Source organism: Phocoena sinus, chromosome 3 (assembly GCF_008692025.1).
Source record: "Phocoena sinus isolate mPhoSin1 chromosome 3, mPhoSin1.pri, whole genome shotgun sequence".
Taxonomy (NCBI): Eukaryota; Metazoa; Chordata; class Mammalia; order Artiodactyla; family Phocoenidae; genus Phocoena; species Phocoena sinus.
The window spans coordinates 7050511-7109857 of NC_045765.1; the positions used below are offsets into that span (position 1 = coordinate 7050511).

Below are 59347 nucleotides of genomic sequence, written 5' to 3' on the forward strand. Positions count from 1 at the left end.
TCCACAAAAAATTAGAAATAGAATTACTGTAGAATAGAAATACGACCCAGCAATTCTACTGGGAATTGCAAGTGTGGTCTCAGGACTTCCCTGGCAGTCCAGTGGTTAAGACTTCACCTTCTAATGCAGGAGGTGTGGGTTCGTTCCCTGGTCAGGGAACTAAGATCCCACATGCCTTGTGGCCAAAAAAACAAAACATAAAACAAAAACAATATTGTAACAAATTCAGTAAAGACTTTAAAAATGGTCCACACATCAAAAAAATCTTTAAAAAAATTATATGATCTAGCAATCCTGGGCATATATCCAGACAAAACTCTAATTCAAAAAGATACATCCACCCCTATGTTCATTGCAGCACTATTCACAGTAGCCAAGACATGGAAACAACCTAAATGTCCATCCACAGATGAATGGATAAAGAAGATGTGGTACATATATACAATGGACTACTACTCAGCTATAAGTAAGAACAAAATAATGCCATTTGCAGCAACATGGATGCAACTAGAGATTATCATGCTAAGTGAAATAAATCAGAAAGAGAAAGACAAATATTATATGATATCACTTATATGTGGAATCTAAAATATGACACAAATGAACCTATCTACGAAACAGAAACAGACTCACAGACATGACATAGAGAACAGACTTGTGGTCTCCAAGAGGAGGGGGTTGGGGGAGGGATGGAGTGGGTAGCTGGGGTTAGCAGATGGAAGCTTTTATATATAGATTGGATGAACAACAAGGTCCTACTGTATAGCAGAGAGAACTATATTCAATATCCTTTGATAAGCCATAAGGGAAAAGAATATATATAAAAAAAGAACATATATAAATATATAACTGAGTCACTTTGCTGTACAGCAGTAATTAACACAACATTGTAAATCAGCTATACTTCAATTTACAAAAATAGAGTACATGTACGCCAATCTACTACAATCACTATTCTCCCCAGAGAAGGCTCAACTTCCACCCTGATGGAAGGAACAATTTCCCTGCCAGTCGGCCAGGGTGGCAGGAGCTACCTGCTGGCAGCAGTGTCCCCTCACTCTGGCCCGCCCAAGCACAGCAGCACCTGCTAGGTCCACAAGCCTGGCTCAGGCCAGCGAGCTCGGGGTGCATGGAGGTGGGTATACCTCACAGGCAGGTATACCCTGGGCCACCCCTGGAACTGTACCCCTGAGGGACAGCCCACCACCCAGCTGAGACCCAAGGGCTGAGCCACAGAACACTGTTTCCACTCTTTATGCTAACGTGCTCCTCAGATTTTTCCTGGTGGCATACTGAATACCTGAAACGATGACCTCAACTGGAAAAGTATCACAAAAATGATGGAATTCAGTAAATTGGCTAAGTTAAAATATATATATATAGGGCTCCCCTGGTGGTGCAGTGGTTGAGAGTCTGCCTGCCGATGCAGGGGATGCGGGTTCGTGCCCCGGTCTGGGAAGATCCCACATGCCGCGGAGTGGCTAGGCCCGTGAGCCATGGCCGCTGAGCCTGCGCGTCTGGAGCCTGTGCTCCGCAACGGGAGAGGCCGCAACAGTGAGATACCCGCGTACCACACACACACACACACACACAAAAAAAAAATATATATATATATATATAAAAATAGAAAATACAAAGTCAGTAATCTTTCTGTAGGCAAAGGACCACTGTTTGGAAAATAACATCCGCATACATTAGTAATAAAAGGATTAAATATCTAGGAATTGAGTTAAGAAACTTGTAATATCTATATGAAGACTTTAAAACACAGACTGATGAGGTTTAAAATAAGGGCATTCCTTCTGCATAGTGAGAAGGAGAGACCAACTACCGATGATACATTAGCAACATGGGTGAATCTCAAAACCATTAGGCTGAGTGAAAGCAGCCAGACAGAGAAGCCCACACTGCACCAACAGGTGAAAGTCATCCATGAAGATGGACGTGGATCAGAGGTTGCCTGGTGGTGGTGGCAAAGGGGGATACTGAACTGGGAAGGGACACAGGGGACTTCTGGGGTGATGGAAACATTCTATAGTCTGAGAAGGACGTCGGTCCTCAGACTGATTCATTTACCGGAATAAACTGCTGCACACCCAGGACTTGTGCATTTCATATTAGACCTCCGTTTACAATGGGAATCCAGTGAGACACTCCTAGGTAGAACAACCTTCAAAGTGCAAAGCGCTTATAATCGACGCCACCATTTATTTGTAGCAAAGATAGACACACACACCTGCACTCGGGCACAGAAGGACTTTGGAAAGACAAGGATTTGGTGTCTTGGTCAGGGGGCCTGGGAATGAAGACTTAGCATACTTTTCCCTGTACTCACGATATACTTTTTCAAGTGTTTTTAGCTTAAAAAAAAAAAAAACAGAACATATAGCTAAAAAATAAAATCTGACAGGGGAACTTTACCATGTCGAGCTGTTGTGTTTACCATGTGCGTTCGTTACCTGTTGAAAAAATAAGTTGAGATGTCAGTTTCCCGCCACATAAAAATGATTCATATGTTAAGATGTCATAGAAATAATGGAAGAAAACACTAGTTTGATTTAGGGGTAGGGAAGGCCTTTCTGGATAGGCTCTACAAAAATAGAAGAGCAGACAAATATAAATCTAATCCCTAAAAAATAAAGTCTCTTTATAGCAAAGATAGGATGACTCAAGATGAAAGTAACACAAGAAGGGGACAGCCCCTAGCAAGGACGAAGGTTACAGCATGTGTCACCACGGAGATAAGGAACAAATTCCAGTGGCCACCAGACACTTGGGAGTGTTGAATCACTCCTAAAAAAATGCTAACAAGGGAATTCCCTGGTGTTCCAGTGGTTAGGACCCCATGCGCTTTCACTGCCCGAGGGCCAGGGTTCAAGTGCTTTCACTGCCGAGGGCCAGGGTTCAAGTGCTTTCACTGCCGAGGGCCAGGGTTCAGTCCCTGATTGGGGAACTAATTCTGCAAGCCATGCACGTGGCCAAAAAAAAAAAAAAAATTGCTAACAAGACTCACTATTCCATTGACAAGGATCGAAGAGGCAAAAGTCAGGGTAGGGTAAAGTCCAGGTGGCACTGTTGGTGGGAGAAGCATTAAAATCTCTCCAGGGGGGTAGGTCAGCCACATGACCTGAAAGGGAAATATGAAAACATTTATACTCAGTGATCCAGGAAGCTCACTACGTATTTCCTTAAAGGATACAATGGAAGAGTCCATACAAGGATGTTCAGTGCAGTGTCGTTTACAAGAGAAGAGGGACCATCTTAATTACCATGAAGGAACTTAAATTTTACATTTGAATTATCTCTAGTCCCTTGGTCTTTTGTTTTTTAAGATTGATAGATTGATTGGTTTGGCTGCGTTGGGTCTTTGTTGCTGCACGTGGCTTTCTCTAGTTGCGGCGAGCACAGGCTTCTCATTGTGGTGGCTTCTCTTGTTGCGGAGCATAGGCTCTAGGTGCGCGGGCTTCAGTAGTTGTGGCACGAGGGCTCAGTAGTTGTGGCTTTCGGGCTCTAGAGCGCAGGCTCAGTAGTTGTGGCGCACGGGCTTAGTTGCTCTGCGTTATGTGGGATCTTCCCGGACCAGGGATCAAACCCGTGTCCCCTGCACTGGCAGATGGATTCTTAACCACTGCGCCACCAGGGAAGTCCTAGTCCCTTAGTCTTATGATTAAGGCACCCGTGACTTACATGGACAGTTACAGTTGAGGTGCCACCAAGTGCTTTCCTAAAAGCACACGTAGAGGTGGTGGGGCAGGTGTTACTAGACATCCTAACAGCGGCCCTTTGGGTTGTGTGTGCTGATGACTCACATGTCTTTGTCTGCTTCTGCTTTGTCGTCATTTTATAGCAGGTCTTTTCCCAAAGACAAATCAAAGAAAAGGGTCGTTCATCTCAGAATTCAGTAGGACTGAGTCAGGGTGAAAGTATGGAAAGCCCACATCCCAGATGCTTAAACAAATAAGGGCTCTGCCTGGGGGTGGCAGGCCAGGGCTACGAGTGACTCTTTTTGCTCCACCATCCATTGCATGGGGCTTCTGGCCTCACGGTCACAGGACAGTTGCTGCCTTGCCAGGCATCACAGCCCGGGGCTACAAGGCCACGGGGAGTCCAAGATTCTTCCTTTAAAGGGTGTTCTGGGAAACCGCACCAGCAAGTTCCACTTGCATCGTATTGGCCAGAACTGAGCCACCACCCCCACCCCAAACAGGCATGGGACGTCTAACTTCAGACGAGGCCTCTGCGGGGTCACCTGCGACACTGAGGAGACCACTCTCATCCAGCCTCAGCTGAGAGGCGGCCGGAAGTCCCTGGCAAATCAGGAGTCATCACCCAGGGTGATTTATAGGAGAGATTTATTTGAAGAAATATTACAACATATAAAAACTACATAAAGTCTTAATTTCCACTCATACAGTGGTAAATCTGATATAATGCATAATAAAAAACTTTTAAAATCCAGAACGGACAAAGTACTGCACAGTTTCATCACTAAGTCAAATTAGTCGATAAGCAAATCTCACAAAAGAGCTTCATGTCAGCCAAGGCCACAAACACCGTGTACAACACATCTGAACTGACAGATTGACATGTTAAAAATACAACAATATCAGTGCACGTTGGGGATCTCCGGTGCCAGAAACAAAGGCGATTGGAGGGCAGAACTAGTCCTTAGCAGTCTCCTCCTTGATTTTAACTGAAGAGATATAAAAGGGAGAGTCACTGCAGGGAACGTATGTAATGTTACACGAAGCAATAGGCAAGCACGTCAGGTACGTGGACCAGGAACTACGTTAATGCCCAGGCGTTGACACTGAAAGGACCACCTCGTAAGAACCTGCAGCAGCTCTGCACCAGCATTCAGAGACTGAACACTGCTCAGGTGCTCCCTAAAGGTTTCCAGACCACCTGGGTTATGGGCTAGTGTCTGAGGCGGGCGCAGCCGACCCAGACTCACTTAGCAGGACAGAGCCAAGCACCCCGAAATCTGACCACTCGTCCACTGCGTGCTGGGCCCCAGTGCTCCGTGCTTACCCACACGCTCACTCATCTCAGAGCAACCCTGAGGGACGCAAGGCCACCAGGGAGGGTGGGTGACTCGCCCCAGTCTCAGAGCCTAAAGCCAAACCCCTGCTGTCCCCACCGCTCCCTACCATACCTGAGGTGCTCTCTCGCGCTCTGACCATCATACAGCGCTTGATCTCCAAGCCGATGGCTTTGGCCAGTGGCGGTGGCACGGCGTTACCCACCTGCAGGAGGGAAGGAGGGCGACATGTGGTTCGGCATGGCTGGAGTCAGCGCTAGCCTCCACTCGGACACGGGCACTGGGCCCCCGGTCTCAGGCTCACACAGGCCTCCAAAGCCCTTCCCTCAGGATGGCACTCAGACCCTCCACCCAGCCCACCCTCCCGCCCCAAACACCAGCAGGTCAAGCACCACTCAGAGAAGGGGGCCTTTAAAGGGCTTTAGAAAATCTTAGAACCTGGATATGGAAGCTACTATGTTTCACTACTAGCTGAGAGCTCTGCTCCCAGAGCACAGGATGGCCGAGAGGGGTGAGAGGGGTGAAATGGGAGGGTCTCGCTGTAACCCCCAGGCACTGCTGGCCTTTTCAGCCACAGGCCTGCACTCCTTGGAAATACATTTCACTAACAGCCAAACGGAACACTCTGAGAAACAGGAGGAATTACTGGTTCGTTTCAACCCTTAGCAACAGTGAATTTTCACCACCGGGTATTTCATCTGCTCTCTGCAATGCGCTGGAACTTTCCTTTGGGCGAAATGTGCCTCAGCTGTCCACGGCACCTGACGCACTTGGCGACTCCGCCTGACCCGGGAGCGCCCTGGGCCCCGGGGACAGGGTCCCTCCTTCCTGACCACCCCCTCGTGGGAGTGCTGAGGCCAGTCAGCCCCCAGCTCTGGGGGCTCAGCGTCCCCTAGGAAGTGACTGCGAGTCAAGCTCCCCACCGACCCCCGACCCCCTGGTCTCCCTCCGGCCAGGGCCGCTTCGTGCGCGGTGCCGCTCGCCCCTCCTCAGCGGGGAGGAGACCCGGGCCGACTCCGCTCCACTGACCTGCCGGTGCTTGTCCAGGATGTTGCCGAACAGCCGGTAGGTGTCGGGGAAGCCCTGAGAGCGGGCGCACTCCCGCACACTCACGACGCGGTGCTGCTCTGGGTGGAGCACGCGGCCCTGGGGGCAAGAGGTGCGATGTGGGTGGGAAGGAGACGGGGCCACGGGAAGCCCACCCCGGGCCGGGGCGCAGAGGCAGGAGGCGGCGAGGAGGGCCGGCCCAGCCGCGAAGCCCGTGCCTCCGTCCCCGCCCAGGCCCAAGTGGCCCTCAGACCTACCTGCTTGCCCATGGGCTCGGGGTTGGTGACGGTCGTGCTGAAGAAGCCGTCCCACTCGAGCCGTCCGTAGAGGCCGGCCCAGTGGTTGTGCCTGTTCCCGGTGTGGGGCAGGCACCAGGGAATGAGAGTGTTGAACTGTCTGGCCGCAGGGTCACAGGCTTTGCCTGTTGGAAGAGAGGGCTGCGATGGGGCTGTGCTGACGGAACGCGATGATACAGCAGCCGACAGTCCCCGTTTGCCAGGCAGAGCTTCATCACGGACCCTGTCCTCAGCAGCCGTGCGCAGCAGGGACACCCAGGCTTGTCGAGTCTGCACCCCACCCAGGGCTGCTGGGTTCCTGCGCGGCAGCCCCGGCATCTCCTGCTGAGAAACCCTGAGCCCACCGCCCCGCTGCAGAGCCTAAGGGGGCTGGGGCTTCACACCAAACTTGAGGAAGCCACACCTGGAGGCCAGGGCACAAACCTTCCACGCAGGAGCAGACCCCGCGGAGAGCCCCGGCACTGCTGCAGCCATTCTTCTTGTCGTGGTAGTTGTACCGCAGCTTCCTGGCCAAGGTGCCATCAGAGAGCCGCACCTCGATGTTTGGCAGGTCACGCCAGTCTGAGCCCGGGGCTAGAGGGATGTGCCGCATGCGAGCAGCCACCAACGCGCTCATGTCCTGGAAGAGCACGGCAGGCCCAGCTGTCGCTGAGCTCAGGGAGCACCTGACCACATGCAGTGGGCTGGGCGCCATAGTACTGGGCACTGGGCAAACCACGGTGACCAGGACCCCAAGGGGCTTTTATCCCACTGTGGGAGACAAGCAGTGACCCCAATCGACAACCTGGGGGTTACACACGTGCCATGAAGACACCAGAGCAGGGACGTGAACGACGGGGGAACGGGTGAAGGGATGGCTTCGGGCAAGCGCGGGGCTACTGAGGAGGTGACTTCGGAGCTGAGCCCTGCAGGACAGGAGGGGCCGGCGGCGGGGAGAGCTGGGGTTTGGTGCGTTTGGGAGATACCCAGAGAACAGCGGTGCTGAGAGACAAGACCAGTCATAGGAGACGATGGCCAGACACACCATTCTAGCCCGATTCTAGGCAGAGTATAAGCTCTGATTGACACTTTCCAGGACCATGTACTGGGGCGGGGGTGGGGTGCAAGGAGAAGCAGGAGGCAGTGAGATGTGAGGCTGGGGGCCGGCTGAGGTAGCAGAGTTTGGGTTAGGGGCCAAGAGCAGAAGGAGCTGGAAGGGGGCCGAGACCAGACCCCGCTTCCCCCGCAAGCCCTGGCTGGGCTCCAACCACAGAGCTGTTCCTGGGAGGCCGCTGGGAGGAGGCCCCGCTTTATGGAGGTGACGTTACCTTACAGATGTGGTCCCTGAGGATGGGCTGGTACTGCGAGCCCCGGAGCTGCCTCTGGAACCAGGACTGAGGCTCCCCGTTGTACGAGATCTCCTGCGCTGAAGCTCCGTTCCGAATCTCAGGAAGGTCGGACATCGTGTCCCGCACGGTGATGGTTCGGAACGGACCCGAGCTCAACCTGCAACAGAGCACAGATTGTGGCACCTCTGGGGACACACACAGCTATCATGTGTGTGAGTCACAATTGCCATCCCCCGACTGCTGGCACCGTCTTCTCCAGAGAAGGCAACCCGGCTCGGGGTCAAAGGACGGCTCGGGGTCAGAGGGCCGCCCGAGGTCACAGGGGCAGCATTCTTCTCAGACCCCATCGGAAAAGGGGACAGGCTATAGTGTGGGCTCTGCCCGTGACTGCGGCCAGGCTTCTGGCCACTGCCCTGGACACAGGGCACTCGGGGTCAGAACGAGAGCAGAGGTGGCAGAGCGTTCGCAGGGCAGGCTGGACGCGGCGCTGTCTGCCCTCGCTAACACTGTCTCCTCGGCTCGGGCCTCTTCACAGAGGTCCACCCGCACCAGGCCTCGCCGGGGAAGGCTCACAAGCACCAGGACGGCGGGCTGGCCGGGGGTGCTCCTACCTGGTGATGTTGCTGACAAACTTCTTGTCGTCGACTACGACACTCAGCTGGCAGGCCCGGGGCGCGAACACGTGCAGCGGCTCCGGGAACAGAGGGAGCTGCTCTCCGGGGGCCGCGGCCAGGATGATGGCCCGCCTCCGCGTCTGGGCCACGCCGTACTGACCAGCCTGCGTGGGAGAGGGCCAGACACACACATGGTCAGTGGGCACCTCCGAGCAGCTGGGCGAAGGGCTGGGGTCCGCAGCACCTGACTTTCTGGGGCGTCTGGCTGGTGTGGAGCTCACCCGGAGAGCCCCTAGTTAACCCACGGGCTCATGCCTAACAGGAGGTGGGACCGGAGAAGAGGACGAAAGATCCCAGGAGGTGGCCGGTAGCCCCTGGAGAAGATGGGAGTGAACCCTGCTGGCGATCCCAGCCAGCTCTTTAAACAGCACATGAAGGAGCACTTGGGGAGAAGAGCAGCCAGAGAAGACACCGGGAGCCGTGCCACCTGCCTGGCAGCCCACGGTCACAAGGGAAAGAACACGGCTGCCAACAAGGTTGACCAGTGAGGCCGACACACTATGGAAGCTGAATGGGAGGGGGGCCCGGCAGCCGTCTCCCCAACCCTCGCCCGCACTGCAGGTTACCACACTGTGGCCTGTCCCTCTGAGCTCTACTTTCAGTTTGAGACAGCTTACTGCTGTCCGGGGACCGCTCGGCCCTTTCTCCAGCCACACACGTCTGCCCCTGCCCGGGGGCCCACCTGCAACACGCCGAAGGTGCACTGGTAGCCCATGCGGACCAGGCAGCGGAGCGTGAGCTTCAGGACCATGGAGCGCTTGAAGGAGACGAAGTTCCTGACATTCTCCAGGAGGAAGTACCTGGGCCGGTAGTAGTCGCAGTAGCTGTGGAGGCGGGAGAGACGAGAGAGGAGGAGACCTACTCTGCCAGAAGCCACTCCCAAATGCTTGACGTTTGTCAAGACGCACCTGCCAACTCTCAAGGTCTCTCCCTAGCGGAGGGGCAGCCGTGAACTTCCTGAAGGCAAAGACCGGCGACTCACTCAGCACACCGCCTTCAGCAGGTGAGAAGGCTAAAGCAGTTACTGCTCGGCCCTGGCACGCCTGCGGCGCAGCCCCGGGACCGGCCATCTAGTCACCCTGGGGCAGCACCGAACGCAGAGGGAATTCTAGCCTGTTTACCTGAGGAAGGAGACCACCAGGGAGTTCTTGAACTTAGAGTAGGTTCTAGAGTTGAAGCGGTTCATGCCGCTAAAGCCTTGGCAAGGAGGCCCGCCACACAGCATCTCCACGTCTCCCTTCTGCGGCAGCTTCTGGCCGCGGGAGTTGGTCACCTCCCCGGCCATGACCAGCTTCAGCAGGACGTTGCAGTCCTCTGTGAACACCGTGGACCCGGGATTGTTCAGCCGGAACGCCTGGGCCGCGGGGTCCCACATCTCGATGGCCCACAGCGTTTCCGAGATGCCTGGGGGACACAAGGACAAAGATGAGCTGCGAACCCCCTGTAGCATGAGACTCTTTAGTCAGAACTGTGACCAGAGCCAGAAAGGTCTTCCAGGCGGAACACGCCCGGTCCGGTTTTTGCAGCTGTGCGGAGAGAAACCCGGAGCCTACCTGCTTGGTGGAACCCTTCCGACAAACCCCCACAGCCAGAAAACACATCCAGGGTCCGCAGCTTCGGCAGCTTGATTTCCGTCTCCAGTTCGCTCGGCTCAGAGCTTTGCGACTTTGTCCTGCTTTTCCCTGCGGGAGACAGGCCCCAAGTCAGATCAGGGCCCTAGCGTGCTCTCTTCAAACACCCTGGTGATTCAGAGACGGCCTCGTTTTGAGTTGGCGGCAGCAGAGTGAGGTAACGTCAGAGGCTGCTCTTTTATACTGACTGATTCACGAGAATCGAGTTACGGGAGACGGACTTGAAAAGAAGCCCGTGGAGTAACGACATACCTTTTCCCTTCCCTTTCCCTTTATTTCCAGGGCTACGGGCATGGTTTGGAGGATCTTCAAAGCTTTTGCTCTTGGCATTATAGGCCTGAGAAGGAAAGAACCACAACAGTCTGGAAGAGAAACACCAGACCCCTCTCTAACAAATACGATTTAAGTTAATTTGATAAGATCTACTTAATTTCTCCCTACACATGGCCATAAGCAAAAAGTGCTTTGAGTTTTATTACATTAGAGATGAGGGGAAAATTCTAATACACACGTTTTATATGGCTGAAATTCCTGCTATTTGAAGTACCTGGACTACTCATTCTAAAAATAGGCAAGTGTTACAGTTCAACTGTACACACCGGAACCTGGGGGAAACATGGGGTTATCTTAGAACGATACATGCCTGTCACGGAAAAGCCATGCTCAAACAACTTAAGAGTGATTCGCTTAACCAACAAACTGCTGGCTCTACTCTCAATAACCAGGCCACAGGCTCGGCTGTGTGGCCCCGGCCTGGACACAGATTCCTGGCTGAAGGCACTGGGGGCAGGGCTGCACCTCCCAGGGCTAGAGGAACCTTTCCCTAACTCACAGGCACTGGCCAGGCCAGCAGAGGCCACTCAACAGTCTTCAAAAATTGCTATTGCCTTAGGACACTCAAATGTGACATTCTGTTTCGTTTTAAGCCCAAAGTGTCAAATTCCAGAACAACTTGAACGTCACAGATTCGTACTCTGGATAAACTGCTTTCTCGGGGGCTGTGTCTGACCCCAAGGCCCTCCCTCCAGTAAGCCCAGGGCCCCACCTCAAGGAAGTAGAAGCGGTCGGGGCCACCAGCGGAGAAGTCCTGGAGGCACTCAGGCAGGTCCTCCCCGTACTCCACGGTGCAGCGGCCCTGCACGGCCTTGAAGTCCACCACAGCCTCCTCGTCACTCCAATAAAGCAGGTTGATGTCTGCGTGGTAACTCGCCGGGGTGGACTTGTGCGTGTTCTCCGGCCTGTGAGTGCGAGGGTCTTTGTTAGTTCTTTTGCCTCGAGCTGACAGGCAATTAAATGGCACATTCCTGACAGTGCTCAGATGATCGGTGGGTAAAGACCATTCCCCACCCCAGCAAGTCACCTTGATTACTGACCCTCTTAGTTGGCACTAACCACAGACTAAGTGGGGTTCCTTGCCATGAACTCAACTAATGGTTTGCTTGCTCTTTATGCCCCCAGTGTAGCCCCAAAAGACTTGTCCTGTGTTAAGACCAGCTGCTGGTCTCCTGTTAGAAAGCATGTCTAGAGCTGCCTTCATTCGCCTATAGCAGCCAGATTCCTTGTTCTTTCTCATTACTCAACTGATTATTGCAAAGACCTCAAAAACTCTTCCGCGTACACTAGCTAAGACATGGAGCAACTTTAGACCTATCTGTATGGATTAGTTTCAGGTTATCTCCTAACCATTATTAGGATCCCAGAAAAAGAGTGAGCAAAGCCAAGGCATTGGACAGAGAGAAACCCCAGAGCAGGGAAGAGGGCCTGAGAAGAACAGGGGGATGGGGAATGGGGAGGGGGGCGGAACACAGACAGTGTTCTGAGACAGAACACGCGGTCAGAACTCAGGGTTCTGAGGTCGCCTCAGGCAAAGCCCAGGACATTCCACGCCTGTCTTTGTCACACTCTGGACTTCTGCTCACGGATTTCTTTTGGACAAAGCTCTGCAGCTTTAAGAGAGAAAGCGAGGGCTGTGATATGTAGCTGTAGTCATCCTCGGTACCCTCCAGGTAATCAGCAACACTTGGAAGAACAGATACCTCCACCCAACTCTTAGACCACCACTGTGTGTGTGTGGTTACCACCCCGCCTCAGGCAGAGCCCCCTGAAGGGCAAAGGCTTCACCGACCTGTAAAACTTGTTGACTCTGATCTTGATATCAGTCTCGTTGGGCCTGCCGTTGCTCTTCTTGCTGCAGAAGATCTCTTTGATGCGGCCAATACGGTACGGCTCAGGGGCATCTAGGTTGCTGCCTTTGATGTAGTCAGAGTATTTCCGGTAGTGTTCTGGATACAGAGCTTCATCCACAGGCTCCTTCCGTGGGCGTTTCACAGGACTGGACAGCTTAATGCTGCAGAGAAGCAACTGTTATGAGTGACTGAACATGAAGCCTTAAAAAGCAGTCTCAGCATGACTGATCAGTGACAATAACCACTTAAATTCAAACACCTTAAACTAATGCAGCTAAGTACCCTTAGACAAGATTTAGAGACTAAATCTCACCCGCACTTTAAAATGGGTACTCTCCATCTGTGCTCTGGGGATAGTTGCTAAGGCTGTTCAGGTTCTCCCCGCTCTCAGCCTCAGGACAGGCGTGTGGCTCGTTCAGCTCTACAGGTGTGCGCAGCAGGGACGCACAAGCACTTGGAGCGGGAGCTCTGAGCGCCAGGAGAGCCTCCAGTGTGCTTCCCCTCACCTCTGACTGCCGACTCCTGAGAAGGCAGGGCTCCGTCAGCCCAGGGCCCTGAGTGACACAACAGTCCGAGTCCCCTGAACCACAATGGCCACACAGTACAGGCAAGAAGTAAACTTCTGTGATTTTAGAGTTGTTACCATGGCATAGCCTACACTCTGACTGAGGCATTGACCCAGAGGCAATGCGGGAGAGGCATGGGGAGAAGACTCGTGGTCTGGGCAAGCTGAATTTGGCCTGACCACGTACTGGCTAACTCAGGCCAGCAAATCAGATGCCAAGCTGCCAAGACTGCAGGGCTGCATACTCTGAAGACTGCAGTTCAGGAAGGCAGCTGCTGTGCCTTCCCATCAGACCCCCTGAAGTCTGACGGGCTCCAAAGGTGTCTCTGAACACCTGTGCTCTCACTTCAGCTGTGCCAGGAGCATCTGGTAGACAGCACTACAGGGAGTCCTCCCCTTCGAGGCCAAAAACTGGAGCTAAAGGGCGTGATGCACACTCACTGTGCGGGCCTGGAAGGACCGATGTTTTGTAATGTACGGTGACTGAATGGAGGTTGGGGACTGGGTTCCAATTAGGACTCGAGGAAAATGGAATTGAAAGTCGGGAAACTGAGCTGACTAAGCTCAGAAAATGGTGGTTGTAAAATCCAACCACGCACTAGTTCTTAGAACGAACAAGGAATGGATCAAGTGTGGACAATATCTGTGGCTTTGATTTTTCCCTGAAGAGCATCAATCCTCTGATGTGGAAGTCTCTTTTTTTTTTTAATTTTATTTATTTTTGGCTGCGTTGGGTCTTCGTTGCTGTGTGGGCTTTCTCTAGTTGCGGCAAGCGGGGGCTACTCTTCGTCACGGTGCGCGGGCTTCTCATTGTGGTGGCTTCTCTTGTTGCGGAGTACAGGCTCTAGAGCGCAGGCTCAGTAGTTGTGGCGTGCGGGCTTGGTTGCTCTGCGGCATGTGGGATCTTCCCGGACCAGGGATCGAACCCGTGTCCCCTATATTGGCAGGTGGATTCTTAATCAGTGCGCCACCAGGGAAGTCCCGGAAGTCTTTTGATGCAATTCCCATTTACCAAGAAGTAACTCACAGTCAGCCTTTACTTTAGGCCAGGCGCTGTGCTAATAAGCCATTTTCTTTTTTTTTGGTTTTGTTTTTTTTTGAAATTTGGCCTTTTTTATGCTTTTTTTTTTTTTTTTTTTTTCGGTACGCGGGCCTCTCCCGTTGCGGACGGGGCACAGGCTCCGGACGCGCAGGCTCAGCGGCCATGGCTCACGGGCCCAGCCGCTCTGCGGCATGTGGGATCTTCCCAGACCGGGGCACGAACCCGTGTCCCCTGCATTGGCAGGCGGACTCTCAACCACTGCACCACCAGGGAAGCCCCAGCCATTTTCTTTTAACTCACTTATTCCTTAGGGGCCTGGCAGGCAAGGCACTCCTCTCCCCACTTGATAGATGGGAACTGGGAGGGGGTCTCTGCCATGACCAGCTGGGCAGGAACACACCACTGACCCTAATGCTCTCCCTTAGCCAATGGGCTCTCTGTCTGACTTCTTTCACAGACAGTTTCACTGCCACAGAATTATAGTCGCTCTGCACTGGAAGGCTGGATAATGTCTGCTCACCACAGATGACACTGACAGCTCGGCAGCAGCAGGTACTGGGCTGCGGGGTGGGGGACATTGTGGAGCCAGCTCTGTACTGGCCCAGATCTCCTGGCCCTGACTGCAGCAAGGGGCACTCACTTGAAGGTGAAGGCCTCGGGGGGGAGGTACACGCCATCGCCCACTCGATACTGGATGCCGTTCTTGGTGGCTAAGCTGTAGAGGACCCGTCCATCCAGGTCCTCGAGCTGCTCCATGACCCTGGGAATTTCCTTCTGCCTCATTTCAGCCAGACGTGCACAGCTTGCACAGAACCTGAAGGAGTGAAGGACAGAAACCAAGGGCCCTTAAGTGGCTGGTAGTGACTACAAGCAGCTGCCACTGGCTTAATCCAGACTCTGGTGACCAAGAGGAAAGATTTACAGATGTTAGGAGGAACTGGCTTTCCTGCACTTTTATGTTCACACTTTGAAACCACTTATTTGGGACCAAAGCCCAGAGATACACACAATAGGAAAATGACAAGCCAACCGCACTTTTGAGTAGTCGCTCCTAAGACATTAACAAACAATCTAGAATATGGTCAAGAATCCACCACGAGTGATAATGCAGACAGTGGTAAAGACAGGAACTCAAAACGTCAGAGGAGGTTCACGCTATTATCTCTAAAGGCTGAAGAGGTATTTGGTAAAATTCAACATTATTTCTGATTAATAAACCCTTAAAAGGAGAATTAGAGATTGCCTTAAAAACAGATCAAGCCAAAAGGCAGCTCCAGGTTGACTGGAGAAACACCAGAGGCATCACAGCGAGCCCTCCTAGCCTCGGCCCTGTCAGCCTTACTGTCGTCACACACCACTCGCTCTGGAGGTGCCGGCTGCCACTTTTAGTTAAAACAAGTGAGATACCAAGGTTAGAAAGGAAGACGTGGGGCACTGAACACTTTATGAGAAGCAAAAGCCTCCCTAAAAGCATTCCCCCACCAGTTCCAATAAAATGGAATCAAAGATCTCACTTACGAGAAAAGACACAAGATCTGTGGTACGGACACTGAGGAACCCAGAAAGACACATCCTGTTCCTGGATGGGACAGCTTCTCATGAGGGTCACTCCCCACCAGGCTGTCCACACACTTACAGCCACTGCAACCAAGTCAGGCTGCTCTTTGGTTGGTGAGGAGGACGATCAGAAGACGTGGGGAAAGCAAACCCAGCAGAGAGAAGCACGGGAAAAGCTCGAGGGCTTCATGCAGACGCATGGCGTCCCCGAGCACCACCAGAGCGGCCCAGGAGCGCAGTCGCGGCACTCACTTGTACTTGTTGTCCTCCATTGGCTGAGTTTTTGGAGGGGACTCAAATCTTGCGTAGTCTTGGTCATACCAAAGCTGGTAGAAATAGGTCTTTCCGTCATCCTCCGACATCAGGGCCTCAGGGTCCACGCCTCCCTAGGGACGAGACTGCCGTCAGCCATGATGACCCCATGCATTGAGGAGGAGCACACGAGGGGCGCCAGGCACTCACCTCCAAGGCCCAGTTTTCCGACGGGGCTTTATAAACGACCTGCACTTTGCTGTGAATGTATGAAAGCTGCATGTCCTCACATTCGTCTACCAGGAACAGCTCCAGGGGGTCCGACGTGGCCCCGAGGACCGTGTCCGTCCCAGCACAGAACCAGTGGGCATGAAACATCTGCCCGTTGCTGCTGTCCTCCCACAGCGCCGTGACCCTGGAGCCGGAAGAGGGGGCGGGAAGGAAGTTCTAACTTGACCGGCAGATCTGGACCGAGTCTCCTTGGGGGACATGTGTTTTTTGGTTTTAGTATAGGGCAAAGAGCTGCTGCTATTCTTACAAAATGGGCACCTCCTACTTACTCAACAGAAAGTGTGGGCTGAAGTCAAGCAGAGGGAAGGACACAAACCTTGCTAAATACAGTGGTTTTGAAGAATCATCTGGAATAACAGAAACACAGTCCCCCACTTCCAGGGTTTCCGAGTCGATGCATACCTTCTTATAGTAACTCTTCTTCCCATCGGTCTGAAAACAAGAGCTTAATTTCAGGTGAGGATGGGTTTGAAGGTCCGTGCTAGGCTTGACCTGCGAGTTCCTGTTACTTTATAGGAAAGTATCACTCATAACAATTTCTCCAAGAAGCCGTGAGCTCTACCAGCCTGGCTACTATACAGAACACCCAACTTCTTTGGCTGGAAGCCTGCAGCAAAGGCTGCTCACATCCCTCTATCACCACCTCTGCCCTCTTGTGTCAGCAGCAAATGGGATTCTAGCATTCAATTGTAATAGCACCGTACCCCACTCCCCACACCTCCCTTAGCCACACGGACCTCCTTCTTTCTCTCCCACAAGGAAAGCTGGTCCCACCTCAGGGCCTGTGCTCTGGTTCCTCCCCAGACCTTCATGCACTGGCTACTCTCCAACCTTTTGGTCTCAGCTCAGATGTTGCCCCACCAAGAAGCCTCTGTGGCCCCAGCACCCTTCCTGCCCCCTGCCCTCCTGACAGTACATGTGTCACGGGCAGGGGCTTAGTTATGTCTAGGCCTAGAGCAGCATCCAGCAGGGTAGGCCTCACGCTTGTTGAGGGAACTGACCATCTTTGGCTTATGGACATCGAGAGAAAAACACTGAGATGACATTCACTCTCCAGCTTTGGTAAAGGATTTGACCCTTAGACAGGCAAGTAACCACAGAACCCCCGGGAGACGGTCTGCTAGTGCCCCCAAACACCTACTCCTAGGCCAGAGAGGACTGTGAAGGCTCTCTTCAAAACAAGCTTGGAAGGGGAAACTGACACCCCAAGAACTGTATCAAATGCCCATTTTGGGGACTTCCCTGGTGGCATGGTGGTTAAGAATCCTCCTGCCAACGCAAGGGACATGGGTTCGAGCCCTGGTCCGGGAAGATCCCACATGCCGTGGAGCAACTAAGCCCGTGCACCACGACTACTGAGTCCGTGCTCTAGAGCCCGAGAGCCACGACTACTGAGCCTGCGTGCCACAACTACTGGAGCCCATGCGCCTACAGCCCGTGCTCCGCAACAAAGAGAAGCCACCACAATGAGAAGCCTGTGTAGCACAACGAAGAGTAGCCCCCGCTCGCCGCAACTAGAGAAAGCCCGCACACAGAAACGAAGACCCAACGCAGCCAAAAATAAATAAATTAAATAAATAAATAAATAAATATAGTTTTTTTAAAAAGCCCATTTTGGAGTGTGAGGAAAACTGAGTCCTTGGGCGTACAAGCAAAAAAATGCATTTCAGGTGCTTGACCACAGGCCTCGGCCTCTCAGTCAGCTCTGCTCCGCTCACGGGACAAATGGGCAGGGACAAACGGGCAGGTTTCTCAGCTGCAGGGCTCAGGCTGCTTAAGACGTCTGGCAGCGAGATACCACGAGACAACCGGCTTCTCAGAAGGGCAGCGCTAAAACGACTGAGAGCCTGCTCCTGGATTACCTTGACAGCTTCTCCAACCCAAAAGATCCGATCCTTGTTCTGCTTCTTTTTCTTCCCCTGATGCATCTTTTTGGGTGATGGCATCTCTGGAATATTGTCATCCACTTCTTCATCATCATCTGCCTCCTTCATGGCCATGTTGGGACACCTACAAAGTCGGTTATTATAAGCAAGGTCCTCTTTAAAAGTAAAACCACTGGTTAGGACTCTGTGCTCTCACTGCTGGGGCCCGGGGTTCAATCCCTGGTCGGGGAACTAAGATCCCACAAGCCTCTCGGCGCAGGCAGAAAAAAAAAAAAAAAAAAGTAAAACCAACTGAAGGTGTTTTACTTAGAAAACAGGGACAGGCCTGGTGACAGTGCTAGACAAAGGGACCCTGCCTGCTCTGTACCTGTCAACCCAGCTCCCACACAAAGCCTATTTGCCATCAGCTGGCACTTCCCTCCGTCTCAAGAACAAGCGTTGGCCAAACCTACCTCCTCTTTTGGCAAGCCTGTTTGCTCCTTCCGCTGCCACCAAATTTAACCATATCCTTACAGGCTTTACACTTTCCACACTCAGGCTGTTGACAAATCTAAAACACATTTAAAAAGTAATCAAACAGTCATTATTAATAGCTGGTAACCAGTTTTTGGTGAATTTAAAAACTGTAAATTTAACCTCATTAGAAGTAAGGGAAGTAAGAGTTAGGAACAAGATATGAGGTTTGCATAGGTTACGCCTGACACATGGTGCTGGGACAGGTGTGGGGAAACGAGAACTCGCACTGCTCAAAGGATAATTTGGTGACCCCACTCTGGAGAACACTGTTCTAGATCAAAGTTAAGTACATGACCTACACCCCAGCAATTCTGCTTCTAAGTAGAGAAGAGTCACAGGAAGCCTCGTTAGAATATCAAGTTGCCCATCACTGAGGGATAAGCTGGAAGAGTCACAATGAAATATTATGGAATAGTTAAAGTGTTAACTAGTGTGACCTCCAAACAGCTCCCGCGGAGATACTGAAGGTCACGTGTCAGACACAGATTAGTCACGGAATTGGGGGCACCATGGTAAGGAGTGTTCCAGCTCACTTCTACTCCTGGCTTCTGGATGTCTTTGAATATGTCATGTTAACACTGTCTCTGGGAGATATCTGACTCACCTACTGGGGTACTGTGAGAATTCAATTAAAAATATGCCTGAATACAATTTGAAAAAGAAACAAACACACATGACAGCTGTGAAAGGTTCCGGTTTACGTATACTTTCCTAAAAATTTTTTTTAAAGCTTGGATACATACGCCCTAGATGAAATAAAGTCAAACCACAACAAGAACGGTGAGGACATGCAAATTCCTATTTAAGGGCAGCCACTGAAGACAAAGGAGACGCTCTGAAGTCAGTGGCCAGTGTGAATGCAGGGCAGTTCTGAAGGCAGCTGCTGTATTTTTGTGTTTAAGTTTTCATCCAAATTAAGTCAAACAGATATCAAAATACTGGGTTGGCCAAAAAGTTCGTTCGGGATTTTCCGAAAGATCGGGTGGAAAAACCCAAACGAACTTTACGGCCTACCCAACAGACCCGATCCCTGGGTCAGAGAATTAGGGGGGTTAATTCCTCTAGAGTGAAGTAAATATATATTAAAAAATTCAGTAACAGAGGTCTTTTCAGGCCTCAAAGCTAAGCTGGACAAAGTCCCCACTTTCCCAGGGAACTGATGCCATGAGACAAGGCAGGCTCCTGGGTGGATGTCCCTACTTGGGAGGAAGCAGCGCCTCTGTGGGGTAGTCACTCCCTCTGCCCTTACACCAGGGCCTGAGGACACAATGGGACGCAGCCAGAGCAAAGGCACCCAGAAGGCCAGGCTCCTCTGCAACAACAGTGGCGCTGACAGCAAAGTGCCCGAGCATGCCTCTTTTGACAGCTGTCCCAGAAGACATGCAAGTCCCCCCAGATCACTAACTCTTTCTTCTAGCTTCTGTTTTAGGGGTCACATTTGAGGAGTGAGCATCTCAAGCCAGAAAGAGAAAGAAGTGAGTCCCTCAGAGATTACAAGGGGAGCAGGCAAGGTTACCTCACAGACGCCACACCGCCGGCGTTTAAAGGCGTTCTCCTTGTCTTCTTTGTCATCCTTTTCAATTTGCTCCGCAAAGAAAGTGTCAAAGATCTGGTAGACCAGCTTCGTAGTGGTGGCTTTGGTGGGGCCTCTGTCCTTCTCCTTGGCAGGATGCCGGATGGTCTGCCGCCTTTCAGCTCGCCTGGGAGAGAGTTTCCATGGTGTTAGCGGGCTGGGAAGAGCGCACAGGATGCTCTGCCTTCTGTCTCACGTCTTCAGTCTCATTCCTGCTGCATCCTTACCTTTTTCCCAAGGTGACCCCGGCCAACTTGATCAGGTCTCTCATGCAGGGGGTCAGGAAGATGGGCTGCTCGTCACTGTCCCCAGCCCGATCATAACTCTCTACTTGTTCCACCACAAACTGGGCGTGTCGAAGGAGAGAATCCTCTGTGAATCGATTCAGGTTGAGCATAGAAGGAGGAACAGTGGTCTTTTAGGGAAAAAAAAAAGGAAATCAGAGGTTTCCCTTAGGCTTAAGCAAAACTAATCTAAATCAAACAAACAATTTCTGCTGACTCTGAACATGTTTTCTAGCACATCTCATATAAATGGGTGTGAATCCCATATTGTGAATAACCTAAACCTCTTACCTCAATCTTATTGATCAGGTCTTCGTATGTTGAGTCAGGGTTGTTCTGCAGGAACTCAACTACTATCTTACTTATGTAGATCTTCTCTTGCATCACACTGAACAGTGGTGCATACTCTGGGCTGGGATCCATCAAAATGTATTCGGCAAATGCTGCAGTGAATGGATGTTTAAGAGAGCAGTTTGAACCTGATGGCAGCTACAGTGGCCAAAGGGCAGGGATGAGGCTATGAGGCTTACAGAACAGGCTAAGAGTCATTCTGTACCCAAGTGTCAAAAAACATGAAGTACAGTCCAGAGTTAGCTCATTCGGAAGGGGCCTGTCTGAGCCAGCCAGAGGACGGAGACTGGCCAAGTGGCTTTCCTTTGGCTCGATTCTGGTTTTTGGAATTCAGTTTGGGTTTCAGCTGCAAGAACATGACCTGCTTTTACACCGGAGGGTCAGTTCCAGGGCCAGTTGTAGCTAATATAAGAGGCCATTCCAGGGACTTCCCTGGTGGTGCAGTGGTTAAGAATCCGCCTTACAATGGAGGGGATGCGGGTTCCATCCCTGGTCAGGGAACGAAGATCCCACACGGCACAGAGCAACTAAGCCCACATGCCACAACTACTGAGCTCACGCGCCTCAACTAGAGCCCACATGCCGCAAACTACAGAGCCCACGCGCTCCGGAACCCACGCCACAACTACAGTGCCCACGTGCCCTGGAGCCCGCATGCCACAACTGAAGAAGAAAAAACCCACACACCACAGCTAGATAGAAGCCCGCGCATCACAACGAAGAGCCCGCATGCCTCAGCGAAGACCCGATGCAGCCAAAAATAAATAAAATAAGTAAATGATAAATCTTAAAAAAAAAAAAAAGAGCCTATTCCATTCAAATCTTAAAAAAAAAAAAAGAGCCCATTCCATTCATGGTCACGTGAGCCTGACACCTCCCAGAGCCCGACACTTCCCAGAGCCCAACCAAGCCCTATGAAAGACAGGAGCGAAGGCCCCTTTCAGCTCCCAGAAAGGTCCATGATTGGTCACATACTTACAGGTGCTAAAGCCAAGGAGAGCCTTTTCACCTCCATCAAAGCCAGCAATCCACCATTCATTTATTGGACCAAGATTTTTGCCATTAACACCACCTAAAAGGGGGGAAAAAAGTTTCCTGAAAGCAAAGTAGACTAAGAATATGCCTCTCAAAAACTGAGGAGGGTTAAGTGGCACTGAGTGCCCACCTGAGCCGACACCTCTTATCAGCCAAGCCGGGCAGTCCTTACTGGAGCCATCAGAGAAAGTCTGCTCGTAGCTGCTCACAGCCCAGTCTCAAGCCCTAACTTTAAGAGGCAATAGTTCCAGTTGAATATTGCTCTCATCTCAAAGTTTTGTTTGTAAACTGTCCCAAACAACCTGGAACGTGCCACGTACCTTCGGGAGACGGGTCATCCTCATATATTGGCTTTGCTGAACCAGAAAAGAGGAGCTCGACATCCTTCTCAATGAGGCCGGTGTCGATCGGGCACAGGTGACCTCGTTTACAGTACACGCTAGACAGGCGACAGAGTGGATTTACCAGCTAACCAAAGGCAGGCTGAAGTACAGAGTCAAGCTCAGACACGAGGTGGACTACGTGCAGTCCCTAGACTCAGCTGTCTCCTTGGCTGCCAGAACACTGGCTCAGTACAGTGTTCTTTCACCCAGACAGCTTCTACCTGATTCGCCCACCTGGGTATCAAGAGTGTAAGTGTCTGAAGAGGCAACGTGGAGAGGTCAGCAAGACTGGTAGTGGGATGGCGGGAAATCTCACAAGGGCACCACCTGCTACACCCTCCCTCGGTGAGTTGCTAGTGGAGAAACAATGGCTTCTCAAGCACATCCTACCCAGAGCTGTACAACCATCCCCTCTAGCTCCAAAATGTTCTTGTTGCTGAAAATGAAACCTCACACCCACTGAGCTGTCACTCCCTATCCCCTCCCCACTCCTGGAACTACTAATCTGCTTCGTTCCTGTGGATTTACTGCTTCATAGCATTTCATATATGGTTAATTTTGTGCTATGTGACTTTCGCCTCACTAAAAAAAATTAAAATGAAGCACATTATACAACAGCATAAAAGGCGAGGTACATCAAGGACATTGGAAGGAGGGACTTCCACCTCCCCCTGGGGGTTCAGCCTCCAGTTTAAGGGCAACCACTGCCTAGAGATGCTCCTTGACATTTGCAAGAATGTGCATCGTTAAGCAGGATGCCAAACTTGAGAAAATCATGGGGTTGGGGTGGGTTCTGCTTATGAACCTGCTCATGCCGGCCTCGAGGCCAGAGGTGCTGTGCTACCCCTCAGAGTCCAAGCGGGTCACGTGGAATCCGTGCAGGTCTGAGAGCACCACCACGCTCCCACCACCTAGGCCCTTGGAAGCCAAAAATCCGTATCTTGGACTCTCACACAATTAAAAAAAATTAAAACATGACCACTTTGAGTGGAGTTCCCCTACCAGGCATGGTAGGCAGACACGGGTCACAGCCTTGCCATCAGGACCTTAAGATGTGGGAAAGATGGACCAAGGGAGGGCAGGACACCGCGGACGCACAGAAGAGGAGGATCCAGCGCCCAGCCTGACGGGCTGTCCACATGCTCCCTCAGTAGAGGCGACATCAGGGAGAAGTGCCAAGTCCCAGGCAGGGGCAGGACCCACTGGTTCACAGGAAGGGCTTATTTCCACCTGCCACTTTCAGCCCAAGTACCAGAGGTAAACAGAGTTCCTAATTACCCAGGTGGTCTGGCTCCAATGGCCTGATGCTACAAAGGCATGTCATTCCTACGAAGTGTGTTTTTACTGCCCCCTTCCCAACCTGCTATTCTTGAGGAGTGGCCAGGAGATCCCAAGCCCTGACACTCCCGACTACAGCGGCCCTGGCCCCTGGTTCTCCTGAACCTCTGCCCCAGGAATGCCACAGGGAAGCACGAGGCCATGAACGTCAGCAATGCCAACAGCACGTTTCACCTGTGCTGTCAGGCAGAGGTTGAGCCAGGGGATCGCTGGTGGATGGGCAGCATCCCACTATAGATCAGGATCCTGATCGTGGAGCGTAGGAGACACCACCAACCACAGCGAGTGTACAGAGTACTGCAGGAGAAACATACTGGGGTTTCCCTGGGCCAAGAGCCCCCCAACCCACTGTGTGTGGGGCAGGAGCGTCGGAAAGGCTGCCCAGAAATGATTCCACCTGAGGCTACAACAGGCGGCCCGCCCACCCCTACTATTCTCTGGTCCAGGGAGCGGAAAAGCACGTGTCAAGGCCTGAAAGGAGACATGGGCTGGTCCTGGAGCCAAGCCATTTCCCACAAGAAGCAAAGTGAAGCACCTCCAGTGAGGGGGACAGAATGGAACCAAGGGGGCTGGAGAGCACGGGGACTGCTCACTCACAGGCTCGTTTGAGCCCTTCCAAAGGTACAGTCCAGACGTCACAGACCTCTACGCCGAAGAGCCCGGCATCACTGACACGGCCTGCAAAGCCCTGCAGGATCCAGGCGCCTCCCGGGCTCCTGTTCCCCTACCACTCACCCCCAGTCCCTCTACTCCACCCACACAGCCTCTCATCTAGTCTTCCCCAGCCAATGTGCCCACCTCCCAGCCTCCATGTGCTGTTCTCTTCTCCTGGATGTCTTTCCCTCACTATCCCCTCGGCTTGTTCTTAAGCCACTGAGGTCTTTGCTCCAGTCCCTTCCTCTCCATTCTAAACAACTTTCCCCCACCCACTCTCTGCTCCCCATGCTTTTCACATCTGTCACAGTGTCACTACCTGACAGGCCTAACTTTTGTTCTGCCTCCACGAGACCAGGGAGCTGAGGTGCTGCATCTGTAAGACCTCGTGCAGGACCTAGCACATAGCTGGCCCTCCCCTGAATGAGCTCCAGGATGCTCACCTGCTCAAGACCTAACAGGTAGAGCTGTAACCACCCGCCCACCCACCCCACCACCACCAGCAGCAAACGTCCACCACACGTCTACCAGCTTGCTGGCTCTTATCTCGTGTCAGCAGCTTAAGAAATGTTGCAGGTTAGGTATTAAAAACTTCACTAGGATATTGAGAACTTAGGTGTCTTTAGGAAAATGCCCCGTTACGATAAAGCAGAGGCTCATCAGTTACCTGAAGCAGGTCAGTTTGTGTTGGGGAAAATCCTCGTAACTCTCAAAGCCAGATTCATTGGCATCAAAGATGGACAGTCTCTCATTTGTCAACAACTGTATCTCTTCCACCTGAGAGACAATGACCATTAACTAGAGACACAAGGGACAGGAAACTATCAATATAAGGCTGAAAACACAGCTGGAACTTACTGCATCAGGGAGATGCTGTTCATATCTTAGCTCGGGGTCATCCAGGTACTGTCCGCACTCAATGCACTTCAGAGGATCGGTCTGTGGAGGCACGAACACAAACGGCGCTCAGAGAGCCAGCCCCAAGCAATCGCATTAGTGGTGCACAACCGGTTTTACTCCCAGATATATGTTTACCTTGGAGGACACTACTGCCATTTTGGTTCGAGCCATTTTCTTCTCACTTCTGTGAACCAAGCAGAAGGGTTTTTTTAGTCATTTCACAACATATCAGAATCTGCCTTCAAAGTTATACCTGATCCACCAGACACAGATGAGCACCAGACGCTGCATAAGGGGCAAGGTGCGAGGTCGTAAGCGTCTTTACCACGCGGAGGGGATCTGCCTCACGTGGCAGAATTGGAATGTCTCTGTCCTGTGCTCACACTCCATCACGTACAAAGCTAAGGCTGCTCCAGAATTCACTAAAAGCCCCTTTATCTTTCTTTCTAGGACAACCATTTTAATATTATGATCTGCTTTGTATAAAGACGAAAATAAGTTCTTACGGTTCTTTGCATGTAGTTCTGCGTCTCTTCTCCTCCTAAATGGAGAAAACAAAAGAGTGGAGGGTAAAAAAGTATTTTCCATCTGGATAATGCTTCAGTTAAGAATTTAATGTACAAGGTTATCACAAAATGTACATGGTTATCACAAAAGTCAGAGGCAGGAAGGCAGTCAGAGAACCACTGAGACCCAAGCCATCTCCAGTGTCTAGTCTTATGCACAAAATTCCTTTTTTAAAAAAAATTAATTTATTGATTTTCTTTTATTTATTTTTGGCTGTGTTGGGTATTTGTTGCTGCGTGCGGGTTTTTCTCTAGTTGCAGCGAGCGGGGGCTACTCTTCGTTGCGGTGCGCAGGCTTCTCGTTGCGGAGCACGGGCTCTAGGCACGCAGTAGTTGTGGCATGTGGGCTCAGTAGTTGTGGCTTGTGGGCTCTAGAGCGCAGGGTCAGTAGTTGTGGCGCATAGGCTTAATTGCTCCGTGGCATGTGGGATCTTCCCGGACCAGGGCTCGAACCTGTGTCCCCTGCATTTACAGGCAGATTCTTAACCATTGTGCTACCAGGGAAGCCCCTAAACAAAATTCTTATAACCAGACTTCCTTAAAAGACTCATAAGACCACTTTAAAGAAACAAACAAAAAAACCCAGCTTTACTGTATAAGTGGTACCTCAGAGTAAGTATATAATTGAAGAGGGGTACTATGGACTGAGTTGTGTCCCTGGCCCCCCACCCAATTCCTACGTTGAAGCCCTAACACCAAATGTGACTGTATTTGGAGATGAGGCTTTTAAGGAAGTGACTATGGTTAAATGAGGTCACAAGGGTATGGACCTAATCCAATAGGACTGGGGACCTTATAAAGAGGAAGGGACACCAGAGCTCTCTTTCTCCCTACGTGCTTGCACAGGGAAAGGCCATGTAAGGAACCAGCAAGAAGACAGCCGTCCACAAGACAGGAAGAAAGACTTCTCCAGAAATTAACCCTGCTGGCACTTTGAACTTTTAGTTCCAGTCTCCAGAACTGTAAGAAAATAAATGTCTATTGGTTAAGTCACCCAGACTGTCATATTTTGTTATGACGGCCCCTGCTGACTAATATAAGAGAAAATTTATTTCTAGAATTATTTTGGGTAAATGAAGGAATGGTAGAACACAACTATCACAATCTGTAACTCCCAGTGAAATAATGGATTTAAGCAATGACTGTTAAAAACATTAGGTGGAAAGCTGAGGGGAACTTTATAATGGATGGATCAGGCAGATGGCACCTGAGCTCAATGATCAATCCTAACACCTTAAAAAGATAACCATGCCTTATGGTATGATGTAACAGGAAGTACACAGCATCACCTCATAAGTACTCTGGGAAACAAGAGACCTGCCTCTGGTCAAGCCTCTGGACCTAACTACCGGTCTGCAGGCGGACAGGGCTGGAGGGACATGTCAAGCCTGAGAACCCACAGACGCTACAGGTAAGCTGGCTAGTTCCACCAAGTGCAAGAAAGAGGACAGGGTGAAACTGCAGATGACACATTGAGGACAAACAGGAACCAACTGTATTATATAGGCTGTGTTGGGGTCCTGAATCCAACTGTAAAACACACAAGGGAGACCATCAGGGAAATCTGAACGGAGATTAGGTTTTTATATTATTGTGCTATGATAATAGTATAGCGGTGATTTTTTAAAAATAAATTTATTTATTTTTTAAATTTTTGGCTAAGTTGGGTCTTTGTTACTGCGCACGGGGCTTTTCTCTAGTTGCACAGAGTGGGGGCTGCTCTTCGTTGTGGTGCACAGGCTTCTCATTGCTGTGGCTTCTCTTGTTGCAGAGCACGGGCTCTACGCGTGCAGGCTTCATTAGTTGTGGCACGCGGGCTCAGTAGTTGTGGCTCACGGGCTCTAGAGCGCAGGCTCAGTAGTTGTGGCACACGGGCTTAGCTGCTCCGCGGCCTGTGGGTTCTTCTCGGACCAGGGCTCGAACCTGTGTCCCCTGCATTGAGAGGGGGATTCTTAACCACTGTGCCACCAGGGAAGCCCAGTGGTAATGTTTAAGAAGAGACTCCTCTCCTTTTAGAAGCACTTCTGTAGATATTTCAGCAATACATCTGGGATCTGTTTATCTTCAGAGCGAGGGAGGGTAAGGAGAATGAGTAAGGCTTGGGTAAAACATGCCTAATCATGGGTTGATAACTGTTGAAGGCTGATGACAATGTGAGGGTTTGCTACCCTTTTCTGCCTACCTTGGGGTATGTTTGAATGTTTCCATAAGAAAAATTGTTTAAAAAACACTTTAATACATTCCAGCCAATGGGATGTTATGAAACACAGTAGAATTGAAAAAACTAGGCCTTACCTTTTCATCCTCATCTTTCTCTTCAGAAATCTGTGGTTTTACTCTTTCAGGTTCTTTTTCTTCTGGTCTCCGTTTGCTAGCTCTATTGGATAAACAAATAAGTCAGATGTTAGCTTAAAAAAAAAAAAAACTATATTGCCAATTCACATAAAAAATGACAAACTAATGCCTTCCTACAGAAAAGCAAACTATTCCGAATAGATCTGGTGAAGAGATACTTTCTTCCCATCCAAAAAAGAAAGTCCCCTTGTCACAGTAGCTCCAAAGGTGTGTCACTAACTCGTGATCCTGAAAGGAGGCCTTCAGAAGCCCCATGTGACTCTCAGACGTGGGGCCTGATGAGAGGTGCTGGAAACTAAGAGACACGTGACAGTGCAGTGACAGGAGCGCTACCCACGTGGCAGAGGGTATCAGGTAAGATGGGGCCCAGAGTTTGATTTCTTATCCAGCCCCGCCCAAACTGATCCAATCTTCCAATAGCACCAGCAATTCCCTGTAAACCTCTACATCACAGATCTCCAACAGTTATTTCGCTAATTTAAATTACACAAAGCACAGCACAAAAGCACAAGCATTTTAACCACTTACAGATCTTTGGGTTGACTTCTGTGCCTCTTTTCATCCTGAGAGGGGAAAGTGTGGGTGGAGAAATAAAAGGGGGAAAATTAATTTCTGAGTAAGAGCGAGACAAAACCCCAAAGTATCAGTTAAGGATTGCAGCACTGTGGAATGAGAGAACAGGAAAATCTGGGCAGGTCTACAGGGTAGAGATGAGGCTTCAAAAATGTTAACTCAGTTCCCTAACACCTACAAACAAGAGTTGACCGGTAGTTGGCAAACTTCCTGTAAAGGGCAAAAAAAATACACATTTTCAGATTTACAAGCCACAGACCTGTGTCACAGCTACTCAACTCTGCCACTGTAGCACAAAAGCAGCCAGAAACAATACATAAGTGAAATGGTATGACTGTGTTCCAATAAAACTTTATGAAAACAGGCAGAGGGCCAGATTTGACCTGTGGATCATAGTTTACCAACCCCTGCCCTAGGATAGCTCAAAGTAAAAGGGAATATTATAGCCATTTTGCTTATGTCGGCCAAAATGCCTATAGCTCCATCTGTCGTTTGGTCAGGGGTGAAGATGTCATATAGACAGGCATTGGGACAGTAGGAGTGGGGTAGGGGGTGACAACACTAAACTTCGGAATCTAGTATGGGAAAGAAGTAGAAGTAGGAATTCCCGACTTGGTCACCAACTCATTAGACAAAGTCAAATGTCTGATCCTTTTGTCCTTTTCTGCCGTGAGGCAAAAGTGCTGGCTGTGTGGTCTAAAGCTCCTGCCAGTTGCCATCTGAGGAAAATGGGTGGTTTGACAGCACCGCTAAGATCTCTCTAGATCTGAAGGGATGCCAGGCGAATGCTGACAGTAAGGTAATGAATATCCAGACAGAAAAGATGAGAGACAATAAGATGTTAGATAGAACAAGCTGGAGGAAACACCGAAAGGATCATCTGCCATAGAACAAAAAGGGGTGCCCGCTGGAAGCGAGAATGCTCACGACCCAGCAAGTCTGACCTCTGGCTCTGCTCCCTAGATCTCAGACAGAAAACCAGAGACAATCCTGGGACCACCCTCGTTTGGCTTCTCTTAGACAGGGACCAAACTGCTAAGGAGCTTAAGAGTCCTGTGCTGCGGCCCCCAGCAGCTGTATGTATCCCCCCCTCCCCTAGAGTTCACAGCCCTGTGGATAACCTTGCTGCCCAGGACGTTTACACAGGCCCACCCCTGGATCAATGTAGTGTTTTAGGGTTTAAATGTGCTCGCTTAGCTGAACTGGGGAAGCTGGCAGGGAAGGGAGGAGCTAGGCTCAGAAGAACTCAGGAGACTGACTGGTTGGTAAAGCAGCACAAGTGTGATGACACCATGTAGCTGGGGTGACACGTCAAGCCTTCTCAGGACAGAGGCTCTGAAGAGAAGCTGGCTCCACACACGCCTTAGTCCAGCACACAGAGGCCCTCCCCACCGTTATGATACACAGACAACTGAACACTCACTATGTATCGGGCGCTGACATGAAGTGACAGCCACCCACCCCCAGGAAGGGTAGCAGCTGACCTGCCCAGCGCCACCCCACGGGCAGCTAGGGCTGGAGCTGAACACAGAGCCCTACCCCACGCCATTTCTCCCCACCAACTGGGAACGTAAGGATCAGGTAGAGATAAGTGACAGAGTCAGTCTTTACTTTGTCTTCTCCTTCATTCATTTCAGCCTGAGCTCCTCCGGGCCTCGCATCTCTGTCTGGCTCCTCCTTAGATTTCTGTTTAGGTGTTCTGCCGCAGAACGAAACACACAGTCAGCTCAGGGCGCCCGCTGCCCTTTCAAGCAGCCCCAGTGAGGGCTTTACACGGTCTCCTCCCCTAAGTTAGAGCATGGATTGTATTTCTTATCTGAAGGGCAAGTTTTCAGAGCAAGAAACCCAAAAGGCATTTACTACTTCAGAAAGTATGATCTCGGAAGCGCCATCTACACTTCACTGTTGCTGAAACACGCAGTAGTTTAAAAACAAAAGAGACAACAGGGCTCCACTGATCTCTGGTAACCTGATGGGAATCCTGCCTGTGGTGGATTCCTGTGCAGGTTTGCTAGCTGGCCTGAGGTGCCGTCCAGAAAGTCCTCACCTCTCCGTCCGCCAGGGCCCGGCCACTCAGTTCAGGTGTTCTGCCCACCCCAGACTCAGGCCCAGTCTCAACATTTGCTTCAGCCCACTGTCTGTCAGAGGCTGCTTTCCACTTCTGCCCTCAGGTGCTGCCACTGCCATGAGAGTACACCCAGGCTGGCCAAGTCTTGGGGCTGAAGCGGGTCCACCTGACCAAGATCAGCCAATGGCCACTGAGCCGCAAACATGTAAGCTCAAAACATGCTTACTCTTGTAAGCCACTGAGCTTTGGGGCAGTTTGTCATACAGCGTCTTCACAGCTGTGGGGAAGAGACAGAGCTGCTCAATGCCCTTTAACCACCACCTGACTAGCTGCTTGCTGTATGAGCACCACTAAGAACAGGCCTGGGGTCAAGGTCAGCTAAATCTCACCTGACCTCAGCCTTCACTGTGGTGGTCTGACCTTACATGAGCAGAAGTCATCCACACATAATATGTATGATCAGTGCACTTAACGCTCTGTCCAACCCATTATTTTTACCAGAACGCTTATTTTAGCAAGGAAGCTTCACAAAGTACAAAGGCATGTTAACTATACTTACAGTTCTTTGGTTTGACTTCTGAGTCTCTTTTCTTCCTAAGTGGAGGGGAGGGGAAGACAAAAAAAAAAAAAAGACTAGTTAATTTTTGCATTTGATTTGAATCTTTCTACTAAAGAGTTTTACGGAAATAAAATACCTAAAATGATCCTGCAGTCTAGTTGGAATAAAGATTCTCTTCTTTCAAGACAGCACATTTCTGGGACTTTCCTGGTGGTCCAGTGGCTAAGACTCCGTGTTCCTAATGCTGGGGGCCCAGGTTCGATCCCTGGTCGGGGAACTGGATCCATATGCCACAACTAAGAGTTCGCATGCCACAACTTAAGAGTTCGCATGCCACAACTAAAGATCCCGAATGCCGAAATAAATTAAAAAAAAAAAAAAGGCACTTTTTTTGGTGGGGTAGGTAGGCAGGAAGTTAAAGAACTCTTAGATCCTAATGTTTAAGAGGGATTTGGAGGCAAAATACTATCTACTTGTCATTATTAAGTGTTGACAGTCTCATAGAAAACTTTATCAAAACTAGGTCTCTAATAAAGAAATGAAGTAGAATGACCCAGTCTGGAAAAGAGCTCCATCTCAAACATGGACAACAAATTGTTTTGAGCTTGAATTTAGAGAGCTAAACACGCCTCTCCAGAGAGCAGAATTCAGCCTCAGGAACCCCACACACTTTGTAAGTTGATCACAAAGGTTGGTGATGTTAACAGAAGAAACACATTGCAGACCTTCCTCCTGGAAGAAGAGATCCTGGGAGTCTGGTCACAGACAAGGGATTTCAATCTTGCCCTAAAATCCTTCTCTGGAGGGTGGTGGTCACGTTAGCCCACTAGAACCGCTTCTTCTCAAACAATTCAACATGTGTCCCAACTGTAACTGCTGCTAACTTTAACTAGGATCAGGGTAGGGAAGTGATCAGTTAAAGACTAGTTTCCAGTATCAAATAATTCAAGAATTATACATCTTAGTTGATTCCCCATTAGGACAAAATAACAGACACCCATCCTTTAACAGGCTCTCAATACGGGCACACACCACCCATTTGAGTTTCTAAGAAACTTCTAATCAATGTCTTAATAAAACTAAAAGGGACCTAGGGCTTCCCTGGTGGCACAGTGGTTGAGAGTCCGCCTGCCGATGCAGGGGACACGGGTTTGTGTCCCAGTCCGGGAAGATCCCACATGCCGCAGAGCGGCTGGGCCCGTGAGCCATGGCCGCTGGGCCTGCGCGTCCGGAGCCTGTGCTCCGCAACGGGAGAGGCCACAACAGTGAGAGGCCCGCATACCACAAAACAACAACAACAACAAAAAAAAACCCAAAAGGGACCTGATATTGTTCTACCACCTGTGACTGACCAATGTCAGCCCTTTGTGATATGGGGCAGTGATGTCTAATGGTAAAGCTTCCAGTATCAGACCCCCTATTCCTTCTCCTACCCCCTCCCATGGGGGTTCAGTGGGTACATCTGTATTTCACAGAACCTTAAACTCTGATTTTACAAAGGAGCTGGAGTTCTGGGGAAAGAACTCATCTGATCTCAGTTAAGAATGCAACTCTATACCTGGACAATACTATAGCACTTTAGCACCTCATGTGTTTGAAAATGAGACCTTCACAAGGACCTCATGGGCAGGAGAGGCAGGCAGGAGAGGGGACAGACTGAAGCTCTGTGACTGACTGATCAAGTAGCAGAGGTCCAGCTGACTTCCAGGCCTACCGCTGATTTACTATCACCAGAGCCACGTAACACACCTTCCACACAGAGAACCAGCAGAAAAATGAGTTTGAAGAGCATTTTAGCTAAATTCAAGGTCACTTTGATCGTTAGTGAAAGTCATTCTGTTCCTACACGCTCCCCACACCCTGACCCCCCTTCCTAGAACCAAATGGGTTCTGAGATTAAGGTGGAAGTGACAAACCTGGAGGTGACCAGGCTTTACTTTATCATCTCTTTCTTCTTCTTCCACGTGTGTTCCTGGTCTTAGTCTTCCCGGTTCTTCTGCAGGGAGCGGTCCAGCAACTCTGTCAAGCAAAATCACACACCCTAATGTTGACTTTCACAGACTCCTCCCGTGGAAGCAATTTTCAAAAGGTCTTCCTTCCTACCCACCGCCCCAAAAAAATCAATCTTCATCTCAGGAGCCTTGAAAGGCACATATTACCTCAACATTTAATATTTAATACAACCTTTAGATCTAGTTCTGATAACGCCCAGTTGCCCCCAATTCACTCTTTGCAAGACAATTCTACCTGAATCACAAGGTTGATAATCTGACTGCAAACTCGGCATCCTTAAGCTATCTATGGTCACCCCGGCAACTCACTATAAAGTTCTTCTTTTCAGAAGATTTCAGAAAAGTAATTTCAGTCATCAAGATTACATATTGTACAGAAAAGATTTATTATTCTTACCGTTCTCTGGATGTAACTCTACGTCTCTTTTCCTCCTATGTGGAGAGAAGGGAAAAAGAGAAAAACAGTATTTCAAAAGAAGATCAAAACCAAAAGCATGAGTCAAAGTATTAAATAAATACATTTGATGTGGTTAAAAACAGGGGTTGAGGGGTAATCTGGATTTGGGGGAGATCTGGGCAACCTTCAGCCTGGTGTTGATGTCCCACCACCCTCAAAACAAAGAGAGGCCCAGGAGCTGGCCCGGCACACATCTGGGCACTAGAGGTCATCTAGTGACACTACGTAAAGTCAAAGATCCGCCTCATGTCAGGAATTTGTTAATACTAGAAAAAAACCAAAGTAGTAATTTGGGATTCACATCAGGAAGTGATGATGACAACCTAAACTGGACACCAGCTCTTCTCTGATGAATACCTTAGTACACTACTTCCCTAAGTTCACAACGCTTGCCATCTCCAGGATATCTGTATTTATGTATTTAAGAGGGATAAAAATATTGTGGCGAAAAAAAAATATTGTGGTGATGAAACCGATCTATGTCTTGCTTGAGGTGGAGGTTACAAGAACGCATGCATGCATACACGTGACCATACATGCACAGTGAATAAAGTCTGTAGATTACGCCGATGTCCATGTTCTGGTTTTGCTATTACAGTTATGTGAGATGTCACCATTGGAGAAAGTTGGGTAAACTACACAGAACCCCTGTACTATATTATACGGAATTAATCTGTATGCGCATATATAAAATTCTGCCTCCAGACTGCCTTTAGACTCGAGCTACAACATCAACTCTTCCCTGAGTCTGCAGCCTGCTGGCCTGTCCTGCACATTTCAGACTTGCCAGCCTGAAATCGTGTGACTCAGTTGCTTAAATTAATCTCATATATACAGACATCACTGAGTCTGTTTCTCTGGAGAACCCTAAGATAGATTTTATACTAATATACTACAGTAATATATACATACATATCATCTGAAACAATATAGAAGAAACTGATGAATGCTCGCCTCTCAAAGGAAGGACAGGATGGAGAGGGGGGAGTACCACCCCTATGTACCAAACAGCCTTTGGTACTGTTTTACCAAATGCATGTATTTAATACCTGTTTTAAAAAACATAGTGAGATCTCAAAACCTTAAACTGACTAAAGTAAGATTCTCTCTGCAGTACTACTTATTTGACCACCACCACCTGATAACGCTGGTGTGGTGCACTGAGGCTTACTCCAGCATATCGGGATAAACCCTGTTTCGACAAGTGTTCATCCTCCAAGTCCCCAAGGTCTCACACACTGCCAGTGAAACTGCTTCCTGCTTGGGAAAGAGTGCCCCAGTTCGTTTCTTTAGAAGCTAGAAGGCTATATAAGCCCTCCAAAAGGTTAGAGGGCAAAGAACAACTCTAAAACTGGCACACTTGTTAAAAAAAAAAAAAAGACTTGCCAATATTACAAGAGCCAGCTTGCTTTCACCTGTGACACGTTTTCTTAGTAGGCAAGGGATGTGGCCATATGACTTGGACAAGCTGTTTCCCTCTGTCTCAGTGTCCCACCTGTGAGTGGGTAGTCTGACTAAACAGGAGAACGAGTATGTCTTTTACAACAGGACGTCAAGTCCACCACAGTGATGTTGGTAGCCTTGAGTCCAGTGCTTCTTGCTCAGTGCAACTGTGCCCCCCAGGGGACATCTGGGAAAGTCTGAAGGTGATTTTGGTTGTCACAACTGGGAGGAGAGAGAGGGAATGTTACGGGCATCTAGGGAGTAGAGGTCGGGACCTCGCTAAACACTCTATGATGCACAGGACTCACCCCCACAGCAAAGGTTTATCTGGCCCCAAAAGTCAATGCCTTCGTTGAGAAACCCTGCCTTAGAGCAAACCACGGATACTCATCTTTAGCAGGTAACGGGGCATTTACTACCCACCTGTAAACCTACATACAGACTTCCCGACTTACACAGCTAATCCTGTGGCAGGACTGAAATAGATAGCGTGTGACCATCTCGTATTATCTAGGTTTGCCCCTCAAGTCACATGGGACAGCGCTAGAGACTGACATTTTTGATATTGGAGGCCTTTGGCAAGCCGCCAGTTTTCTAACCTAAAAAGTCTAAGCAGCATTATTACAATACACATAGTAACATGACAATTCTGCTTTTCTAGAGAAATTAGATGTGGGAAAGGGGCTTATCTGACATCAGAAGGAAATGCTTTAAACACATCACATCTGCTGGTTTGACTGTCAAATCTTGACAACTGGAGAGGTAGGAAAGTAGACAGGAGGGAACAGACCAAAGGTATGGGCCTGCTGAGTCCTCAGGTCTAACCCTAACACACTTCGTACTGCCCTGGGTCCAGGGATATGTTCTAACACCCTCTCAGTCACTTCCGGTCCATAGACAGACCAAGTATAAATTCACAACTACCAGCAAGTGTACCAAAATAAGGCAGAGTCAAGAAACTTAAACACGAGCCCTACCTGGTCTTTTTCTTCTTCGTCGACAGAATCATCTGATTTTGCTTTTTCAGCGTCTTCCTCAGGTTTCCGTTTGGCAGGGCTGTCACACACAGTAAAGCCAACTGTTAGCTCAGCCAGACCCTAGTCCTCCAGTGGGCACGAAACAACTTATATTCCTTCCTACCAAGAGTACGCTCTGTCTGGAAAGATTCAGGGCATGGACACCCTCTTCCCTCCAAGGAGAAGCCCTTTCTGCCAGGACATTAAAAGAAGCTTCGAGCTTAATGTTTCTTTGGATGACAGGTTTAGAATACCACCATTCTGCAAACCTTAAGAAATAATGGATCTAGACTTTGATCAACGGCTGCTAGAATCACCGAAGAGACATTACATGCCTCTGATGGACAGCCCCATGCCGTCAATGAAGTGTCACAAAATAAAGCTGGAATCTGATCAAGACTCTAGACCTAACTACCAGTTTACAGAGAACTGGAGACAAGGGAACACATTAACCACCAAAACGATGCAGTCAGCCAGACCTAGAAGCTAGTAGACAAAAGACCTATTTTCTTTAAATAAATGGCAAGAAACTAAGGAATCTATCACTTGAAAGGCTTAAGGAGCAAATCAACCAAACTCTGTTACACAAGGGGAAGAATGAACACTGCTATGTATTTGTTAGTAAGGAACTGTTACACTTTATAAGGCATGTTTTGTCTTCTTCAAAAGACGGTTTGCTAGATGTTAGCAATTATAGCAAAATATGAATAAAAAACTTGTCAGAGAAAGAGACCTTGTCATCTAGAAATATCATATTTGTGGATAAGATGACATGTCCGATTTGTTTCAAAGTAATCCAGCTGGGGGGACATGGGTGTGTATGGAGTTGTAATCCATTTGGAATAATTCACTTGGAGCATATGGGGGTATAGATGAGACAACAGCCAGGAGCTGTTAACTGTTGTTGACACTGGGTGACAAGTACACAAGGGTTCATTTTACTATCCTTGGTAATTTTGTGTATGTACGTTTGAAGTTTCCTATGTTAAGAGTAAAAATGGATGAGGTCTTCAGAAATGCTGTTCATGAATGTCTAATTACAGAATATCAAAAGGAAAACCTAAGCAATGTGGAAGCCAGAATTACTAAGTTACATCCTACTAATTCTATACGTGTTTTACCAAAAACAGTTGGCCCCTAAAATGGGGGCTGTCCATTCATTATATACTGACCCCCTTGTGAAATGAGATGTGATGGTGGTCTGCCTGGTAGTTTGCCTTGTAATCCTGGGGCTAGATGAGACTTCAGCTGCTTAAAGAAAAAGAAACAAAAAAGCCACTATGAATAAAGAGTTCACAGCGAAGGTACAGTTCTTCAGCATTACCAAGCTGGTACAGAGACCAGGTTCTGAGGATTAAGTATCCTTCTCTTCTTATTCTAAGCAACCACCATCTTGATAAAGTCATCAAATTAGCACCTGCCAGTTTGCTGGGCCATTTCAACACAAGCTCTTGTATGAGGGGCCCAACCCTGAGACGGAAAAGGAAACAGAACCTCCGCTTATTTCGTCAAAAGATGAAGTGGCCAAGCACCTGACCTGAGCTCAAGTCCCATGCTCTTATTTTTAAAAATTCCAGAAGAGTTACTCTGACTACAAGCGGGGAAGGAGTCTAAGAATAAATGTTCAGCTTAAACAGGCATGTAACTTAGATGTAATAAACATCAGTAGCTCCTGTTATCTTATACCTCATAAATTCAACCACATTTCGGGATCTAACGCTCTATAACTTGGTTGAAGACAAAAATTGCAAGTATATATCTAAGCTAGTTAGAAGTATACACAAGAGGGAATTCCATGGTGGTCCAGTGGTTAAGACTCGGCACTCTCACTGCTGAGGGCCCGAGTTCGATCCCCGGTTGGAGAACTAAGATCGTACAAGCCGAGCAACACAGCCACCCCCCACCCCTGCCCCCAAAAAACAAAAAAACCCAAAAAGATACACAAAAAACAAGTACTGCCGGTGGAGGGGTTGTGTGTGGGGGGAACAGACAGACCCTATGGCGCCAAGTCTGTCCTCCCCTTAGGTGGTACCAGACTCCAACAAGGTCAAACGAGTCAAGCACTCTTACATTTTGTTTCTGCATCGGACTTGCTTCTCCTGGGCATGCAAAGTTTGGAAACAGGTTTGGGGGACTTCTTTTTCTCTGCTATTTCCACTCTGTGCTCCTCACCACTTGTCTGGCTCCCGTTTTCTAGACATCCATTCACTTCCCGACTGAAAGCATGAGCTCCGTTCTCCAAGGACAAATCTTTATTTAAAAGGGATTTGACTTTAGCCAGGTAGCCCTCCTACAGCAGGAAAGGATAATTTAAGTAGCAGTGAATGTAAACAAGTGGCAATGAGAGAATAAGGAAACACATGCGCTTCCTTTGTAACTATCAGGTAACAGGGAGAGGTGGGATTATTCTGCCTCCCTGGTCACAGACAAGTTACATGGGAGGAAACATTTTCTAGCCACTGGGATGCTGAGGACTTACCTCTGATAATTCTTCTTTATGTAATTTGGTTTCCAAGTCACATAATTGATTCTTTATTTCTGTCTGCAGAAATTCATGCAAGAGATTCAATTTCTCCTTCACGCATTCCTATGGGAAGGATATAGGTTTAGAAGTCTCCGCACTCCCAAGCTATGAACTAATGGACTAATACACAAATAGTTACACTGCCTGGTCACCTAACAATGACTGAATGGCAGGCAATGCTGAGTCAGCTAAAAAGAAAACTAAATATTCACAAGACATGTTTGTGATGTTTCCACTAAGATCATATCACACCATCTCCAGAGTGGTGAAAAATGGAAAGATTACAGGTGAAACAGATACATAATAGTGTACTAGAACAAAACTGATTTTGAAAAACAGTGTGACCAGGACAAGTTATAATCCAGACTTGAGGCTACAGAACCCAGACTGGGAAACTACCCAGTTGAGCTACCAAAAGCTAACCAATAATATCCTATTAGTCCAGCACATTAGACAAAAACATCCAACGTACCCTCAATTTTAGGGAAAAGAGAGCCAATTCCACTTAAATTTGTTTTTATGAACTACACAGTATCTGTCAAATGGTCACATTTGATCATAAATTTTGTTAAGGTAGAGACTACCTTACCTTTTCTGTTAAACTATCTCTTTCCAAATCTTTGAGCCTGGGGAAAGAAAAAGGGAAGAAACAAACACTTGTTAAGCAACACTGTCTACCTGTAAGAATACCACAGTTTAAAGAACTTTGGAAATAAGTTTAACATGAATGTTAGAAAAAAATACAATGGTTTTTCCCTCCCCCAGTGTCTAGAATGCCCTACTGTAATGCCTACACGTTAAGAAGTTATTTTCGGGCTTCCCTGGTGGCGCAGTGGTTGAGAATCTGCCTGCCATTGCAGGGGACACGGCTTCGAGCCCTGGTCTGGGAAGATCCCACATGCCACGGAGCAACTGGGCCCGTGAGCCACAACTACTGAGCCTGCGTGTCTGGAGCCTGTGCTCCGCAACAAGAGAGGCCGTGACAGTGAGAGGCCTGCGCACCACGATGAAGAGTGGTCCCCGCTCACTGCAACTAGAGAAAGCCCTCACACAGAAACGAAAACCCATCACAGACAAAAATAAAATTAATTTTTTAAAAAGTTATTTTCAATATGAATGAGGTCCCCCTTTTGGGGGGTGGTTTTCTGATGGTGGTAAGAGATGATATAGGAGCTCTAGAACAACATTATTTTTTTTTTAATGTTATTTTAAAGACACTGGGAAAGGGGAAGCAGGTCACACAGTTGGGGTCCTTCCCAAGTTAACTGACCTACAGGTGGTCTTCCTCCAGTTGGACCTGACAAGATTTCATAGGAGGGCATACAGAGGTTAGAAAGAGTGGACCAGGGTGACAGGATGCTGTGGGGAACAGCCAGCTAACATTCCCAAAGGCCAGGATGGGGTGGTGGCAGCATATTCCTGATGAGGAATATAGGAAAATGGAGGAGTCAAGGCATCTGAGGCAGCAGGGGGTGCCCACACACAAGGAAGACAGATGAAGCTAGAAAAGTTGGCTGGCGCCTCACCCAAGAGCTCATCCTTGTAAATGTTTGTAGCTAGTCATTCAGAAGTGCACAACTGTCATGAGTTTAGCTGGAAAATCATGGTCTGATTTGATTATTGAATATTAGTATCTTGCCTCTTTGGGGAGGAAGGGAGCAAAAAGAATAAAGGAACAAAACTAGAAGACACCGAGGAAATGGGGAGGCTGCTGTTCCTAGCCTGGGTGCTGACTGTGGGCAGTTGGATGAGAACAGGTCTAACCAGGTGGGCAAGCGTCCATCAGCAGAGGGGCAGCACCCTGGGCGGGGACTGGGCCTCCACCATCTATGGCTCCTCCCCTCCAGCACCCAGGCTAGGTACTCAGTTCCCAGCAGCCCAGAGGACAGGAACAGAGCTCTGCCAGGCTGGCCTTCCCAGAGGGCAAGGGTAAGCAGCACAGCCAGGAATTGAGCGACAGGCTTTGCTGGACTAATGACATACAGTGGCTACTCCGAGTGCACGTGGATCCTGCTTCTAGCTTCAACCACCACTCCCATCTGTGGGTGCCTACTCTACGCCAGGCCCTGTTCCAGGCAACAAGCTGAGTGATGGGATGTAGGCACTACCAGGCAGGGACCTCATGACTTGCTGGATGGTCAGGAAAGGCCTTTCTATAGAAAAGACTTAGCAGGGACTTCCCTGGCAGTCCAGTGGTTAAGACTCCGTGCTTCCAAGGCAGGGGGCGCCGGTTCGATCCCTGGTCGGGGAACGAAGATCCCATATGCCACAAGGTACGGCCAAAAAAAAAAAAAAAGAAAGACTTAGCAGCCTCCAGATACAGTGGTAATATACTATATGTCACATATGTTGTGTAACTTGGACTCAAGATTCAGAGTCAAGCTTTCCAGAAGCATGTGAAGCCCCTTCCAGGCAAAAGTCATTTTACCCTCAAAGCAACTCAGGTCCTGGGACAGCCTTAGATGAGGACAACTGCACAACTCGGTACTCACATGCTGCTGCAGGAGCATCACACCTACCTGTCTGCAGTCATTCTCCTCACAAAACCCTGGCAGAACACAGCTCCTACCTCGACCAGGTTACCTCAGGTGTCAAGGATAACACTTAGACTGAAGCCCATCAAAGGGCCCTTTCCACAACGCTGACAACTCCTACATCTGGCCAGGAGGCAGATGTGTGCCTCTGAATTCTTTGAAGCTTTCCTGTGAAGTGGGATATTTAGCCTGGCAGGCAGAAACAAATCTTCAGAATATCTGAAGAGTCTTGCCCTGTGAAGATTGGATTTGACCTGCTTGGCCCCAGAGTGGAAGGTTGGAGCCCAGGGCAGGCACTGAGTAGTCAGAGGTGTGGCAGGAAGAAGGCTGGCCAGTGCGCCGCTCCTGACACCCAGGCTTTCACTGGAGAGTCCATCCCCTTCCCAGTAAAACTGGTGACACTACCTCACATCTGCTTTACGTTCATAGCCAGGAGGATTAGAAGCAGACATGAAGGACCAGGTAGAGGAGTCACAGAGAACAGCAACCACCTTATAAAAGAAAACCATAGCTCCCTTCCAGTCTAAGATCCCACAATTCATTCCTAGTTGCTTCCCTCAGAGCAGTTCTTTAAAGGAGAAAAAGATATACATAAACCACTGTGTGGACAAATAGAGTTCAAATCTGAGGCTTCTGAAGCAAAAGGGTATAAACGGCATCAGGAAGGAGGGATCCAGAGACATTGAGAGCTCAGCGGGAACTGGGCAGAGGGAGCTGTCCGAAACAGGAGCAGCACAGCAGGGGCGCTGGCTCAGAGTTCACCCAAGGAACCCACACAAGTCGGGCTGACACAGGGGAAGAAAGGCAAGTCCAGAGAGAGGAGGTGGGTGCCAGTCTGAGGGAGGTCAGCAATGTCAGGCTCAAAATCACTGACTTTGCTCCATAGTTAACAAACCATCGGAAGGGTCATGGGGGTGGTAGAACCCAAGGTATCAGTCATCTTTCAGTAGGAAAAAATAAAGTCAATCTGGCAGAAATAAACAATATATTAGACAGGAAGAGATAAGATGTTAAATCACTCTAACATCCTAAACTAGAAATGCTGGTCTGTAATATGGTTTAGCAGCAGGAGCTGAGAACATGCTAGAGAAGTTACAAAGCTCCGTCTACTCTGCCTTTTGTAATTGGCTGCATGACGGTTGGTATAGGGCTACCAGAGATAATATTTGTGGTACGAAGGAAAACAGATCACCCCCCGCAAAGATATCCATGCCCTAATTCCCCAGAACCTGTGAATATGTTACTTTACACGGCAAAAGGGACTTTGCAGATGTGATTAAGGTTACAGCCCTTGAGATGGGGAGGTTTTCTTGGATTATCCAGGTGGGCCCAATCGAGTCACTAAAATCCTAGGAGCAGAGAAACTTCCCAGCTACATTTCAAGCGATGTGACTACAGAAGGGTCAAAAAGATGTGATGTGAGAACTGGCTTTGCTGGCTTTAAAGATGGAGGAAGGGGGCCACAAGCCAACAGATGTCATCACCTCTAGTAGCTGGGAATGGCTCTCACCTTACAGCCAGCAAGAGAAGAGGGACCTCAGTCTTATAACCACAAGGGACCGAATTCTGCCAACAACCTGAAAGAGTAAGAAACAGGTCCTCCCCTAGAGCCTCCAGAAAGGAATGTAGCCTGCTGACACTTTAATTTTAATCCAGTGAGACCCACACCACATTTCTGACCTACAGAATCAGAAGATAGCAAGTTTGTTTTATTTAAGCTACTAAGACTGAAGTAGTTTGTTACGGCAGCAATTAAAAACTAATACAGGGCTTCCCTGGTGGTGCAGTGGTTGAGAATCCGCCTGCCGATGCGGGGGACACAGGTTCGAGCCCTGGTCTGGGAAGATCCCACATGCCACGGAGCGACTGGGCCCGTGAGCCACAACTACTGAGCCTGCGCGTCTGGAGCCTGTGCCCCGCAACAAGAGAGGCCACGACAGTGAAAGGCCCCCGCTTGCCGCCACTAGAGAAAGCCCTCGCACAGAAACGAAGACCCAACACAGCCAAAAATTAATTAATTAATTAAAAAAAAAAAAAAAAACTAATACAGTACCAGAAGTTCTGAACTTTTCGGTGGGAGAAAGTAAGCAGACCATGAATTTTAGGAGTGACATTTCAGTGAATAGGCTATTCGGCAGCTAGAAATTAGAACGGGCTCTCCAAAGAGGCCTCTCCAGCTGTACCCCCAACTGCTGAAAGCAGAAATCTAAGACTGGAAGAAAATAAGGGTCCAGGAATTGAAAAGAAATATGGTACAAATCAGGGAAGAGGTCCCCTGGTGGCAAACAGCATCACAAAAGCCAAGGACACAAAGAATTAAGGATAGAAAACCACCTTAACTAAAGAATAGACTGGACACCCGGCACAAAAGCTAAGCTAAGGTGGCAGCAAAAAGAGCAAGACCAGGGACTTCCCTGGTGGCACAGTGGTTAAGAATCCGCCTGCCAACGCAGGGGACAGGGTTTGAGCCCTGGTCCGGGAAGATCCCACATGCCGTAGAGCAACTAAGCCCATGCGCCACAACTGCTGAGCCTGCGCTCTAGAGCCTGTGAGCCACAACTACTGAAGCCCGCGTGCCACAACTACTGAAGCCCACGCACCTAGAGCCTGTGCTCCATACCACCACAATGAGAAGTCTGCGCACTGCCACAAAGAGTAGCCCCTGTTCGCCACAACTAGGAAAATCCCTAACGCAGCAACGAAGACCCAACACAGCCAAAAATAAATAAAATTAAAAAGAGCAAGTCGAGACGATAATACAAGAAACCAGGCAAACAGGAAGGTTGGAGTGATAAGTAGACATACACTGCTATATTAGTATCTGCCTTAGTATCAGGTCTGCATGTTGGTACTTTAAGTTATGCACCGCCCCCCACCCCAATAACAGGAGTGAAACATACAGCTGCCACGTGATAAGCAGTGAAGGAGGTTTCTGTGCAGGTGCTGTTCTACCATGTTCACAGCTATCAGCTCAGCCTTCACAATGCCCCAGTGGAGCAGGCACCTCCATCCCATTTTACAGATAAAGCACCAGGAGGTTAGACGACTCGGTCATACAGCTGGCAAGGGGTGGGGTGGGATCTGAACTCCAGTAGTCTGCACCTCTAGAATCCTAGTGCAGGGGAGAACTAGAAAAGGTAACTCAGTTTTGCCCTCCATACCTACTCAGGAGCCATGGAACTAGTTAAGAACTTCACGACCCAACCTAATCTAATCAGAGTGGCTAGCAGAACTATCATAATTACAAAGGCTAAATGAGTTGTGCAAGGAGGTTGCTAGAATCAATATGTAAATACAGGCCTTGGTGAAGGGGAAAGTCTGGCATGTAAGCCTTCGAGTCTAGTGGACACCGAGCTGCAAGTACAATGAATGAGGCAAACACGCTCAGACAAGTCATCATCAATTCCCAAGCTGCAAAGGCAGCATGCGGGATGCGCTGACAGAATTCAACACCTCATCGCAGGAAAGGGGAGTGTCTTTCTGAGCAGTCTTACGGATGAACAGACAACATGCAGCATGGTGAAGGGGTTGGTGGAACCCAGCCTCACACTGGTTGCTCTGCGTGGTCCCAGGTCCTGAGAACCTAAAAGGTAACCTGTGTGGTTTGTGAGGAAAAGAGCACAAGATGAGTCAGGCAAGTGGACGGGGATCCCGGACTTGAAGCCAAGTGCATTAGGCAGTGTAAGGGGCAGGAAAACCTCTGTCTCCAACTTATATCGAAAGAGGATCACAGTTTCCACTTATAGAAAGCAGACCTGAGTGGCAACAGAAAGACGAGTAGGAAGACTATTGCTTTTTCTATACAAAAGATGGTGGCTTGGACAGAGTAAGAAAATTCAAGTAGGAAAATGTGGCTTGTCCTGAAAGGCGTTATTTTTAGAAGACTTAGGACATAAAATACTTCAAAAAAAAGTTAAAACTTAAAAACCCAAATGTTAAGAATACTTTCTAGTATCGTTACATAGCTAATGTAACTGTATGCTTTTTAAAAGAAGCTGCCAAGTTAGCATAAGTGACAGAAATGCCTGAGTGAGGTCTAGGCCTAAATTTTGTTCCTAGAGCATTCTACTGAACTTAGTAGTATAATCCATAATATGAGGTCCCTAATTTTCATGAATCAAAAAGTTATACCTCCGTTTACAAGGAGGTATAAGGGAGTATTGTAAAAGGAGTATGGAATGCCATGCTTATGCGTGTATTTTATAGGCTGAAATTCAAAATTTAAGAAAAGCTGTTGAGAGGGTCACATAAGCTGACAATGTCAATGGTCTGAGGCAGAAACCCAAGACTCTATAGCCACAGTAAGCAATTCTCATTCAAAGTAATATGGAACCTAGGGTGAATGGCGGATTGTAACACTCACCTAAGAACATTCAAATTCAACCAAACAAAACACTTGCTCTGGCCCAATAAAAGCCCTAGCTGAAGGGAAAGGTTTTGGCAAGAAGCAGACTTCCGCAGGAATCTTTGCTTCCTTGCTGTTAACTCCTGTGGCAACCACTCTTGAGAACACTTGAGGATTAAATGAGACAACGTAAAGTGTTTTATACAATTAGCAGAACAGAAAAAAAGCAAGCTAGATTAGTCAATAATGCTAACACGGGGGGGGGGGGGGGGCTTTATGTGCCAGGCATATTCTCATTTAATCCAATAGCAGTTTAAAGCCCATGTTAACTGTCCTAGTCCACAGATGTAACTTGTTTATGAAACTTGCCCGAGGTTAGATGAGCCAGTGGAGGTGGCATTTCCACCATCAAGTTAAAGAAGGCTGGGCCCAAAACATCTCTGTCCTGGGTCTAAAGTGAAGCCAGATACTTCCATAACGCCATTTCCATTTTTAAGTTATGTTTCCATTTTTAAGTTATAGGGATTCTTCAGCAAGGCAGAGCACCCTCTAACTGTGGTTAAGAAGTGGTCTGACGCCTGGGAGGGAGACCCAAATGCCTGCTACACCTACTCTCCACGCCCAAAAGCCCAAATCAGAACTGGACTGGCACAGCTTTAGGAAACAAGCACAGGGAAATGGCAAGATCAGGTTCACAGATCTGGCTGGAAGTGTTCAGGGCTGGTCGAGGCTCCCGTGACTAGTGCTCCAAGTGAGGTTTGCAGGCTTCCAGGAGTGAAACTGATGCCCTTCAGGAACAAGAAGCCTGGGCCCAACGGTCTTGCCGCCGACCCCTGTGCACAGATTAGCTAAGACTGGCTAAGTCCCCGATGTTAGCTGCTGGCCCCTCACTCCCCCTACACACACACACACACACACACACACACACACACACATACACACACACACACGGAGGAAACTGCAGCCAGTTCTCCCTAGCAAGGCTTCCTTGATGCCCACGGCTCACAGGTACCGATTTACTAGAAGAAACCACTCAGCTTTCACGGCGTCCGAGCCCTAGCCTTCACGGTATGTGAAGAGTTCCTTGCAGAATGCGCCTACCCTAGCCGTATGAGGTGATGGAGGGAGCCCCCAGAGGAAGACGGGGCTCGCAAACCTGAGCCGGCCGCGCCCGTCCCCCGACCGGCGACATCTGTCTCTGGAGGCTGCCATCGGGATGCGTGGCGTGGGGGCACCGAGGGGACCCCCAAAATACCCCCGGGGACCAGGCCGGCCCGACCCCCTCGAGAGGACCGGGCACCGGAAGTGGAGGCCTTAGTGCCCGGGCCGAGGGGTATTCTGAGGCCGCGGGCTGCCCACTTCCTGCGCGACCAGGCTGGCGGCAGGGGCTGGGCCTGAGGCCGCTCCAGGAAGGGGATCCCCAAGGCGAACCCAAGGCTTGCTCTACTTTGAGGTCAGAAGAGACCCCCAAGTTTCCAGTCACCAGGGAGCTGTGAGAGGGCCTCGGCCCATTTTGGCGCCAAACGGCCAGGGGCGCGCGCGACCGGAAGTGCCACCCTGCCCGCGCCAACTGCCGCCGCGCGCCGCGCCATCCCACGCATGCGCGCCCGCCTGTCAGCGGCGGCCACGGGCTACCCGGAGGGGAAACGACCCCCACCCCCACCCCCAACGCCGTGCAACCCACCCCAGGTTCGCGGTCCCCCGCAGCACCTACCGCCTGCGGACATCGTCGGGCAGTGAGAAGGCCCGGGAGGCCAGCGCGGGCACCCGGGCTGGGGCGGTACGGGCAGGCATCTTGGAAGGTGCAGCAGAGGCGGCGGCAGCACAGGCAGCCCTGGCTTTTCGCGCGGAAACCGATGGGGAGGGGCGGCGAGCGGAGGCAGCGCGTACCATCCCGGCCTGGGCGTGGGGGAAAGCGGGCCGTACCACACGGAGGGAGGCCGTACCATGTGTGGGTAGACGCAGTGAGGCTGACCCTGCGTAGGGGCCGCGCATGCGCGGGACGGGTGCGCACCCCCGCGTGGAGCAGTGGGCTTGTCCAAGCTCCTCCGTTTGCTGGGAGCTTTGCCTGAGACCTTCATTCATTCGTTCTTTCCCCGCCTGCTAGGGAAAAAATGAGGAACATCCTCAGGGTGTTCCAGGGTGTGGGCACTAGAGTTCAAGTCCTCAGTTCCAATCCCACCTACACCTATTTGCTTACTATGACGATCTTGGGCAGGTCATTTGGACCCAGCTTTAGTTTCCTCATCTGTGAAAAGGGGCTAATAGCACTTACTCCAGAAAATGTTGAGGATGCACAAAATACGCAGGTAGCACCAAAGATCTCACTGGTAGGGAGACCTGGGCCACTTCCACAGTCTGTGTGCTTTAAAAAACACCAGAACTTGAGCAAGGATAATCTCTTCAACACATGGTGCTGAGAAAACCGGCTATCTACATGCAGAAGAATGAAATTGGACCCTTACCTTACACCGTATATACAAGTTAACTCAAAATGGATTAAAGACCTAAACCTAAAACTATGGCACTCTTAGAAGAAAATGTCGGGGGGGGGGCGGGGGGGGAAGCTTCGCGACATTGGACTGGGCAGTGATTTCTTGAATATGACACCAAAAGCACAGGTCACAGAAGCTAGAATAGACAAATGGGACTACATTAAAATAATCCTAACCCCAACTCATGCTCAGCAAAGGAATCAAAATGAAAAGGCAACCAATAGAATGGGAGAAAAATGTTTGCAAATCGTATATCTGATAAGGACTTAATATCCAGAATGTATAAAGAATTCCTACAATGCAAAGACAACTCAATTAAAAAACAGGCAGGGGATTTGAATAGACAGTTCCATAAAGTAGGTACAGATGGACAACAAGCATATGAAAATATGTTCAACATGACCAATCGGGGAAATGCAAATCAAAACCACAACGAGGGGACTTCCCTGGTAGCACAGTGGTTGAGAATCCGCCTGCCAATGCAGGGGATACGGGTTCGATCCCTGGTCCGGGAAGATCCCACATGCCGCGGAGCAACTAAGCCCGTGCGCCACAACTACTGAGGCTGCACTCTAGAGCTTGTGCTCCGCAACAAGAAAAACTACCGCAACGAGAAGCCCGTGCACCACAACGAAGAGTAGCCCCTGTTCGCTGCAACTAGAGAAAGCCCGCGCGCAGCAACAAAGACCCAACACAGCCAATTAATTAATTAAATAAAAAACACACACAATGAGATCACTTCACAGGCATTAGGATGGCCACCATCAGAACAAAAAGTATTGGGGAGAACACGGAGATTAGGACCCATGTACACTGTTGGTAGGGATTTAGAATACTGCAGCTGCTATAGAAAAGTGTGGGGACTTCCCTGGCGGTCCAGTGGCTAAGACTCCGTGCTTCCACTTCAGGTGGCACGAGTGTGATCCCTGGTCAGGGAGCTAAGACCCCGCATGCCACTCAGCATGGCCAAAAGTTAAAGAAAAGAAAGAAAAAAGTACGGAGGTTCCTCAAAAAATTAAAAATAGAATTATCATATGATACAGCAGTGCCACTTCTGGATATATATTCAAAAGAATAGAAAATAGGCTCTCAAAGAGATACTTGCACACCCACCTTCATAGCAGCACTATTCACAATAGCCAAGAGGTGGAAGCAACCCAAATGTCTTTGGATAGATGAATGGATAAAGAAAATGTGGCATATACAGATAGTGGATTATTCAGCAAATCCTGCCCTTTTGCAACAACCTGGATTAACCTCGAGGTCATTATGCTAAGTGCAATAAGCCAGTCACCAAAAGACACACTGCATGATTCCACTTATTTGAGGTATCTAATTTAGTCGCCTTGTAGAAAGGGAAAGAACAATGGTAGTTACCGGGGGCTGGGGGGGTGGGCTGGGGGGGAGGGGATTTGTTCAATGGGAATGGAGTTTCAGTTTTACAAGATGAAAGTTTCAGAGATCTGCTATAAAATAATGTGCATGTAGTTAACACTACTGTACTATACACTTAAAGGTTAAGATGTAAATGCTATGTGTTTTTTTACCACAATAAAGAAGAAATAAACCATTAATAGGATAGGGTTGAGTTGAAAAAAAAACAAGTACTTATCTGCCACAACAACAAAAAAAAGCATCAGAATGGAGTTAGAAGTTATGGCATATATTTACATTTTTGTATTAAGATTTACAAGTGAACATGTTTGTAAACACACACAAACTAGGTTCCTCCAACGGCTGGTGGAGAGCTTCTAGAAGTGGACCTCAGACCCTCTGGTTGCCATGCATTACCCACACAGGGCAGGATCCAGGAGGACTAAAATATTAGGAATAGAACTAATAGCTATTAATTTCATATTTAATCAGCACTTCTGTACTTACTGTACCAGAATCTTTAGGAGTTATTTAATTTAATCCTTAACCTCCATAAAGGGAGATATCAGGACCCCCATGTCCCATGGCCTAGGATATTTGTCACAAAGGAAGCTGCTTATACCCAAGATCACAGGCTCATTAAGCAGCAGGGACAATGAATCCAGGTGTCTTTAGTTCCAAAGCCTGAATGTAAAACAGTGACCCAGCTGTCAAGCCCTGTAGACCTGTCATAAGCCAGCATGTGGGTTCCTAACCCACCTTAGGAAAGGGGGCGCTCACAGGACAGGGAAGGAAGAGGAGATAGATGAGCTGACCTGCTCTCTTCAGGGGCCTCAGCTCACAGGAGAGCAGCTGCACTTATTGGAGCCTCCCTCTCAGGTAGGTTCTCTTTTTAATCCCTTTGCCAAGGGATGATTTGACCCATTTTACAGATGGGGCAAGGGCTCAGGGACAAAGATTTGCCTAAGGGCCCCCAGCAAGTTGGTGCCAAAGCTGGGCTTCCAGCCCAGCTGCTCTGCTCTCAAGTTGCCCGGAGACAAAAAGCCAGGCACCACCTCTAATTCCTCTCCTTCCCTCACATGCAGGAGGTGAGCAATCTTTGTTTGTTCTTCCTCTGATGAAATACACCCAGGTCTTTCTGCTTTTGGACTGGGCTGCCGCTCCAACCCAGACTGCCATCATCTCTCACCTGGACTATTGTAACAGCCTCTTTCTTCCCCAGTCTCCCAGACCACTGCATCCAGCGGGCATTAAAAAAAAAAAAATGCGGGACTTCCCTGGTGGCACAGTGGTTAAGAATCTGCCTGCCAAATACAGGGGACATTGGTTCAAGTCCTGGTCCAGGAAGATCCCATGTGCCACGGAGCAACTAAGCCCATGTGCCACAACTACTGAAACACGCGTGCCTAGAGCCCGTGCTCTGCAACAAGAGAAGCCACCGCAATGAAAAGCCTGCGCACTGCAACGAAGAGTAGCCCCCTCTCTCTGCAACTAGAGAAAGCCCGCGCGCAGCAACGAAAACCCAATGCAGCCAAGAATAAATTAATTAATTTTAAAAAATGTTAATGCCCTTTTCTTTCCCACTAGAACTTTCCAGAACTTCTCATTGCCCTTGAAATAAAATGTAAGCATTTAACTCCATTTACAGGGTCCTGCCTGGATGCAGCTCATTTCCCCCTCGTTGAGCTCCAGCTTCGTTGACCCACTTTCAGTCTTTCAAGCTCTTAAGTGCCGCAGGGCTTTGCCTTTGCTGTCAATTCTGCCCAAGTCACTTTTCTGGAAGATTCACAGCTCAAAGATTGCTACTACCCAGAGGCTTCCCCCTGCCCACCTGGAAGCAGCCCCTCACCCCCAGTCTCTCTCTCCTATTATCCTGTTGCTTCATAGCATTTACCACCGTCACAGACTCATTTCTGTCTGTTGTAGCCTTTCTGTTCCACTAGAGCAGAGCAGAGGTCAGCAGTTTTTCTATAAAGGATCAGATAGTAAATATTTTAGGTTTTGTGGGCCACATGTTCGGTTTTAACCACTCAGTGCTGCCCTTGTAGCATAAAAACAGCCATGGACAATACACAAATGAACAGGTATGGCTGTATTCCAATAAGACTTTATTTATAAAAACTTGACAGGCCAAGGAATTCCCTGGTTGTCCAGTGACTAGGGCTCGGTGCTTTCACTGCCGTGGGCCCAGGTTCAATCCCTGGTGGGGGAACTAAGATCCTGCAAACTGTGTGGCACAGACAAAAAAAAAAAAACTTGGCTGGCTAGATTTAGACCATGGGCCTTAGCGTGCCGACCCCTGCAAAGACTGAGCTCCAGAGGGCAAGGACTTGGTGGTCTGCCTCGTTCACAGCTGACCTCCAAGGGCTCACTCAATAGGAATCCAAATATCAGTTAAATAAATATATAGGACATGGGAGATTGCACATGGGAGGTGCCTGATGCAAATGTTGGTAGGTATAGAGCTGTTTTCTGCCCCACAACACAGTGATTTCCAGTTCACAAACAGGGAGACTGAGGCCCAAATCAGATCAGTTGCACACCCAGTTTCTGTCTTTTTTTTTTTTTTTTTTTTTTTTTTTTGTGCGGTACGCGGGCCTCTCACTGTTGTGGCCTCTCCCATTGCGGAGCACAGGCTCCGGACGCACAGGCTCAGCGGCCATGGCTCACGGGCCCAGCTGCTCCGCGGCATGTGGGATCTTCCCGGACCGGGGCACGAACCCGTGTCGCCTGCAGGACTCTCAACCACTGCGCCACCAGGGAAGCCCCAGGTTCTGTCTTTAATCCCTGAATCACCTGCCTCACTCGACTCACCTGACCAGTAATATATCAGTCAAGGTCACGGGGAAGGGATATTGATGGCTTCCAGGAGGCTCCAGAGTGACTGGCTGGACCACCAGAGACTCCTTCCCCACCTAGAAATGGGCTCATCTCTTGAGAGAAGCAACCGGAACTTCCAGAAAGTTAGATTCAGCTCCTGTGGGCATTCACTCTGACCCCACCTCTCGGTAGCATTCACAAACCCCTAGAAGATCTGCCCCAGCTCCCTGCTTCCCAGGCCACGTTCCTGCCTCTAGCTAGAGGGCCATACTCAAGAGGCCAGGAGAGACCAGGGGTCAGCACAACTAAGGTCCAGGCGGCCCAGAGCACAGGGCTGGTGGAGGGATGGTCACGTGTCCTGAGCCACAGTCAGTCAGAAGGCCGAAGCTGAGTCACGCCACATGCTGGGGAATTAGTCTGAGCTCTCACTTGGTGCCAGCCCAGCAGAGGCCCCGGGCGGTGACAGCAGCACTCGAGGGTTCAACAAGAACACTTTGCCACTCTCACTCCAGGCAGGCGGCCAGGCAGGAAGACCACAAGGGCAGGCCTCACAGGCTCTCTCTCCAGGCTCAAGTGACCGGAAATTGGATCTGGGGAAACCAACTCTGGGGTATGCTGGACAAACCTGCCTGCTCCTTTGCAGGGCCCTTGAGCGGGCGAAGGGCTTTCTGTTTGGGATCAAAGGAGGCTTACTGCCAAGCCTGGAGGGGTTTTCCTTCAAACAGCCCTTGAGTCCGTTAGCTGATCTGCCCCTCCAGGGCTACCACCCCAGCTCAGGTCATCCTCCCCTCTGTCCCGGATGCCTGCCCGGCCTCCTTCCTGGGGAGGAGCCCTCTCACCACCTATTCTCTGCAAGGAACTGGGAACGATCTTCTTAGAATCTAGATCTGATCGTATCACCTCCTCCCTGCCCCACTGAAGGTACCTGAGTGGCTTCTCAGTGCTCTTAGGGTAAAGCCAACCCCTACCCCTACAGCCAACCCCTAGCTCTGCCCACATCAGCTTTTGCCACTCATCCCTTGACTCACCCCAGCTGAGCTACATCCTGGACACTCCCTACCCCTTCCTGCCTCAGGGCTGTGGAAGCCAGCCCACTAGAGGGCCTCCAACATTCCTTGCCGCAGTATTCATGCCTTTGTGGAGTCCTCTCCAACAGTGAATCAGGGCCAGTCCCCGTGGCCAAGGGAATATGGTGGAAGTGAAGGCGCAGGACTTCTGAGGCTAAGCCATAAAAGCCATCACAGCACCACCTTGTTCTCATGGGGGAAGCCAGCCACCATGTTGTGAGGATGCTCAAGGAGCCCCATGGGGATGCCCATGGGAAGAGGAACCATTTTGTCAGCCATGTGAGTGAGCTGCTTTGGAAGTGGTTCCTCCAGCTCCAGTCAAGCCTTCAGACGACTGTAGCCCCAGCCTATATCTGACTGTAACCTCATGAGACCCCTCAAGCTGGAACTGCTCACTTTGCTGCTCCCCATTTCCCAACCTATAGAAACCACTGAATGATAATGTTGGGTTGGCCAAAGAGTTCGTTTGGGTTTTTCCATAGCATCTTGCAGAATACATGGGTGGTAGTGTTCTAAGCCACTAGACTGTGGGGCTTTTTGTTATTCAGCCATAACTAATTATTGCAAGGTTTTAGCACTTGCTGTTCCTTTAAACTGGAAAGCCCTGTTTCTCCATATGTCTACGTCTCCTACTTGGAGAATCGCTAGTCATTCTTCCTATTTTAGCTCACCCATCACCTCCGTCAAGGAGCCTTTTCTGACCTCCCCCCAACACTATCAGGGTGTCTCGATAGGCTCTTAAAACCACAGATCTTCCTTTTAGAGCCTTTGCCTCAGCTGGTGATCACACATTTTGGGGTGATAACTTTATGCCAGCACCTAGCAAAGTACCTACGATGTAGTTGGCACACAGCAAAGGCTCATGTAGCCCTGCATGAGTGAGCGTGTGATGCCTCTTCCCCCACATTAACTGCTCAGTCTGCAAACATCCATCGAAACAACAAATGCACACGCCCTTTTATTCAGCTGTTCTACTTCTGGGAATTGCTCCTAAGATGTACTCACAAACACGTGCAGTGGTTAGGACTGCACATGGTGGTCCAGTGGTTAGGACTCGGCCCTTTCACTGCCAGGGCCTGGGGTTTAATCCCTGGTCGGGAGACTAAGATCCCACAAGCCGGGCGGTGTGGCCAAAAAAAAAAAAAAAAAAAAAAAAGAGAGAGAGAGAGAGAAGTGGACACAGCCATTCACTGAGCCTTGTCTGTAGCAAAATACTGGGAAGAACCTAGTTCCCCATCAGTGGGGATTAGATAAAGGAATTGTTTACCATTCGTACGGTGACAGACTCCACAACAACAAAAAATAAAAGGATATTCTTCTATACAATATCCTAGAGGTTGTTTCCTATCTGTAAGTGGGTGTAAAAAAAGACGTAGGACAGAATGCATAGTGTGCTACTGTTTATGTAGAAAAGGGAGGGATGGAAGGAATTATGTATATTTACTTATTTACACATAAAATCTTGGGAAAGAAACAAGAAATGGATAAATTCCTGGAGATAAGGAATGTTCATTAGCAGGGTTAAATCTATCGGCAAAGGAATTTTTCTGAATCTTTTCGCCCTTTTGGAATGCTGGACCACGTGGCTATATCATTTATGTCAAACAAAAACAACTGGCAAAGCACTGGTGAATGGATGGTCTTTTTGGTAAATGGTGCTGGCCCCACCGGATGGCCCTGTGGAAGAAAGTGAACTCTGATCCCTACCTCACACCACGTACAAAACTCAATTCCAGATCTTGCAAATCTAAATGCGAAAGCAAAGTCAAGAAAGCTTTTCAAATAAGACATAGAACTTCTTCGTGACTTTGGAGTAGGTGAGTGTCTCTTCAACAGGACACAAAGCACTTTAATCATAAAGGAAAATATGCCAGGCTGTATTAAAATGACTTTGTTCATCAAAAGATACCACTAAAAGACAAGCCACAGACATATGTCTGCCAACCAAGGACTTGCATCTACAATACACAGAGAGTTCAATAAGAAAAAGACAGGCAATCTCTTTTACATTAAGTAGACAAAAGAGTTGAACAGGTACTTCATAAAAGAGGATATCTAAATGGCCAAGACTCAAATGGGAAGCTACTCAATTTCATCAGTCATCAGGGAAACGCAAAATGAAACCTCAATGTGATTAACAGCTCCCACATACACCCATCCATGCCAGGATGACTAAAATGAAAAAAGAAATGCTCACAAGTTTTAGTAAGACCGGAACTTTCCTGTGTTGCTGGAAGAGCCCCAAATGGTACAGCCATTTTGGAAAATGATTTGGCAATATCTACTAAGGCTAAATGTACTCCTGCCCTCTGACCCAGTAATTCCACTCCTGGAATGAGTGCTTTGGTCCAGGGTACTTCTCCTCAGTTCTGTCACCCACTTCAAGCTTGAGCCTCATTCCTTTCTTCCTTCTAAGACACATAGGTCCCACCTTGCCTCCCTCAGCCCACCCCAGCCATCTTCAACTGGCCTGGGTCCCATGGCCACTGCCCATTTGCAGCCACCAGTCCCTAGAGAAAAACAGTGGTCAGCCCTCCAGGCATCACTCACCTCTTGGCACACGAACTGAAAACACACCGTGTCCACTCCTGAGCTGCAAAGAAAATCGTCCTCACCATGCGGAGCAGGGGTGAGAATGGGGCCTGCTCTAGCCACTGAATCGAAGAACTTCACATGAAACCCCTCCTTCCCAGAAATGACCGCTAATTAGCCAAAACTGCCTCTCCAAAAGCAATCACCAAGTTATTACAACTACCTGGCAAAGAGAGACTCCAGTCAGGGCATCTCCACTCTCCCATTTTTTGTGTGTAGTGAGAACATTACTGTCTTAGCAAATTTCAAAAATACAATACAATTTTATTAACTATAATCACTATGCTGTACTTTAGATTCTCAAAACTTATACATCTTATAATTGAAAGTTTGAATCTTTTGAGCAACATTTCCTCCTTTCCCTCATCCCGCAGCCCCAGGGAACCACCATCCTACTCTGTGCTTCTGTGAGTTTGATTTTTTTAGATTTTACATGTAAATGAAATCATACAGTATTTGTCTTTCTGTTTCTGGCTTACTTCAATTAGCATGATGTCCTCCAGGCTCATCCATATTGTTGCAAGTGGCAGGATTTCCTTTTTTATGGCCGAATAATATTCCCTGTGTGTGTATGTGTATGTGCGTATCATGTTTTATTCATTCATCCATTGACAAACACTTAGGTTGTTTCCATATCTTGCCTACTGTGAGTAACGATGCAATAAACATGGGAGTGCAGATATTCTTTAGGATACTGATTTCATTTCCTTTGGATATACACCCAGAAGTGGGATGGATGGATCATATGATAGTTTTATTTTTACTCCTTTGAGGAACCTCCATACTGTTTTCCATAATGGAAACTTCCTAACATTGTATTATATATTTACTTTTATGGCCTGTCTCCCCCACTAGAATGTAAGATCTCTGAGGGTAGGAATAAAATAGAGTGTTCAATAAGTATTTTGACAGGTTGGAATTACTTTTTAATAAGCTTATTGAAGTAAAATGTATATACCACAAAATTTTGACCCATTTTAAAATGTAGAGGGCTTCCCTGGTGGCGCAGTGGTTGAGAGTCCGCCTGCCGATGCAGGGGACTCCGGGAAGATCCCACATGCCGCGGAGCGGCTGGACCCGTGAGCCATGGCCGCTGAGCCTGCGTGTCCGGCGTCTGTGCTCCACAATGGGAGAGGCCCACAACAGTGAGAGGCCCGCGTACTGCAAAAGAAAAAAAAAAGGTAGAAATCAATGTTTTCTTAGTAAATTTGCCAAGTTGTGCAATTATCATCACAATCCAGTTATAGGATATTTCTGTCACTTATAAGAATAAGAATCCTCATGCCTGTTTCCAGTTAATCCCCATTCCTACCTTCAACCCCAGGCAACCACCAATCTACTTTCTGTCTCTATAGACTTGCTTCTTATGGATATTTCATATAATGGACCATACAAATTACGATATTTTGTGTCTGACTTCTTTCACTTAGCATAATTATTTTGAGTTTCATGGCAAGTGGCAGTACCATTTTGCATTTGAGGTCGGGATTATGAACATACCATTTTACAGATGATGAAACCAGATTAGACTTGTCAGGTGATTTGCCAAAAGTCTACTTGGGTTGTCAAGTGTTGGATTTGAGATTCAAATCTGTTTCTTGTTTTGGATTTTTTTTTTAAATATAAATTTATTTACTTATTTTTTAAATTTTCGGCTGCATTGGGTCTTCGTTGCTGCACGCAGGCTTTCTCTAGCTGCAGCAAGCCGGGGCTACTCTTCGTTGCGGTGTTTAGGCTTCTCATTGCAATGGCTTCTCTTGTTGCGGAGCATGAGCTCTAGGTGTGCGGGCTTCAGTAGTTGTGGCACATGGGCTTAGTTGCTCCGCGGCATATGGGATCTTCCCAGACCACAGCTCGAACCCATGTCCCCTGCATTGGCAGACAGATTCTTAACCACTGTGCCACCAGGGAAGCCCTTTCGGTTTTTGTTTTAACTTTAGAGTATGCACTCTTGAAACTAACACCACAAATGCCGCTGACAATGAGTCACACCTACCCAAATTCACTTCCCTTTCGTGACAGATTTAACTATTCTCAGACAAGACATTTAGGGAAAGGTGGCGGATGTCGGATGTCTGACTTTGGGGAAGTACATTTGCTTTGTAGACAAATGAGAAAGATGGCCAGAATGTGAGGATGGGGAGATGGATTAGAAACCCTTTGAAGATGACTAATGAAATGATAGGTCCAAGCGACAGTCCACGGGTGATCAAACCATTAGGGGACAGTCGGATGGGGAATTTACAAACACAGGATCAGGCTGATGGCACGTGAACCCCTTGATCGGTCTTAGTCCTCAGTAAAAGAGAGAGACAGCCAGACATCATGTCCTCCTGGTGAGTTTCCAGCACCACCTAGAAAGAATTGAATATCTTTCAATTCTTGAATTTGGGGACAAAGGAACCTGTTAAATGACATAAGGGAATGCCATCAGCCAGTACCAAATTATGGGAAACCGCAGTGTGTCCGTGCAGGTTCATCAGTAGTAACAAATGTGGGCTGCCCTGGTGGCGCAGGGGTTAAGAATCCACCTGCCAATGCAGGGGACACGGGTTCGAGCCCTAGGTCCGGGAGGATCCCATATGCTGAGGAGCAGCTAAGCCCGTGCGCCACAACTACTGAACCTGCGGTCTAGAGCCCACGAGCCACAACTACTGAAGCCCGTGTGTCGCAACTACTGAAACCCGTGTGCCTAGAGCCCGTGCTCCTCAACAGGAGAAGCCACCGCAATGAGAAGCCCGCGCACTGCAACGAAGAGGAGCCCCCGCTCACCACAACTAGAGTAAAGCCCGCGCACAGCAACGAAGACCCAGCGCAGCCAAAAATTAATTAATTAATTTTAAAAAATAGAGTGGAGAAACTTGGCAGGTACTTCCAAGGGATCAGTTAGCATTGCTAGTGATGGAACTAATTGAGAAAGACGCACCACTTCTTTGGTATTTCTGCCAAAATTGCATAACCTGAATTTAATCATGAGGAAACATCAGACAAACCCATGTTGAAGGACATTCTACCAAATTACTGACCTATATTTTTCCAAAATGTCAAGGTCATGAAAGACAAAGAAAGGTTCAGAAACTGCTCTGATTGAAGGAAACTAAAAAGACAACTGAATGCAAAAAGTGAGCTGGGAGTTTCTTCTGCTATAAAGGTCGGTAATGGGACAATTGGTGAAATCTGATTAAGGTTTGTAGATTTGCTGATTATGATAATTTTACTGAGGTTATATAAGAGGATGCCTTGTCCTTAGGAAACACAGTGAAGTATTTAGGTAGATGTATGTGTGAATAGATAGATACATAAACAGACAGACAGACAGGAGCCTGGACTGCGGGGAAGTGGGCATCGTCCTTCTTACCCAGGATCAATTTTCTCTGAAACGCTTATATATGAGACAGAAATTCATTTCTCTTATTTAAGGTATGAATATTTTGTGTTTTCTGTCATTAGCAGCAGAATATCATTGATATCATTATTAAAAGAAATAGTCCAAAAATCATAAAGTGATGTATGGAAGCTACAATGTCATTCACAATGATAGTAGTGGAAGACGGGAATCTTTGTTGAAATGGCAGCATCACGCCAAGTGAGTTGAGCTGCTCAGATGCCGCAGAAACTACAGATATGGAATCTAGAATTGTGCAGTCAGTACTGTAGCCAATGGCCACATGTGGCCAGTTACACTGAAATTAATTAAAGTTAAAATTCAGCTTCACA

At 48.8% G+C, this 59347-nt stretch overlaps 1 protein-coding gene across 4 annotated transcripts; it reads right to left on the reverse strand.

Annotated features, from left to right (window-relative positions):
• Positions 1-4335: 4335 nt before the first annotated feature.
• Positions 4336-47199, reverse strand: DNMT1 (DNA methyltransferase 1). 4 transcript variants are annotated; one of them, XM_032626953.1, is made up of 40 exons: positions 46997-47199; positions 38993-39029; positions 38359-38466; positions 37950-38169; positions 37052-37130; positions 35841-35919; positions 33361-33395; positions 32868-32970; positions 30952-30986; positions 29936-30023; positions 28280-28314; positions 27692-27773; positions 25337-25371; positions 24966-25014; positions 24789-24869; positions 24598-24707; positions 21876-21994; positions 21500-21592; positions 20461-20612; positions 20113-20300; positions 19829-20012; positions 18249-18346; positions 17773-17920; positions 16227-16342; positions 15830-16034; positions 15620-15753; positions 14451-14624; positions 12143-12364; positions 11063-11255; positions 10270-10354; positions 9940-10068; positions 9508-9790; positions 9069-9210; positions 8324-8490; positions 7692-7869; positions 6808-7003; positions 6346-6509; positions 6071-6187; positions 5156-5246; positions 4336-4693 (listed from the first exon to the last, which is right to left on the reverse strand). In XM_032626953.1, the coding sequence occupies exons 1-40, from the start codon at positions 47173-47175 to the stop codon at positions 4662-4664; spliced, it is 4965 nt and encodes a 1654-aa protein (XP_032482844.1). In that variant the 5' UTR covers positions 47176-47199; the 3' UTR covers positions 4336-4661. The 4 variants fall into 4 exon arrangements, with proteins under 4 accessions (XP_032482844.1, XP_032482845.1, XP_032482846.1 ...); XM_032626954.1 differs by having other exon boundaries at positions 4337-4693; positions 37052-37127; XM_032626955.1 differs by lacking the exon at positions 46997-47199 and adding an exon at positions 46439-46764 and having other exon boundaries at positions 4337-4693.
• Between the last annotated feature and the right edge of the window lie 12148 nt (positions 47200-59347).

What these genes read in the sequence shown, in the direction of transcription:
- DNMT1 (XM_032626953.1), bottom strand. Translation starts at nt 47,175, where the DNA reads ATGGTACGCGCTGCCTCCGCTCGCCGCCCCTCCCCATCGGTTTCCGCG. An exon ending in GCACCTTCGGCGTGTTGCAG is followed by an intron (nt 8,491 to 9,068) that starts GTGGGCCCCCGG and finishes TCTCCCACGCAG; the next exon opens with GCTGGTCAGTACGGCGTGGC. An exon ending in TCCTGGACAAGCACCGGCAG is followed by an intron (nt 5,247 to 6,070) that starts GTCAGTGGAGCG and finishes TCCCTCCTGCAG; the next exon opens with GTGGGTAACGCCGTGCCACC.